This window comes from Eumetopias jubatus, unplaced genomic scaffold, assembly GCF_037043125.1.
Source record: "Eumetopias jubatus isolate StellerSeaLion01/CBP00866 unplaced genomic scaffold, mEumJub1_p1.0 scaffold_10, whole genome shotgun sequence".
In the NCBI taxonomy this organism is placed as follows: domain Eukaryota; kingdom Metazoa; phylum Chordata; class Mammalia; order Carnivora; family Otariidae; genus Eumetopias; species Eumetopias jubatus.
In genome coordinates, this window is record NW_028274816.1 from 92,411,527 (window position 1) to 92,472,474 (window position 60,948).

A 60,948-nucleotide genomic window follows, 5' to 3' on the forward strand; every position below is an offset into this window, starting at 1 on the left:
CAAGTCGAAATCAAAAAGGCTATTAATGAGGTGCAATCAAAAATGGGGGCACTAACTGCTAGGATAAATGAGGCAGAAGAGAGAATCAGCGATATAGAAGACCAAATGATGGAAAATAAAGAGGCTGAGAAAAAGAGAGATAAACAACTACAGGATCACGAGGGCAGAATTCGAGAGATAAGCGATACGATAAGATGAAACAACATTAGAATAATTGGGATCCCAGAAGAAGAAGAAAGAGATAGAGGGGCAGAAGGAATATTGGAGAAAATTATAGCAGAGAACTTCCCTAATGTGGGGAAGGAAACAGGCATCAAAATCCAGGAGGCACAGAGAACCCCTCTCCAAATCAATAAAAATAGGTCAACACCCCGACATCAAATAGTAAAACTTACGAGTCTCAGAGACAAAGAGAAAATCCTGAAAGCAGCTCGGGAGAAGAGATATGTAACCTACAATGGTAGAAACATTAGATTGGCAACAGACCTATCCATAGAGACCTGGCAGGCCAGAAAGGACTGGCATGATATCTTTAGAGCACTAAACGAGAGAAATATGCAGCCAAGAATACTATATCCAGCAAGGCTCTCATTGAAAATAGAGGGAGAGGTAGAAAGCTTCCAGGACAAACAAAAACTAAAGGAATTTGCAAACACAAAACCAGCCCTCCAAGAAATATTGAAAGGGGTCCTCTAAGCAAAGAGAGAGCCTAAAAGCAGCATAGATCAGAGAGGAAGACAGACAATATACAGTCACAGTCACCTTACAGGCAATACAATGGCACTAAATTCCTATCTTTCAATAGTTACCCTGAATGTAAATGGGCTAAATATCCCAATCAAAAGACACAGGCTATCAGATTGGATTAAAAAACAAGACCCATCAATATGCTGTCTGCAAGAGACTCATTTTAGACCCAAAGACACCCCCACATTGAAAGTGAGGGGGTGGAAAACCATTTACCATGCTAATGGACACCAAAAGAAAGCTGGGGTGGCAATCCTCATATCAGACAAACTAGATTTTAAAACAAAGACTGTAATAAGAGATGAAGAAGGACACTATATCCTACTTAAAGGGTCTTTCCAACAAGAAGATCTAACAATTGTAAATATCTATGCCCCTAACGTGGGAGCAGTCAATTATATAAGGCAATTAATAACAAAAGCAAAGAAACACATTGACAACAATACAATAATAGTGGGGGACTTTAACACGCCCCTGACTGAAACGGACAGATCATCTAAGCAAAAGATCAACAAGGAAATAAAGACTTTAAATGAAACACTGGACCAAATGGACTTCACAGACATATTCAGAACATTCCATCCCAAAGCAACAGAATACACATTCTTCTCTAGGGCCCATGGGACATTCTCCAGAATTGATCACATCCTAGGTCACAAATCAGGTCTCAACTGATACCAAAAGATTGGGATTATTCCTTGCATATATTCAAACCACAATGCTTTGAAACTAGAACTCAATCACAAGAGGAAAGTCGGAAAGAACTCAAATACATGGAGGCTAAAGAGCATCCTACTGAAGAATGAATGGGTCAACCAGGAAATTAAAGAAGAATTTAAAAAAATTCATGGAAACCAATGAAAATGAAAACACAACGGTTCAAAATCTTTGGGATACAGCAAAGGCAGTCCTGAGAGGAAAGTATATAGCAATACAAGCGTTTCTCAAGAAACAAGAAAGGTCTCAAATACACAACCTAACCCTACACCTAAAGGAGCTAGAGAAAGAACAGCAAATAAAGCCTAAACCCAGCAGGAGAAGAGAAATCATAAAGATCAGAGCAGAAATCAATGAAATAGAAACCAAAAGAACAGTACAACAGATCAACGAAACTAGGAGCTGGTTCTTTGAAAGAATTAACAAGATTGATAAACCGCTGGCCAGACTTATCAAAAAGAAAAGAGAAATGACCCAAATCAACAAAATCATGAATGAAAGAGGAGAGATCACAACCAACACCAAACAAATACAAACAATTCTAAGAACATATTATGAGCAACTCTATGCCAGCAAATTAGATAACCTGGAAGAAATGGGTGCATTCCGAGAGATGTATCAACTACCAAAACTGAACCAGGAAGAAATAGAAAACCTGAACAGACCTATAACCACTAAGGAAATTGAAGCAGTCATCAAAAATCTCCCAAGAAACAAAAGCCCAGGGCCACATGGCTTCCCAGTAGAATTCTATCAAACATTTAAAGAAGAATTAATACCTATTCTCCTGAAACTGTTCCAAAAAATAGAAATGGAAGGAAAACTTCTAAACTCATTTTATGAGGCCAGCATTACCTTGATCCCAAAACCAGACAAAGACCCCATCAAAAAGGAGAATTACAGACCAATATCCTTGATGAACATGGATGCAAAAATTCTCACCAAAATACTAGCCAATAGGATCCAACAGTACATTAAAAGGATTATTCACCATGATGAAGTGGGATTTATCCCTGGGCTGCAAAGTTGGTTCAACATCCACATATCAATCAACGTGATACAATACATTAACAAAAGAAAGAACAAGAGTCATATAATCCTCTCAATAGATGCAGAAAAAGCATTTGACAAAGTATAGCATCCTTTCTTGATCAGAACTCTTCAGAGTATAGGGATAGAGGGTACATACCTCAATATCATAAAAGCCATCTATGAAAAACCTACAGCGAATATCATTCTCAATGGGGAAAGGCTGGGAGCTTTTCCCCTAAGGTCAGGAACAGGGCAGGGATGTCCACTCTCACCACTGCTATTCAACATAGTATTAGAAGTCCTAGCCACAGCAATCAGACAACAAAAAGAAATCAAAGGCATCCAAATCGGCAAAGAAGTTAAACTCTCGCTCTTTGCAGATGATATGATACTGTATGTGGAAAACCCAAAAGACTCCACCCCAAAACTGCTAGAACTCATACAGGAATTCAGTCAAGTGGCAGGATATAAAATCAATGCACAGAAATCAGTGGCATTCCTATACACCAACAACAAGACAGAAGAGAGACAAATCAAGGAGTCGATCCCATTTACAACTGCACCCAAAACCATAAGATACCTAGGAATAAATTGAACCAAAGAGGCAAAAGATCTGTACTCAGAAAACGATAAAATACTCATGAAAGAAATTGAAGAAGACACAAAGAAATGGAAAAACGTTCCATGCTCATGGATTGGAAGAACAAACATTGTGAAGATGTCAATGCTACCTAGAGCAATCTACACATTCAATGCAATCCCCATCAAAATACCATCCACTTTTTTCAAAGAAATGGAACAAATAATCCTAACATATGTATGGAACCAGAAGAGACCCCGAATAGCCAGAGAAATACTGAAAAAGAAAAGCAAAGCCGGTGGCATCACAATTCCAGACTTCCAGCTCTATTACAAAGCTGTCATCATCAAGACAGTATGGTACTGGCACAAAAACAGACACATAGATCAATGGAACAGAATCGAGAGCCCAGAAATAGACCCTCAACTCTAATGGTCAACTCATCTTTGACAAAGCAGGAAAGAATGTCCAATGGCAAAAAGACAGTCTCTTCAACAAATGGTGTTGGGAAAATTGGACAGCCACATGCAGAGGAAAGAAACTGGACCATTTCCTTACACCACACACAAAAATAGACTCCAAATGGTTGAAAGACCTAAACGTGAGACAGGAGTCCATCAAAATCCTAAAGGAGAACACAGGCAGCAACCTCTTCGACCTCAGCCGCAGCAACTTCTTCCTAGAAACATCGCCAAAGGCAAGGGAAGCAAGGGCAAAAATGAACTATTGGGATTTCATCAAGATAAAAAGCTTTTGCACAGCAAAAGAAACAGTCCACAAAACCAAAAGACAACCGACAGAATGGGAGAAAATATTTGCAAATGACATATCAGATAAAGGGCTAGTATCCAAAACCTATAAAGAACTTATCAAACTCAACACCCAAAGAACAAATAATCCAGTCAAGAAATGGGCAGAAGACATGAACAGACGTTTTTCCAAAGAAGACATCCAAATGGCCAACAGACACATGAAAAAGTGCTCCACATCGCTCGGCATCAGGGAAATCCAAATCAAAACCTCCATGAGATACCACCTCACACCAGTCAGAATGGCTAAAATTAACAAGTCAGGAAACGACAGATGTTGGCGGGAATGTGGAGAAAGGGGAACCCTCCTACACTGTTGGTGGGAATGCAAGCTGGTGCAACCCCTCTGGAAAACAGTATGGAGGTTCCTCAAACAGTCGAAAATAGAGCTACCATATGATCCAGCAATTGCACTACTGGGTATTTACCCCAAAGATACAAATGTGGGGATCCGAAGGGGTACATGCACCCCAATGTTTATAGCAGCAATGTCCACAATAACCAAACTGTGGAAAGAGCCAAGATGTCCATCGAGAGATGAATGGATAAAGAAGAGGTGGTATATATACACAATGGAATATTATGCAGCCATCAAAAGGAATGAGATCTTGCCATTTGCAATGACCTGGATGGAACTGGAGGGTGTTATGTTGAGTGAAATAAGTCAATCAGAGAAAAACATGTATCATATGACCTCGCTGATATGAGGAATTTTTAACCTCGGGAAACAAACTGAGGGTTGCTGGAGTGGTGGGGGGTGGGAGGGATGGGGTGGCTGAGTGACAGACATTGGGGAGGGTATGTGCTATGGTGAGCGCTGTGAATTGTGCAAGACTGATGAATCACGGATCTGTACTTCTGAAACAAATAATGCTCTATATGTTAAGGAAAAAAAAAGAAGAAGATAGCAGGAGGGGAAGAATGAAGGGGAGTAAGTCAGAGGGGTGACGAACCATGAGAGACGATGGGCTCTGAAAAACAAACTGAGGTTTCTAGAGGGTTGGGGGTTGAGGGGATGGGTTAGCCTGGTGACGGGTATTAAAGAGGGCACGTTCTGCGTGGAGCACTGGGTGTTATGCACAAACAATGAATCATGGAACACTACATCAAAAACTAATGATGTATGGTGATTAACATAACAATAAAAAATTTAAAAAAAAAAGAAGTATTCATATCCTTTTACAACTTTAAGGTATATCCATGTAGAGAAAATATAGTTGTAGTTGCTTCATATTAACTGCTGTTTCCCACTGTATAATCATACCACAACTTCCTTACATATTCCTATGGATAGACCATTAGATATTTTGCCATTTTTTATTATTATAAGTCAGACTGCAGGGAAAATTCTTTTGGATAAATGCATACAACTTTTTTTTTAATTTTATTTTGTTTTTAATATAGAGTTAGGAGAATAATATGACCAATAAAGTTGACCTTTTTCAAATGTGTAGCTCTGCGAATTTTAACACATGTATAGACTGATGGGACCACCATCACAATAAGGACACAGAACTTGTTCCATCACTGAAAACGACTCCCTCAGGCTGCTTCTTTGTAGTCGCAACTTTGTCACTGCCCCTAACACCTGCCAACCAATAGCCTATTCTCTGTTGCCATAATTTTCCTATTTCCATGATATCATATACATAGTCATACAGTGTGTTACCTTTGAGACTGGTTTCTTTCACTCAGCATAATACCTTGAGATGCATCTGTGTTGTTGTATCTAGCAATACTTTGTTCCTTGTTATTGCTAAGGAACATTCCATTGTATGGGTGTACAACACTTTGTTTACTATTTTGCCCACAGAAAGACATTTGTGTTCCTTCTGATTTTTGGCAATTATTAATAAAGATGTTATAAACCTTCATAAACAGGTCATTATGCACATATAAGTTTTCAATTAACTTGGGTAAATACCTAGTCATGGAATTCCTGGGTCAGATGGTAAGTATACGTGTATCTTTCCAAATTCTTGGGGACTTACCAGTTATCTTTCTGTAATTGATTTCTAATCTAATTCTATTATGATCAGAGAACATAATTTGTATGATTTTTATTCTTTTAAATTCGTGAGTGTTTGTTTTATAACCCAGGATATAGTCAAACTTGATAAGTGTCATCTACACTTACAAAGAATATGCATTGTGTTCAAGTTGAGTGTGTTACAGATGTCAGTTAGATCCAGTTGGCTGATAGTGTTGTTCAATTCCTCTAGATCCTTGCCTATTTTCTGCCTACCTGCTCTATTAATTGCAGAGAAAAAAAAAGTTTAAGTCTCCAGCCGTCATTGTTGGATTTGTCCATTTCTTCTTTCAGGCTTACTAGTTTTACTTCATGTATTTTGAAGCTCTGTTGTTAGACACGTACACACTTCGGATTATAGTTACTGGTGGATTGACCCTTTTATCAGTATGTAATGTTTCTTTCTATCCCTGGTATCTCTCTTGCTCTACAGTCTACTCTGTCTCATATTAATATAGTCATTCCGGATTTCATTTGATGAGTGTTTGCCTGGTGTGTCATTTGATATCCTTTCCTTTTTAACTTTCCTGTGTCATTATATGTACATCAGGTTTCTTGTAGTCAGCTTAGCATTGGTCTGGGTTTTCTTTAATAATATTTTTTGGTCTTGGGTTTTGTTTGTTTGCTTGTTTTTGTTTTATTTAACCCATTCTGATGGTCTCAGTCTTTTATTTTGTGTATTTAGACCACTTACATTTAGCATTATTTTTGTTCTGTTTGCATTTAAGTCTACCCTTTTATAATTTGTTTTCTATTTGTTCCCTCTAGTTTTTGTCCCACCCTTTCCCCTTTCCTGCTTTCTTGTGTCCTCTTTGAATATTTTTAGTGTTCCATTTTAATCTGTCTGTTGAGTTTGATTTCATCTTAGTGTTTTTCCCCCCCAGTGGTCATGTTAGGGACTAAATATACAAACTTGACCTTTCTCAATCTACCTAGACCTAATATTTCACCACTTCAGGTGGAATATAGAACCCTTACCAGCAAATAGGTCCCTTTACCCTCCTCCCCTTATGTTGTTGTGATTATTATGTCCATATGTAGTAAAACTCCATAATTACAGTTTTTGCTTTTGACCATCATACATATTTTAAAGAACTTAAGAGGAAAAAGATAATCTCTTCTATTTACTCAGATTTTTACCATTTCTGTTACTCTTCCTTCACTCTTGATGTTCTAAGTTTCCCTCTGGTAGTATTTGCCATCCATCTGAAAAAAAAACTTGCTTTTCATGTTTCTGTTGGAACAGGTCTGCTGGCAATGGATTCTCTCAGTTTTCATCGACATTTCATCATCGTTCCTGGAGGAAATTAATTCTGGAAGGGAATTCTGAAATTGTCTAACTTAAAATATTCATTGCACATGTGAGGAAAATGAAGCCCAGAGACAGTAAATACTTTGCCCCTATGTCACTGAGCCAGGACCAAAATCTAAGCTTGATTCTCAGTTCAGTGCTCTTACTCTTCTTACACAATGTGCTGGCTTGCTATTTCAATTATTTGGTATATAGTGAGAATAGGCTGTACAAAAAAAAATCTTGATTATTATATGCTTAATACAAGAAAAAGTGGTAAAATTATCATTTTTTTAGAACTGAACGGGGCCTCAGAGATCATTCATTTCTGTGTTTCATGTTTCAGATGAGAAAACTGAGGCCAGAGAAGGTAATTCAGTTTCCCAAAGGAAATGTACTAATAAGCAAAGACATGACATTTATAGCAAGATCACACTACATACCCACCATTTGGCACCAGGGTTGCTTGTTTCTTTTCTCCAACAGCAATAGCCAAGATAGATCGTGTTGGGCCAAACACACTCTCTCTAGAAGTTCCCTCATGATCTTATGACACAAGTTGGATGGCCAACACTGCACAGTGGATCCTAGCTAGGTCATTTGGAATCAAATCTATGACTGTTATCATTTGCACTATCTTCTCAACCAATGTTTCCCCCAACTTCAGTGTCTATCAGAATTGGACCTCAGGGTGCACAGAAACTTATAAGCTGTTAAGAATCAGCTTATCAACATTGCACATTCCTGGGCCTACTTCCAAAGATTTTTTTTTTTTTTTACTTCCAAAGATTTTGATTCACTAGATCTAGCGTGTGGCTCTGAGAATTTGCATTTTTGTATATACCCCAGGTGATTCTGATGCATAGGCTGCACCGGGAGAAATGTCTGGCCTAGATGGAAGCATTATGTCTTGGTCATGAAAAGAAAGTTCTGTTCTTTCTAGCTCAGAATAGAAGAAGAGACTGGGTATGACACCAAAGCACTTCTTAATCTCACTGGATTCGGGATCCGCCATTCACAGTACTTGAGCTGCCTTCCTCCTCTTTCAGGGATAGGCTGAGACAGCTAGAAGTTAACAGTGACACAGCCCTCACACATCTGTAGCAACAACTCTTAAAGACACAGATAACTGCAGTTAGCACAGAGTTTATTATATGTCTCTTACCTATTGCCCTTTCAATAGGTCCATTAAGATTCCTAAAACTTAGATATTCCAATTAAATATAACAGCTAACATTTATCTAGGGCCAGATTTTATAAATCCAGATTTTTACTTTAAATGCACTTCATAATCATCCCCCCATACATGAACACACCTAGACCCACATACACAAACAGCACTGATCCCATAGGAATGTGTTCATTCTCAGCTGGATGCCTTGCTATGCACGAGATCCTATAGAAGCAGGAAAAAGAAGAAAGTGTGCTAGCCCTGTACTCAAGAGTTAAGAGTACAGCATGGAAAACCAACCACACAAACAAGAAATGACTAGTTGTGTTTTAAGCAACATGCAGACATGTGCAAGATAAAAACAGAGTATAACCTTCACAGATTGAGGAACCCTTATGTTTAAATATTGACTCTGCCGTTCTTATGGTTTAATTCCTGAAAGTAAAGAGCTTGATGTTTGGCTAGACTGAAAGGAAACGCAAGTGCTCTTTGCATTTGATCCCTTAATGCATGCAGAGGCACGGATTCCCTGATCTGGCCAGCATACTGCGTCAGACTTTTTCTCTATTGTCTTGTAGGTATGGACAGATCTCTTTTCTCTAATAATCATAAAAGATGCTTGAAAGCAGGAGCCATGTCTGATACTTCTTCTGTGTCTCTTACAGGGCCTAAAACTATGTCATTTTAATGTCACCCATAGTGAAGCCCCTTCCATGTACCAGGCTTTTTGTGATACCCTACAGTTTCAGAGACGACTTTGAGATCCCTGCCCTCAAAGATTTCCCCGCATTCACTGAGCTCAAACTTCTCCTGCAAGTGATAGGCCCTGTCTTCAGAGCTTCGGGCCCAGAGATAAGTAATACTCTCCCTCTGCACTTGAGTGAGGAAGAGAGACATGAGTACTGTGTTAGTGTCAGAGCTCCTGTCACAAGGATCACAAACTGGGGGTTTAAAAAACAGGAGTGTGTTGTCTCATGGTTCTGGAGGCAAACAAGTCTGAGATCAAGATGTTGACGGGGATAATCTCTACCAAGCACTATGAGGGAGAATCAGCTGCTTGCTTCTTACCTAGTTTCTGGTGGTTTGCTGGCCATTTCTAGGGTTCCTTGGCTTGTAAGAAGCATGATTCTGATCTCTGCCCTCATCTTCACATGGAGATCCCCCAGTGTGCATAGCTCCAGGTCCAAATTTCCCTTCTTTATTGGGACACCATTTATATTGGATTAAGGGGCCACTCTGTTCCAGTATGACCTCATCTTAACTACCAACATCTGCAATGACCCTATTTCCACATAAGATTACATTCTGAGGTATTAAGGGTTAGGATTTCAACATATAAATTGGCAGGGGTGGGGTGGGGGGTATATCTCAATCTCTAACTCATACAAACAGCTAAACACAACCTGGTCAATGCTTTAATCGGAGTGTATGCAAAAAGCTACGTGGGTAGATGAAAGCACATGGCACTGAGCTTAACAGGCATGAAAGAAGGCATCTGAGAAAGCGGGACAAGGGGCCACAGCTTGGGCAGACAATAGACATTCTCCAGGTGGGGAAATGCAAAAGAGCTTTTGAATAAAGCCATGTCTACCAGAGCATGAAGCACTTGGGGAACTGCAAAAAGTATTATGGGGTGAAACCTGAAGGGCATAGGAGAGCTGAGAGATGAAGCAGGAAGGGGAGACAGAAGCCAAACCATGAAGAGCCACATCACAGTGAGTAGCCTAACCCAGACGCAATGAGAAGCCATGCGGGCTTTTCAACAGGACATCATTGTTGTATCTGCATGCTGGAAAGCTCACTCTGGCCAAAGTTTTGATTCTATCATCACACAGGTGGACACTGCAATAGGGCCACACTGGAAGCTGAGAGACCAGTTAGGAGCCTATTTGCAAGAGTCTAAGCAAGAAATGAGGAGACCCTGACTGCATTCAAGAGCCGTGGGAACGGAAAGGCAGGGAAGGATTTACAATGGGAGGCTTGACCCAGAATGTCAGGCTCTGGTAAACATCAGTTGGGAATAACTTGGATGTGGGCTGAAGGGATGTAGATGAGGAAGCCAGGGGCCAAGATGGGGAGAGTCAGAGCAGGAGCAGAAGGGCAAAGCCCATTTCTGAGAGGGGGAAGAGGATGTTGAGGACATCTTGCATCTGACTGGCCAGTCCTGCCCCGAGGGTATCCTCCCTCCCTCCCCAACCTCATTCACACTTAACATCTGACTTCTACGGGGAGTTTTGTCCTTGACCTTGATAGGGCAGGGGAAACGTGCTTAGATAATCTCTAATCAAGTTAGAAATACTGTTCCCTGAGCTGAGGCCAGACAACAGAGTCTATTAAGGGAGCATGACCCCACGAATAGGGGAGAACTGGAGTCGTAGGCCGGGCAATGGCCTCATGCCCATGTCCTTTGCCAACCCAGAAAAATGCACACCAACTTGCCACAGAGTGCCGATGTGGCCCCGGTCAGTGCCTGACTTCTTCATCCCCTGGCCATGATGCCTAATCGGACGCATTAGGAGTTGCAACGTTTCTCAGAAACGGGACCAGTTAAAAGTTCATTCCAGATAAAAAGAAGGAAATCATTCAACAAGATCGACAAACGCCCACCACCATACCCAGCAGAGGGAAGCAGGTGGCAAGAGCATCATCTTGAGATTTCTCACTTGGACTGAGCTTTTAGGCCGTGATGTGCTCCTGAAAATAGTCCCTGTCCGACATTCTCCTTTCCCATACTCTATCATTCTTGTTCCGCTCATAAATAGTATCTAACCTAACCCAGTGTGCCACAGGAACCGAGAAGTCATAATATTTCTAGCAAACACATATATCATACTTACTTACCACATGCTGGGGGCTGTTCCAAGCACACAATAACCCTACCGGGTAGGTCCTATCATTATCTTCAGCTATAGATGAGGGGGATGGCAAAGAGCCCAAGAATCTCCCGCTGAACCACAGGGCAAAAAACTCTGATCTGAACCCACAAGCCAAAGTGTGTCTGAGGATTCCTGACTCCAGCAAGGGAAGGAGGCGGTTAAAGAGCTGGATTAACATACACTGGAAGCTTCCATGTCTGGACAGGCAGCTCATGGCAAAGATGCATTTTCCTGAACATTCAGCACAGTGGGGCTGCCTCTCTGGTCAGACTTGCACTTCAATCCCGCCCTCCCCCATTAAATAGAGGAGCCAGGAGTCCAGGCCTGGCCTGCCCCCTCCCCTCCCCTCCCTCCCTCAAAAGGGAAATGAGGTGGGGGAGTATAAATTACTTCACAAGCTATCAGAAGAAAGTCTAACATGTGTCCTCCAGTGATTCATTTGGGTGGACCACTTTCACACCAAGCTAAATGCAAAAAAGTTCAGAGTGGGGTCATCGGGAGGCCCCTCCCTCCTTGAGTACAGGAGAAATTTCCTCTTTGTAAAGGGCAGGCACAGTTGGAATCAAACTCCATCCAAACAGGAAATCACCAAGATTCTAGGTAAAATTCGTGCCTTATTTTTAAAGAACAAACCTTTTTATTCCTTAAGTGGGTGTTTCCTGAGTGCCTACTAGGTGCCAGGCACGGGACATGCAGTTGTTGTGGACCTCGTGTGTGCCCTGCAGAAGATAGGAAGAAGGAAAAGACAACACACACACACACACACACACACACACACACACACACACACACCTGACAAATCTTAAAGAAAGACTTTCGGGGGGATTGTCTTTTTTCTGAAAAAGGAAAATGAAAATAAAAGGTTGCGCGCGCGCGCACACACACACACACACACACACACACACACCCTGAGTCCCCGAAAGTGCCTGGACTGCGCCGCGAGCAGGGACAGTGGGAGGCCTGGGGCGAGGGGGGATGGGCGCGAGAGGCGGGCTGGGTGACAAGGTGCAAGGGCAGAGCCGGCAGAGGCACCGGGAGTTGGCTGGCGAGCTTGCGCCAGAGGCAGGTGCCAGCTGCGAGGGGGCGGAGGGGCGGAGGGGCGGGCGCGGGGCCAGGCGGGGGAGGCCCGGCGTCACCTCTGCCTCTAGGAGTCGGGCGCGCAGACGAGCTCGCCCCGAGCAGCCGGGGGCACGGGCGTCCCTGCCACCCGCAGACGGAGCCGCGGGGAACAGTCGCCGCAGCCCGCCCAGCGACAGCATCCTCTGGAGAGACGCCCCAGCCTCCGCAGCCGCCTTCCTCCGCCCGGAGGCGAGCGCCGCCGCCCGCATCCCGCGCTCCCGCTCGCCGTCGCCCCCGGCCCCGCCGCCCTTCCGCCCGCGGGCGGCAACAGGCACCCGCGACCCCACCCCCCCGCCTCACCCCGGCCCTTCCCTGCCGCGGGCTGCCGGGCGGACGGCGCGGGGAGAGAAGGTGCCGGAGACAGGGGCCCGGAGGCACCATCCCCTGGTCTCCACTCCGCGCGGAGTAGGGACGCCCGCCAGCGCCGCGGGTCCCCAAGTTCAGGGGCGACACCCCTCCAAGGGGAGGGGGGGCGATCCCGCGCGGTGAGCACCCCGGCCGGCCCTCGGCGCCCAGCGTCCGCCCCGGGTCCCCGGAGACGCCCGCGCGTCCCGGCGGGGCCATGCCGGGGCTGCGCCGGGACCGCCTGCTGACTCTGCTGCTGCTGGGCGCGCTGCTCTCCGCCGACCTCTACTTCCACCTCTGGCCCCAGGTGCGGCGCCAGCTGCGGTCCCGGGAGCACCCGCGGGGCTGCCCGTGCGCCCGCCGCGCCTCGTCCCCCGCGCCGGACTCCGCCGCCGCCTCCCCGGCCCCCCGCGCGGCGGCGCGCAACTTTTCCCGAGCGGGGCCCGGGACTGAGCGGCACGGCGGCCGCGGCTCCAAGCTGCAGGCCCTCTTCGTCCACCCGCTGTACCGCGTCCCGGAGGAGCCACCGCTCCTCGGGCCCGAGGACTCGCTCCTGGCCAGCCAGGAGGCGCTGCGGTACTACCGGAGGAAGGTGGCCCGCTGGAACAGGTGAGGACCCCGGGCGCCAGGCGCCCACCGCGCGCGCTCCGCCCAGCCCCGCCGCCCCCGGCCGCCGCCGCCGCCGCCGCCGCCCCCGCCCGGCGCTCGCAGCTCGGCCCGCTGCGCGGCGGGTGTTCCCTGCCCGGACCCCACCAGCTGTGGGCAGACGGCAGAGTTCAGCCCCGAGTGCATCTCAGTGGGAGAAAAAGTTTGTGCTTCAGCGGCACAGCAAAGAAAGGCTCTCAGCCTCTCGCCTTGAGCTTTGTACACTCCGTAGCCCCGCTTCTGTCCCCTGGGCCCTTGTCCCCCTCTTTCTCCTTGTCCTGATGTGGGAAGCCGCTGCAGGACTTGGGTGTTCCAGAATAGGTTCCCAAATAGAGCGACTCCGGAGCTGCTTCGCATTCCGCACTTAGCTTTAGACCTGGGCGCCTTCCAGAAAGCAATGCTACTCCCTGAAAACCCAGCTCATTCTCTTTTAACTTATTCCTCTGCCCAGGTCAGGGATCACAAGAGGCCAGCTGGGGCAGAAAGTAAACGGTTTAGGTCCCTGACCTGGTCACCGACCTGTTCTATTTAAAACGTGGCTTGTCCCTCTGGCTAGTGCTCTAACTTGAAGGTGGTTTTAGCATTGGGGTAATTTGGGCTGATTTGGATCTGCGGCTTGATGCTTTCACAGAGGAGATAAAAATCTGCCTGGGAATTTTTAAAAATCCAAAGCAAAATGTTGGGGGGGGGAGCCCAAACCTATTTAGGATTCAATTAAGAAGATGTATTTGTAAAAGGGCAGGAAGGGGGGTGGTTTGGAGAGGGAGGAATAGTCAATACTGAGATCCCCAGCTAAGGACAGAGACCTTCGCATGAGCTAGAACCTCTGTTTTGAAGTACAGACTTGTCTAAATATCACTCACATCTAGAGTTCATTTCTGCACCACACCCATTACTTTTCTTAATACAAGAGATTTCAAAGTGAGATGTCATCGGAGGGTTTTATAGTCCCTGCTGAGGATGGGTAGGCCATAAATCTCGGTAGAAGCTCAGTGCTAGCCCAGTTTAACTGTTTGCTCATTATTCTGTAGTGCTAAGACCGGCTGTGGCTTGAGGGAGGGAGGGAGGGAGGATGTTCAGAAAGCAGAAAGGGCTGAAATGGAGAGCTATTGGCTGAAATCGCTGTGGTGAATTTTGATTGCAGCTCTGTGGCTGATGACTTTATATTAGAAAGGAGATGGTTCTCCATTTCATTGCTAATTGTGTGTAATAAAAAGGCAGTTTGAGATTGCTTCTCAGACACTGTCATGTTCAACATTACCTTGATTTTATCAATAATGTGGGCGTCGGGATCAATGGTCTAGGAAATTTTGCCCTTAGAAAAATTGTCTGCACATCTGTAGAAGATTCGAGAATGAGGGGACTGTGAGCAAAGTCGCTTGCTTTTGTAATCGCAGATCAGCGTTCATGTATTCATATTTCTGTGGCCTTGCACTTCTTTATGTTCCTTCGGATCTTGAAGGAAAGTCCAGGGGAATATTTTGGCAGAAGAGCAAAAAATCTTTCTCACCAACGTGTCCCACAATCGATTTTGAGCTTGACCTCCACACCATCATGTGTCACAAAAACACATTTCCTGGCCAGAAATGATTTTGGTCATTTAACAGAGGATCGACCAATGGGGACTGCTAACCTTGCTGTATTCGGAGCTAACAGGGTAGTTTTGTGTGGTTGGTTGAGTGTGACAGTTGTGATATTTATTTTCCTCTCCCTTTTAATACCTTGAGATCCCAAGTGAGGTTTGTGGGCTGGAGAGGAAGCTGCACTCTGGAGGGTTGAAACTTGACCTCAGACACAGAGAACACCTACCTGCCCCCGACCTGTATGGTAAACATCAATGGGATGATACCAACAAGCCTATGTGCTATTACTTATGTCAGGTTAAAAATGGAACATGGAAGACTCAGTAGCCAGTGTGAATCTGAATCACGCTCAGAGTTCTGTTGTCAGAGAGAGTCACTCATTACCTGAAGCCAGCTAGTGCCCTGGCGAATACAAAGCACATGGGAGTGTTGAGGAAGCCCGCACACCTGCTGTTATGGGCTTCTGTGGCTACTCTGGGCCAGGGAAGGCTCCAGAGTTCTGTGCAAGCAAATAATTAGAACAGACAGCAAAGGAAGAAACAGTGAATGACCTTACAAATTGTGTATCTCTTACACGGACAAGCCCTCCTTGTTTGCAGCCACAACCCAGCCAATATTTAAAAACTAGAGATTTATAGACCTATATGGATGCCACCATGCCAATAATTACCTAACATTAACTGCTATCCAAAATAATTGTAGCAGCAAGCCATCTGCCACACCAGGACAGTTTCAGGTAGTGAGATAAGCTAAAGCCAAATCGGCATTCTTCACCCTTTGCCCGGAAGAGATCATTAGTCTGAATAATTTTTTTTTTTTTAACCACCACGCTAATAAGTAATGGTATGAAGTTGGAAGGTATCTTTCTCCAACGTGAGCTCATTACCAATAAAAGGTAGGTAATGACCTGTTTTTCCCCCCAGCACATTCCTTTTTTATTTTAGTGGAAGATGGAGCTTATACATCATTTTGAATGTTTTAGGTCTTCAATCAATCTTTGTTAATTCGATGTCAATATTTGGTGAAGTTGAAATGCCAAAGATATATCGTGTGCCGGGTGGACTCCCTCGTGCTATCTGACACTCAGGCATTCTGCAAACTTCCTCAAACCACTGTTTTTCCCTCCTGTCCTCCTCTCCTTCCTCCCTCAAAATGTAACTAAGTGTGGCACAATCCAAGTTAAAAATGCAATCAGGGAAAGTGTTTCTGTCAGGTCGTTCGTCGCTGATCACAGCGAGCGAGCCAACGCCAGGCTCCATCAGGCCTGATGACATATTTGGCACCTGTCTTGAATAGTGAAAAGCAGAGAGAGGGCAAGGAGCAAGGGGACGTAGTCTGCACTACTTCAAGGCCATAAACCAACCAGCCAGACGAAGCCTTCTCCTTTTTCAAAGTAACAGCGGAAGGCAGGGCTTACCTGGCACACAGATAACTGCTCACCTTGCTGCTATCCTCTACCTCCTAGAGGCCGGGCTTCCTGGGCTTGTGGGCTGGGTTTCTTCTCTGCCCACAAGCTGCCCAAGCCAGACAACATCTGTCCTTTGACATGTCAGAAGTAGCCAGCTTGGCCTGGCCCTTTGCCCACATAGCTTCGGTTGGCTCCTCTGTAACCCTCTGGTCTTGGCAGGCAAGGTCAAACAGGGTCCTCCCCGCTGGTGTTGAAATTCCAGCAGCCACCACACAAATCCAAGTTCCCTACTCTCTGCTTTTCCTTCTTGACGTTCCCTCAGGTATCGGGAAGGTTGTATTTTCCTACAATGACAGTGTCAGCATTTCTCAGAAGCGTGGATGTGTGTATCTGTGTTTTTCCCACCAGCCCAGCGACAGGAAGCACCTGTCTTTCCTTCTCCTCCTACCTACTTGCTGTCACCGAAAGCAAGCCTAGCCCCGAGTTTCCCTTTGAAAATCACAGCAAAGAGCCTGGGCAGCTTTTCAAAGATGACAGTTGTTTAAGGGGAGTAAATTGGCTCAAGTTTTTCCAGGGAAGCTTTGAGAAGATCCAGCAGGCGAGGCAGATAGAGGAGGGGCTGCGGGCTGGGGGAGGGGAGGGGAGAAGGAGCCAGGGGAGATGAAAAAGAAGTCAGCTGGAAATGAGAACTGTCTGGTCTAGGGGGTTTTGAAGGCAACGCTTCTTCCCACCATGGCATCTGGGAGTGAAAAATACATTCTCTTTATTCTCACCCCCTCTGTCTCTCCCCTCACTTGCCCCTCGTTGTCTCTTTCTTGCTGGTCTCCAGCCGGCCCCAGACCATGTGGAGCACGCATTGATCTGGAGCAGGCGGTTCAACTCGCCAAGCAGCTAAATGTCCAGATTCTTCCTTCTGGATGTCGGCCACTTGCCTTTCTCCCAGAGTCACCAGGCCCTCGGCCCCTTGTCTGATTCTTCTGCCAGTGATGCCAGGCTAAGAAAGGAAATGGCTTCCTTCGGTCTGCAAATGGACCTCGACCAGACCTGTGTGTGGTTAGCAGAGGGAGTAGGAATCCTGACTTCCATTTCTCTTTTCCAATTAGAGCTTTGTTTGACTGATTTGGGAAGAGCTATTATCTTAGCAGTTTGTGTCCCTGGGCTTGTAGCTGGAGGAAATCTCTCCTGTCTTCTCAGGGCCACAAACTCCAAACAGATGGTTTCTGAGAGGGCTGATCCAGAGGCCATTTTCGGGTCCCTTCTCCCTCATTCCAGAGCCCGGTCTTTACCATGCTACCATTACGGCAGCAAAGACGGAAATCAGGGAGGATCTCAGGGGTGTTCGTCCAAGGAGGACAGGCATTTCCTATGTCCAAGTATATCAAAATCAAGTCCCTCGGCCAAGCACCGGAGGACGCCAGTCAGCTGTTCCCTTGTTCCCAACCCCCACCACTCTCCTTTCACCGCGCGAAGTTCTCATCAGTCCTGGGAACTCAACTGGCTAATTACTTGCATGCAAACCCCCTACCTGAAACATGCTTGATCTGGCCCAGGTACGTCACATAAACTTGCTAACTTGGGCTTTACAGTTTCCTTAGAAGGAGGTGCATGCACTGGACAAAATCCAAGATGGCCCCGTTGGATTCCCAGCTCTGGTGTACACACATATTCTCCTCATTATTCAACCAAATGCTAATCTAGGTCCTGCTGTAAAGAGGGATTTTACAGATGTAATTAAAGTCCCAGATGAGTTGACCTTGAGACAGATTATCCAGGTGTGCCTGACCTAATCACAGGAGCCCTTTAAAAGGAGGGAGTTTGGGGGCACCTGGGTGGCTCAGTCAGTTGAATGTTTGACTCGGGTCATGATCTCAGGGTCCTGGGATCGAGCCACGCATCGGGCTCCATGCTCAGCGGGGAGTCTGCTTAAGGATTCTCTCTCCCTTTCCCTCTGCCCCTCCCCTCGCTGGTGCACACACACTCTCTCTCAAATAAATAAATAAATCTTTAAAAAAGAAAAAAAAAACGCAGGGGTTTTTCTCCAGCTGATGGAAGAAAAGGAAGTCAGGGATTCAAAGTATGATATGGATCTGATGGACCATGGCCGACTTGAAGATGGAGGGGACCACGTGGCAAGGGACATTTAGGACTTAAGACTGGCCCTCAGGCGATGGCCTGCAGGGAATCAGGGCCATCAGTCCCACAACCACAAGGAAATCCATTCTGCCAACAGCAAGGACGAGCTCAGAAGCAGATTTTCCCCCCAGAGTCTCCAGACCTGGTCGACAGCTGAACATCAGCCTTGCAAAGCCTGGGCAGAGAACACAGCTGACCTCTAACTCTGTGAGCTGATGGACGGGCGCGACTTTAAGCCAGGAGGTCTGTTGTAGTTTGTTACACAGCAATAGCAAACAACTACAGTACTGCTGTTGGCTTCATTTTGTAGAAGAAACTGGGGACAAGAAGGTTGCATAACTTGCTTTCCAAAGTCAGGCAGCCAGCACCACAGGCAGGCTTTGGACCCAGAGGGTCTGGCTCCAGGATGCGTGCCTAACCATCAGCATCTCCACTGTGCATCCTTTGATGTCCACAGGCCCTTGCTTTCCCTCTTCTGGAAAGGCTTTTCCGACTGCCTCCACCCACTCTGGTCCCTCCCTGACTATACGGTTCCTCCCCATATAGCACCATATTATTTTTTTTATGACGGGGCCCCATCCAGCTTCAGGGCGGCTGTCTGGAACTTCCTGTGAGAATGAATAGCCCTTCGCTCCCGGCATGAAAAGCCCCCGGCTTGCACGTGGTCTCGCTAATACATCTGTTTCACGGTTTCTCATGGGGGGGGGGGCGCCCAGGGGGAGCCAGTGGAGCAAATAATTGGGAACAGACAACATCAGGATTTGGGGACTGTTAGTAAATGGCCTGTTCCATCATATGAAAAAAAGCCTTGAACCAAAACAATGCCGACCATAAAATCACCCCACCTATAACTTCCGACTCCTCCCTATAAAGGTCTAAGACAAAACCACCCTACTGAGACAACCTAAAATTTGGATCTGGGGTGGGTGTTCTCTTTATTGCAATAACCTAAGTAAAGTCAATTAAAAAAAAAAAAAAAAAGCCGTGAAGCAGAGTTGAGAAGGTGTCAGGTGCCAGGAGGAGGGAACTTCCTTAGTTTCCTGTCCTCTCTGAAGAAGAGCAGCCAAGAAGTCTTGCATGAAAGCGCGTGGGAAGCACGGAGACCCCCACTTAGCCAAAGCAATCCCTGCACTGCCCCTTGGCAGAGGCAGACCTGTGTTTTTCTTGTGATTATTCATTGAGCGGGAGGCTGACAAGAGCCTGTGGGTTCCGCTGAAGGAGGCTTGCATGTGGCCGAAAGCCGAGGGGGGATGCCATTCTCAATAGCTGCCACTTCAGTGGAACAGAAGTTACCAGGCAAAGGAGCATCTGTGAGCCTGTTGTTAGAGGCACACACAGATATATGCCAAATGGAAGCCACAGCGAGGAGAAAACAACAACAACAAAAACGCTTCCTTCTTTTTGTGCCCTGTCACTTGGCAGAATGTCCTAGGGTTGAAATGTGAAATCAGGACAGACTGAGTTTGAAAGCCGGAAAGATGCTGGCATCCAGGACTTCGGAGGCCAAGCACAGGGGGCGGCCAGTAGAATTTGGCTTGGGCAAGAGGCAAAGTTAAGAGTCAGAAAAAGTTCTAATTTATTGGATCCCCTAGTAACAGACCAGTTCCATTTGGGAAGCCGCAGGGAATAGAGAAGAGGGGATAAGCAGCCAAGAACGTGTAATAAAATTCAGCAAAATATGGAGAGTAAAAGAAACCTAAGGCGCGTTGGCACGGGAGTCCATGGACCAAGAAGCTGGGCCATTAAAAAAAAAAAAAAAAAGCAGCTGGCTCGGGGAGAGACGGAATTTTAGAAAACTTGGAAGAGGTTGGGGGCTTAGAGAAGATCTCTGCTGGCAAAAGAAAATCAGCGCTGTCTGGCCCCGGGGAAGTCAAGGCCAGCGCGCAGATAGCAAACGTGCTGTCAATCCCTGGGCAAGCCTCGTGGGCCGGAGGGAAATATGTCTGATGATGCTGCTGGAAAGGAGAGTCTAGATGCGGGGACAAATGGTCTTTCCTGGCCAATTCAAGTGTCCCGCGGGTCTCCGTTTCATCAGTTCAAATGTGAGTTTTCTATTTCTGACTCATTTTCTTCCGTGGCGGAACAGTTGCAAATTCTGTAGGAATCGTGTATTTGTCTGCACTTAACAGCTCAGCTCGTGTTTTTCGCTCTGAATTAAGAATGATGCACAACCAGTAGCCGCTTTTTTTATGCATTCTGTGCCCCTCTGAGCAGTCAGAGACGCTAGAGAAAGACCAACCACAGCTCCACAATCAAATCAAGCCCCTTATTAAGTACTGTTCCCATTGCGGGGGATTTTTAACGGAGTCTTTGGACCCCACCGAGTTCAAGTGAGGAGGTCTGTGTTTCCCTTACATTTTATGCCAAGTTTGCATTCTGTGCATATGTTTATTTCCCTACGAAATAGTTTATGATTTTTGAAAAGTGTACTCTGGTTTCAAGTGACAGAGACCCAACTCAAAGTAATGCAAGCTGGAAAAGGAAATGTAGAGACTCCAGTAACCAAAACTCTGCAGGGGCAGGTGTCCTTTCTGTCTCCCTAGTTTGAATCCCCTCCTGCGGCTTCCTGTCCCAACAGTCCTAGGACTGGAGAGAAAAGTGTTTCTCCGATTTCCAAAAAGATTCGGAGGAGAGACGCTGATTGGCCGGGTCTGAGAAAACAGCCGGGCTGTAGAGAGCTATGATTGGCCCACCTTTGAGGCGGCTGCCCACCCTTCAGCCAATCACGGGCGTCAGGGAGGCGGAGCTTTGGAAACTCCTTTCAGCCAGGTGGCTCAGTGTGGGGAAGAGCAATCCCCCAAAGTGACACTGGGTGGGCAGGGGAACTGGAGGAACAGCCCTGACCAGTGATGCTGGAAAGTGTCTCAGCTTAAGCGCAAGGCACTTTCTGACTCCTGTAGACGCTGTTCTGGAGTTTTAATTAAGGCTTTTTAGTTTTTTTAAAAAAAGATTTTATTTATTAGACAGAGAGGGACAGCAAGAGAGGGAACACAAGCAGGGGGAGTGGGAGAGGGAGAAGCAGGCTTCCCGCGGAGCAGGGAGCCCGATGCGGGGCTCGATCCCAGGGTCCTGGGATCATGACCTGAGCCAATGCAGACGCTTAACGACTGAGCCACCTAGGCTCCCCATAATTAAGCCTTTTTAAAACCAAATTCAGGCGTGCCTGGGTGGCTCAGCCGGTCAAACATCTGCCTTCGGCTCATAGAGGTGGATAGAGACCCACCTCCGGCTCCCTGCTCAGGGGGGAGTCTGCTTCTCCCTCTCCCTCTGCTCCTCACCCCCCTACCCCAGCTCGTGTGTGCTCTCTTGCGCTCTGCTCTCTCGCGCTCAAATAAATAAATCTTAAAAAACAAAAATATAAAAATAAAACCAAATTCATTTATAACAAATTCCTAGCGTGCAGACTTTTTATACCAACCATTAAAATCCTCCCAAGAAGCTAGGCATCTTTATGTATTTGGGCTTAAATCAACCTTACTCCCTTCATGGGAGCCCAAAGAAGAAACTGATGTGGACCCAGCTCATTCACGGGCTCATGTCTCTGTCCCCTGAAAAGAGATTCTACCTGGAGCCAAGACGTCTCTGTGTCAATCCTGAAGAAATCGCTTGCCTTCTTCAGGCCTGCCTCCCTTCGGAAACGAAGAGGGTGAGTTGTGATCCCTGAAGGCTCCTGGCTGCTCTGTTTTCCAAGCATGGCTCATCTTTGACCAAGATTTCTTCTTCAGAGTCTATCAGAGTGAAAATATGGGGCAGTCATTTTCCAGGTGCACTCCATGAACTTCTAGGGTTTGGGGAGGTGCTTCTCAGGTTCTGCAAATGATTGATTAATTTTCGTCTTGAAAGAGTATACTTTAAGATGATCTTAAGATGAGAAAACACACCCGATTGTGTTATGCACGTGACAGCACATTGGTAATTTATGCGGACGGATGCCCGCTCCTCCTATCTTTGTTTAATTGAGGAGTATTCTGAGATTGCAAGGTGAGCTGTTAAAAACTGTCTCCCATCCCCAGTGCTTATGTGTATTGATCAGGATTTTTTGTGCTCTACTACCAACACAATGTGTGGAAATTAATCAGGTACTGAAATAAGACTATTTCTGTCTTCCATTACCTCCAAGTTTGAATGCTTGAATTCATAATCCTGTTACCACTCTCATTCTTGTTGATTAGCTTTTAAAAATAAGTTTACAAAAAAAGATAAGTTTACATACTTCACCCTATAAATTAGATTTATAATGATAAATTAAACATTTTGTTTGTTTTATACATTGGGGATTCCATGTAAGATTTCTTTTGTAAGGAAGGTTCCACTTCTAGAAAAATTGTGAAAACCACTGATTTGGAATATGCAGAAATAGAGTAAACGTCTTTTCTTCTTTTCTCTCAAATTGATGTGCCTAGAACCCAAGCCCCCGCCCCACCCCCCATCTGTTATCAGTAATGAGAGCATGGCACTTGCTAATGACCACACCCCCCACCATGGCTTTGCCAATGCTTCTGGCTCCTTGAGCATAAGAGAGCATCTTTTAGGGCTAATATACTGTTTGCTTTTGCTGCCCAACAAATCATTCCAAAATGTACTGACTTAAAACAAGAACCATTAAAAAAAAAAAAAGGAAAAACAAGAACAATTTATTAGCTGATGATTCTGCAAGTGAGCAGTTTGGGCTGGGCTCAGCTGAGCATTCTTCTGGCCTCTGCTGGGCTCATTGAGACATCTATGGTCCGCTGCTGCATAAGTTCTGCTGATCTGGGATGCGCCCTCTCCTCTGGGGTCCCTTGTCTGGGACCTGGGCTGAGATGATGATCGTGGCTCTCCATCACCTGTCACCCCCCAGTCAGCTAATCCGGGCTTCATCACATGGTGGTAGCAAGTTACCAAAAGAGAGGAGATGTGTGCACAGCCCCTGGGGGTCCTGGCCAGAACCTGCTAAGTGTCACTTCTGCTACATTTCATTGGCCAAGGTAGATCAAAGGCCATCTGGGGAGATTCAGGTCTCCTGGCCATTGGAGAGGAGGTGGTCTAATAACTTAGTAGTGTTCCACTGAGCAAAGGCTCAGAAGAGGTCCCTTTCGCTGGTGAATTGTCAGGCAGTGAGCCGGCAGCTATAAGTGGCAAGAGCCAGCCCCAGTGAGAAAGAAGTCTAACATAACCCTTCAAAAATCACACTTCAAAAATCAAATGAAGCCACTATGGACTGAGTCATGTTCCCGCAAAAGTCATACGTTCAAGTCCTAACCTGCCGTACATCACAAAATATGACTGTTTTTGGAGACTGGATAATTCAGATTAAGGTTAAATGGGGTCACAAGGGTGGGGTCTTAATCCACCATGACTGGTGTCCTTGAAAGAAGAGGGAGAGACGGCCATGTGAGGACACGGGGAAGGCGGCCACCCTCAAGCCATGGAGACAGGCCTTGGGAGAAACCAAGTCCGCTGACACCTTGATCTTGGACTTCTAGCCTCCAGAACCGTGAGGAATAAATTTCTATTGTTTAAGCGGCACCAGTCTGCTGTATTTTGGTACAGTAGCCTGAGCAGACTAATACAGAGGTAACTGATGCGAAAGAGTCATGGCTGATCGGCTGGCTTGGGCCTGGCTCCCCCTCAGCTCCTGGGGCACAGGCAAAGTCATCTCTGAAATTGTCCCCTCTTCCTGGTGTGGTTCTTCCAGCTTCATGAAGCCCCTGGGACTCCCTGTTCAAGCCCTTGAAAACTCCCTCACTCCCAGACAAGACAGTCTCAATCCCCTCCTTAGGGCCAAGTGTTTGTTTAGCTCTTCATTCAGACTCTTTCTACTCTACCTGGTCATGGACAGACTTGAAGGTCCCCCTTGTTCCGGAGACCATTTTTGAGGTCCGAAGCTGACACTGGGCTTTCTGTCTCCCTGCCTGCCTCCCACGATGGTCCTAATCTTCCCCAAGGCCACACACAGTCTGATTGAATGGGTCCAGGACACAGCATCATCTCACCAGGTGTTTAAAACTTGTTTTGTAAATTTTTTTTAAAGATTTTATTTATTTATTTATTTATTTGTCAGAAAGAGAGAGAGCACAAGCAGGGGGAGCGGTAGGCAGAGGGAGAAGCAGGCTCCCTGCAGAGCAAGAAGCCCGACGTGGGGCTCGATCCCAGGACCCTGGGATCATGAACTGAGCCGAAGGCAGACGCTTAACCGACTGAGCCACCCAGGCGTCCCTTGTTCTGTAAATTTTTAAACACTTCCTTTCCTATGAACCACCATAATAGAACAATGATGAAAATTTGTTTTCACTTCTCAGGTGCATTAAGAGCCTGTATTTTATAAGCAAATTTCCAAAGACCATTATCCGTTCATTTATCTCTAGGGCATTTGTGACAATAACTGTTAATATGATTAACGGCATGAATATGTAGAGTCCTTTCTACTTCCTGAAGCTCTTTTAAAACAGTCTGTAATTAGTTCACTGTAGAAAAGGATGGGTCTTTACAGCCAGTAAGAGGTTGACCCGAGTATTCCCATGGAAAGGCATCCAGTCAATATGTGTTTGGATATAAAGCAGCATCTTTGGCTTCAGCCTTGGGCAGCGGACCCTGTGTAGGACCCCTGGGAAGAAAAGTGCTGTCTTCTGCCCAGACCCTCAGAGACCACGCCTCTTGGAACACCCTCTGTTGAAATTCGCAAAAACTCCCTTCGTGAAATGGCATCAAAGCAACACAGGGAAAAATGTGTGTGCCATGTTTATTATAATCACAATCATTGTGTCATTATAATGTCATAGCGAGAACCGGAGGTCGTCCAGGATAATTTGCTGCCAGAAAATGAAATAGACCATCAAGGATGGATTTTAATGCCACACACTATGTTGCTCAGTGGCCTGGACCCCTTGGCAAAGAACACTTGACGAGATGCGCGGCACGCTCAAGATGTCCCAGTTCTCAGAAGTCAGAAGACATGCCCCTGAGCCATTGGATGTTAGCATTTCCTGAGCAAGGTCTGAGAAGGGAATCCCATCACTGGCATGTTTCCTAGGGTTCCTGTAACAAATTTATTCTTTTACGATTCTGGAGGCTGACTCTGAAACCCTGGGGCCATGTGGCAGAGGGCACAGCACTCTGTCCAGAGGCTCTGGGGGAGAACCGGTTCTTTGCTATGATTGCCAGCATCCTCTGACCTGTGGCCGCATCACTCCCAGCCCTGCCTCCATGGTCCCATTACCTCATCTTCTTCTGTCCCTGTGCGTATGGGTCTTCTCCACCACCTATGTCTCTCTCCTATAAGGACACGTGTCATTGGATCTGGGGCGCACATGGAGAATCCAAGACCATCTCATCTCAAAATTCCTTAACTTTGTTACATCTGCATAGACTCTATTTCCAACTAAGGGCACATTCATAGGTCCCAAGGATTAGGCCATGGACATTAGGTCTTTTTCAAGACCACCCGGCAGCGCATTGCAGTCACGTTCCATTATGAATACACAGGCTGTCAGTGACCATTGTTTTATTGTAAAAAAAAAATTTTAAAGATAACATTATCTAGTAGATAATCTTTTAGATATATCATAAAGATAATTATGATATGTCTCATTGTAAAAAAATGTAAAATAGTGAGAAAAACAAGTCAAAGGGAAAATAAGACCCACGGGCCCTAGAATGAAGAACTTCTCAAACACCTCTGTGAAAACCCACCCACCCCAGAGTTAGCTGTGCTCAGGAGAACCACCAGTCATGTCTATAGGGCGAGAGCTAGCCCATGGCCCAGGAAGGGCACAGGGATTCCTGGAAATTCCCTGCTCTCTTCCTCCTTCACATCCTGCATCTCAGAGGACACCATATGGTATAAGGACCAGGGTCCCCCACCTTGGAAGACTTCCCCAGCATAAGCGGCACTGTAGCCCACAGCAAGTCCATACAATTATGTCCCCGAGGGCCCCATGTGGGGCAGTCCCGGCCGGTAAGCCCACCGGCCTGTCTTTTCTAAGGAGAAAATTGACAGCATTGCGGTTTCCAGAGGAATGGGTAGCAGACACCTCCTTTGGGCAGGTCTCCACCAATCTCACTTTTTTAGCAGAGCTTCTTCTTTTTTTTAATATTTTATTTATTTATTTGAGAGAGTGAGCAAGAGAGAGCCCGAGCGGGGGGAAGGACAGAGGGAGAGGGAGAAGCAGGCTGCCTGCTGAGCAGGGAGCCTGATGCCGGGACCCTGAGATCACGACCTGAGCCAAAGGCAGATGCTTCACCGAATGAGCCAGCCACGTGCCCCATGGCAGATTGATGTTGCGTGGCATTGTATTTAGGATAAAATGCCTGCAAGCACCTGGAGGGCCGCTTCTCAAGGTTATCCTTCAGCACAGAGAAGGAGACTTGGCAGTTGGCTAAACTTGGAAGTAGGAACAGAAGGCTCTCTGTGAAGGTCGTGGTCCAACGGGATGGGTGAGTGAATTCAAAGCCACCGACCTCCGTCCAGCGAGGAGCCAAAGGTCCAAGGGCAGTCTGGATCCACCTCACACAATACTTTTGGATCTGTTATGACAGATGGGCCAAAGGGTAATCAATACTGCCAAGCCATATGCCACAGCATGTGACTGCAAAATGGGGGGCTGGAAAAATATTTAAGGAGATTATAACCAAATGTCTACCTTTGATATTAAAAAACCATCAACAAAGCAACCATTGAATGCCTAATTTGAGCAGCAGAATTTAATAGTGGCCCCTGCGGGTTAAACTCAGTGCAAAATGTAACTGAATGAGGTGGCTTTCTGTTCTGTTATGAGCTGTGAATCCATTAAAAGGTCTGAGGAGGTCAGCCAGAAATGATGAGCTTGGATTTATGACAATCATGCTGCAGCCCTTCTTTCTGACAATAATGGAGTTAGTGATCTGTTAAGGTTACTTGTAATCTGTGATAGGAAAACTATTTTATCTGCATACATGAAAGTGCTTCTTCCTGACTTCCTGGCAGGGGTGCCGTGCCCAACTCATCCAAAAACATCAGTTACTCATTAAGTATAAAAAAAAAAAAAAAATCAAGCAGATGGGCCAGAACCCTTGGGCCCCAGATAACCAGCTGGCTCCTTCTTGCCCTTCGGGTCTCCTTTCAAAGCTGCCCACCCACAGGGAGCTTTCCTGTCCCAGCGACCTAGAGGGGTCCCAGGGCCTCGTTTGCCGGCTCCTGCCTTATTCTCATCAGGACTCTTAACAGGATTTAACACCTTCTTGTTTATTGATATGCTCAGCATATAACCTCACTAGATCACAAGCTTTTTAAGGATTGTACTGAATTGAATGGATATATTTGCATCCTAATTCCCTGAATCTGTCACCGTTATCTTATTTGGAAAAGGAAAAAAGTCTTTGTAGATGTAATTAAGTGAAGAATCTTGAGATGAGGAGATCATCCTGGGTAATCTGGGTGGGTCTTAAATCCTAAAACAAGTATCCTTTTAAGGAAAAACAGAGGGAGATTAGACACAGAAGAGGAGACAGTGTGAGCAAGAAGGCAGAGAGCAGGGTGATGGGGCCACCAGGCAGGGAATGTCAACAGCCACCAGAAGCTGGAAGAAGCAGAGAATGGACTCTCCCCCGCACGGGTCCCCCTCCCCCTCCCCCCCCCCCCACCAGAAGGAGCACAGCCTTACTGATACCTCAATGCCAAACTCCTGGACTCCAGAACTGTGAGAGCACTAAATTTCTGGAAAGTCACCAAACGTGTGGTCATCTGTTACGGCAGCCCCAGGAGCCTAATAGAAGGATGGAGCCTTGCTTGCCTCTTTGACAATGTAAGCCGGTATCTAAAAGTCTGGCTTGTACATAGTAGGTGCTTAATAAATGTTTGGTGCATGAATGAGAAAAAGAGTACTTCAGAGGCTCTGTGGTCAGGCCGTTCTGGGTTTAAATCCTGGCTCTGCCACGCGCCGCCGGGAGGCCCGAGGCTCATCTTCTGGAGACCTGTTGTGCTGGTCGGCAGTATGGGCAGGAATACCCACCCCGAGGCGTGTCAGGAGGGCAGAGTGAGGTCACATATGTAACACCCTGAGCGGGGTGCCTGGGCCATACGGCACTGAGTCACCAATAGGGAAGAACCACTCGTTGGTTATTCTTTCATGTTCCTTATGGGTGACTTGCCCCGCTGTCCGTCTCCAGCCTTATCCATTTACGTGGGATTCATGGTTGATGATGAAACAGCAGCTTTGGTCAGCTCCCACTCCCTGCCAGGGAAAGCACAGGGCCTCCAGGCCGGCCAGCACCCTGGCTTGCCTTAGCCACATCTGGGGCTTCCAGAGACAGAAAATACGTGTACTGATGTCCCCACGGTCACCTGGATGTCAGATACCTAGTGCTTGCGGACGGACAAAACATGGAACCGGGTCAATGTGCAATTAGCCTACCTCGTTCAGAAATCACATCACTTCCCACCCCACGTGCATGCACGCACGCTTCTGAGTGAAAACCGGTCGGCTAATGTTTGTTCAGTGACATGACTTGCAATGACAAGAATCCTGCAGATTCCAGGAATGACTTTTTTTTCTTCTCTTCTCTTTTCTTTTCACAAAGCGTTTCTTAAGCCACTTAAACAGGCTGCTCTCTGCTCATTGCAGACCTTTCTTTCCCTTGCAACCGAGCCTCTGGTGAGTCAGTGACATTGCCAAGAGCTGACACCCGAGGAGCACTTACTCCTCGGGGCCCCGCGCTGCCTCCTTCACAAACTATCTTACGTAATCCTCACAACAACCCCGTAAGAGAGGTACTATTATTGCACCATGGCACTATTGAGGAGAAAGGCTCAGGCGAGGCGAGGTGACACGAGAAACTGGATTTCCAAGGCAGAAATTCAACGTTGACTTTAACTTTGCCTCCTATCTGAGATCGGTCCTGGCAGCAGAGCTGAAATGAGATTCGAGTGCGGGAGGCCTGGGGGCTGTGCTCTCAGTGACCCCTTGCATCATGGCCCCGAGGTGGGCAAGGCGGAAATGCTCCCAGCCCTCTGCTACGGACACACAGATCGTGTGGTCTTCCCGAGGGCGAGTTGGCAGTAAGTGCCAAAAGCTGTAAAAATAGCTCAGCTCCTCAATCTTGATGCACCGTAGAGCTGTTTGTTTTATTTTTACACCACAAAAATGTTGCTTTTATAATCAGGGGGAAAATCAGTGATGGTAGAATCTCTCTCCCATATTCTGATTCCAGGTTTGGGCTTAATCGCAGCACTGTCACTCCCTAGCGGTAAGACCTTGGACAAGTCACCTTCGCTGCCTGAAACCGGTCCCCGTGTCTTTAAGGAAGTACTAATAATAATACTGACTTCATATGGAATTTCCGTGAGGATTCCATAGGTTAAAATTGCAAAGCACTTAAAACAGTGCCTGGCACAGGGTAGGTGCTGTGTAAAGGTTAGCTACTTTCCTTATTATTATTCAGACCTAAGACCCATTTGGGGTCACTGGTTCCTCTTGAGTCTGATTTTTGCTCATGGGAACAGAGGTCCACGTGGTTCCCACACCTGGGACGGTCCCCGATCTGCCCCTTCTGATTCAGGTTTCCTCTGCTTCGGGTCCCCTCCAGCTCAGAAGCCCCTGTCACACTGGGTAGGTCTTACTCAATCGCTGAGCCAGAGCAGTGACCCCGGGAGGTCAGGATGGGGTTGGAGACCCAGTTAGCCCCGAGTGAAAACAAGTAGTCTGTTGCAACATAGCATGAAACCAGCTCGGAGAGGAGGAAGTGATCGTGTTTCAACCAGAGAGAAAAGAGTTTGTGTCGAGAAATCAGCCCATTCGGCAAAACCTCACTAAAATCTTGATACCGTCATTGCTTTCCCAACAGCAAACAGATAAGCACGTTTGGTGTTCTCACCACCCCCTCCCTGATCTTTATGGAGGCCCCACCAATAGTCTAAATAAATCCTTGACAAAGCGTCACTTTCTCTGCTGCCTCTGTGGAAGAGCCGAAAAGGTGCGGGTCAGACACCCTAGCTGTTCCTTCCTCCTTTTCATTTACCACTTTGTTACTGCCCCTTTGTGGACCTTAATTTCTCCCTCCAGAGACTGGAGGGAGGGGTGACCCATTCACAGGGCTTGGGGAAACTAGAATAAGATAATACATGCAAAGAACCCCCAAAATACATGTGTAATAAGCTCTACACAAATCCAAGTTAGTAACATTAAATAAAAAGATGCATCCTATGTGGATTAAATACCACGAGACTGTGGCAGAGACACCAAAATCCACGTGTTCCCCTTGTGTCCCAGCCCCCTGGTAGCCGGGCGGGGGTGGGGGGACATCTGACCAGTTCTAGCCAGTGGCAGGAGAGTGGACGTGACCTACATCACTTCCTGGCCAGTAGTTAACTCTCCAGGGCCTCTCCCGACCCTGATGACTTCGGAAGGCCACATGCTGGGATCTTGGCGTATCCCTAACGCCAGGACCCTGAATCACGCTGTGACCTTCACTAAACAAGTAGCATGAGTGAGAAAGAAGCCTGTGTTTTGGGAAGCCACTGAGATCTCAGGATTGCATTGTAACTCTAGCAGAACCTGCTTTTACTCCACCAACACAAGTGGGAAAGGAATGTGACATGGATTTCTTTTTCTGAGAAATCCAATCAAATGAAACTCTAAGCCCCCTTTCCTGGTAAGTTGGCTAGACATTTAATCTAAGTCATCATGGGAGCCCTTTTTCCCAAAGGCTGTCAGGGTTGGGGGAACATGCTTAAGGTCGCAGGTGGCGGAACAGGTAAGGAGGACCTGCTAGTCCATGTTCATCACCTGGGCTTGTGCAGGTGCCAAGCCGGGGCAGGGGGGCGGGGGGGGGCGGGGCACGGGGAGGCTCTGTTGCGTCTGTGCCAAGCTCAAGCACAAGCGTAGGATTATTTGCTGAGGTGGGTTCCTGGTACCTGAAATGCACCTTCCTAAGGCACAACACACAGTCAGTTTCCAGCACCCTGGGTCACCCCCAGGAAACAGACCAGACTCACGACCCCAAGCCAACTTTCCTTTCCTAAGCAGCTTACAGACTGTGCCTACTTCCCTCAAAAGTTTGTGCTTCGGTAGGCACATCCTACAGTCTGTCAAATTCCCCTGTTCAGCGTATCCCTTCACTGAGTTTAGGCTTTCCAAAAAATCAAAAATCAAAAAAGCCAGAGAAGGAGTGGGGTAGCCTGTCTAAATGTCTCCTTCTTCCTCGATCATAAACACCCCTTCTGAGACAAGGAAACTCAAAAGCCCACCTACCTGCTCAGAACAGGGGTGGGGAAAATTCCACAAGAACAAAAAACACATTAATATCTCAATAAATTATCCTTCCACATGGTTCATTGCTCGTGCCGAGGAGGAAAACAGGCCAAGATCTGCAATCACTCTCTCAGTTTCTAAATTAGATGGAAAAAAGAATGCCATGCAAATTAGCCCTAGCTCACAGGCCAAGGACTTGAAAGAATTTCATCTGTGGCTGAGCCACAAGGAAACTGGCCTGCAAACCATGAAAATATGTGCCCCCAGCCTAAACCCCGATTGCAACCCCTTGCAGTTAGATCTCCCCACATCCAGACCTTTCTATCCTTCAAATGCTCACGTCTGTGTGATAGGAAATAAGGCAGAGCTCAAACGTTTTTGGAAAATAAGTATGTTCTGATCAACCTTTGATTATCAGAGGGCCCCGGGTGTGGATTTTTAAGGTTCCTCCTTTTTCTGGGTCCACTCCGAAGACTGCATTTAGACCACATTTCTGTCTTCTGCAGTCAGGAAAACAGTCCAAGAAAGAGAGGACCCACATCCGCTCAACGTCAGTATCATTTGCTAACAGCATGTGTGTGTGTGTGTGTGTGTGTGTGTGTGTGTGTATGCATGCGTAGTATGTGTGTGTATGTGAAGCATCTGTCTGTTTTTCTGGGGACGGCACAATCGGAGGATGAAAAGAACCAAAATTATGACATTTCAACGGATCCGTAGTGCATCTCTTGCAGGTAACAGGTGTGTTAGCATTTTAGACACGTGCTTGTGAGGCTGGGATGAGTCTGACAGCTCAGTAAATGCTGACTCACATTTGGGGTTTTCTTTTTTATAAACCATTAAGTAACATTTTTAACTTTTGCTGCACAGAAGATATAGGAGGAGTGTGGGAGGCCCCGAGGAAGACTTGTGTGCTGTCTGTGGAAAATATTAAATTGCACAGAGTCCAGAACCCATCGCAGCAATTTTCAGGTCATCATCAGAGGATTAAGTGCTTTATTTGCTTGTGATTTTGTGGTTCCAGCCCAGGGTCGCTCACATCAGCACTACTGATGTTTTGGGCCGATTTTCTGTTGTGCTCGGCTCTCCTATGTACCGTAGGGTGTTTTAGCAGCGTCCCTGAGCGCTCCCCTCCCCCCGCCAACTCGATTGCAAAAAGGTCTCTAAGTATGGCCACCCCTGAGGGGTGAAATGGCCTCTCATTGAGAAGATCTGGTCTTCGCCAGAGGCAGCAGTCCTATGGCAAAAATGGGCAACAGCTATGGGACCCCTGCTCTATGAATCATCACATCGTGGTTGGGTGGAGGGGTTCCTTGGTCCAGTACTAATCTTTAATGTTTCCCAAATGTGTTGTGTGCGCCACGGAGTCCAGGGGGTGCCGACACGTGCTGTGAACAGGAAGGGCCCTTGGGACAGGAGGGCTGGCTGCAGGACTTCCCAGAGCCTTTACCGTCTTCCCACCACTGTGACTCGTCTGGAGAGGTTTCAGCGTGCCGTTCCTTCCAAATTTATTTGTGTGCAACCAGTGATGTTTGTGAGTCGTGCTGGTGCTTAGCTCTACACCCAGGCCTAAATCTGGGAAACGTAGCCCAACTGGAAGGTATCTGCAGGTTCCCTGACTTGAGTCTGGGGATCCCAGAGACCAGGGATTGCTCTTGCCTTTCTCTCTAGATTGTCCAGTCTACTCACATCTTCGGTGATCGGTCTTCAGGTTGTTATGAAGAGAGAGAAGCGGGTTTCCCACTGAGGTCACTATCTCAGCTCCTGGAATGTCCCTCCTCGTTGCCACGGGTGTCTAACCATCCAAAATCAACAAGGTCTGCCCAAAATGGATAAGTCTAGCCACTTTAATAAGATCTTTATTTTTTTCACACTTTGGAGCGTGAGGACCAAGGGTTCCTTCCTTATTTTATCTCAGATTCCCACATCAGTTAAGCAAGTCCTTTCATGCCTAAGTTCCCAACTGCACGTAGCTAATGTCTTCCGTGGTACCCTCCACCGAGTGTGAAGGATGTGTGCAGTGATGCCCTCCTTACCTGGATGGGCCTCCTGGATGCATCTGTGGGCCTATACATCCCTCTCCCCAGGGAGGAACCTGCGGAGTGATCAGCGAGCCTCGCTCAGAGCCCCGGTACGGGGAGCCAGAGGGTGGTAAATGGCCCAGGAGGCGACAGGCATCCAGAGTGGTGATGAGGAGATGCCCTCAGAAGGCAGTCGGTGAGATGTGTGTCCCTGCTCTGCAGCTGCCCCTCACCAGCCCAGTGACCCTGAGGCAGCTCCACACAGGTCCCTAACTCAGGTCAGCCTCCTCACCCATGAAATGGGGCTAACATGGACCTGCCTCGTTGGGTAATTGTGTAGTTGTGACAAGGAATGAGCCAGGGCTTATGAAGTGGCGGGCACAGAGCAAGAGCTCCCTCATGTTGACCGTTGACCACCATATGCGAGAGCACCGGTGGGTGGGGGGGTGGTGGCGAAGGGTGCTGGCCACAGGTGTGAGGGGCTGGCTCTCGGGAGCCGCCGGGCAAGGTCACAGCAGCCTGGATTTGGATCTGGCTGGGCGCCCCCTTGTTGCCTGTTGCTGAGCTCTCGTGTCTTTGTGGGAGCTTGTTTCATTGTCTGGCCAGAGCTGGTTAAAGAGTCTAGTACGCAGCCAGCTTTCAGAATTCGGGGTGGAATGGACAAGCGATACCTTTCTCCAACCTATTAGCAGCCACCTCCCCCAGTGCGATCTCCTGGGCACAGGAACGGTGCTTTCTGAGGGGATGCCCTCTGGACTTGCTCTCAGGAACCGCGGTGCCGAGAACCCCTCCAGGGCCGGTGGTTTCCGTTGGTGGTTCATCGGCTGTGCCTGCCTGGGGCTGCTGGTATTAGCGCTGCAGGGAAAGAAAAAAAAAAAAAAAAACGACCACAACCTGGGTGGTTTAAAACACGAGAAACTTATTTTCTTACTTTTCTGGAGGCCAGAAGTCCAAAGTTAAGGTGTAGGCAAGGTCATGTTCTTGCCTAAGGCTCTAGGGGAGAACTGGTGTTCTCCAGGTCCCTTCACTCTGGGTTCTGCCCCTGTGGTCACATTGATTCCCCTCCTCTCTCTGTCTTCTCCACCATGTGTCCCTCTTATAAGGATTCTTGTGATGATATGCTGGCAATCCAGGATCATCGCCGCCTCTCCGGATCCCCAACTTAATCACTCCTGCAAGTCCCTTTGGTCATATAGGGAAATGCTCACAGTTTCCAGAATTAGGATTTAGGTATCTCTGGGGGGAGCCATTGGTTAGCCTACTGCAGGAGCCATCCTAGGGAAGGTAGACCAGAGCTCTTGCTTTCACCCTCGTGAGCAGAACTCAGATAACGGCGAAATTAAGCAGCTCTTGTGCAATATTCTTCACAGTCCTCCTTCCCCCACCAGCGTGAGGCATACAGAGCCCTATGAAAATGGAGTCCCAGAAATCATAGTTAATAACTCACATAGATAACAATGAATTTATTTAATCTTCACCCAAATCACATAAGCTGGGTACATTCACCATCCCTACTTTTCAGATGGAGTGAGGCACAGAGAGGTCAGGTAACTTGCCACAGGTCACACAGCCGTGAGTGGCAGAGCCAGGACTCAGGACTGAGGACCTGCCTCTCCACCCTCCCCTCTCTCTGGATTTGCAAATTCATCATTAACTTATAGACACAGCAGCCTCACCACCTGTCACCTACCCCTAAAAATCAAGCTTTGATCCACGAGCTAATGGAAGCAGATATTCCTTCCGAGCTCAAGGACAGACTCTGGGGGTGAGTGCATTTCTGTCTTGGGAAGTGAAATGAGGAAATGAGGAGCAGTGGGGGAGGTCACTTTGGGGTCTGCGGCTCCGGGTCACCACTATTACATCACAGCTCCCGTGGGCTTCCCTTGGCCTCCAGGGCACAGAGATGAACGGATGAGGGGGCAGATGAGTAGAGAGGGACAAAATGGGAAATAGTCTCATTGAACCCATGGGACCGAGCGGCAGGGAGACATCAGTCAGCAGCCTGTGACCTGTGTATATGATGAGCCACAGGGTTTTGATGGTGAGTCAAGCAGTCTGCTGAAGGCTGGTCATTCTGCATAATTCTATAGTGAGCCCATGCTGCCAGCACGAGCTCAAGGCTTGGGTCTCAGAAATCAAGTCCATTCGAATGGTGAACAGAAAAAGCCATTTCCAAAAGCTCACGCCCTTCTTGGCCTCAATCACTTCTGCTCGATGCTGTTGTTCTGACGTTCTCTCACTCAGCTACTGGCCAAGGGAATCGAGAAGATCCAGTACATAAAGCCCCTAAAGACTGCCCTAAGATAATGTGCTTGAAAGTGACATGCTAGGTGCTAAGTAAATATTTCTGGGTTGTGAATTGCATACTTGCCTGTCCGAGGCAGATTTACCATGATGATGATAAAGCGTCAGCCAGAGTCCCCGACTTCCCCTGTGGGTGCTGGAAGCCGTAGGGTGTGGAGGAAAGCTAGCTAGGGAGGGAGCCAGGTCGCAGTCAAGATGTATTTCTAGGTAAACATGGAATCTCAGAAGAAAGGATCTAAATCCTCAAGGCACTCTTAATTTGTTGATATCTCTTATTTTAAATAGCCACTCTCATGCCTAATTTTGTTTTCATAATTTTGTACTCTCTTTCTTAAAAAATGGTCCTCCAAATGTGTGTCAGGCCCCACTAAACCTGGATCCTTCTTGGTCACAGGAGATATAGAAAAATCCAAAGAAGCATTTTCCAAACTCATTACCACCACAATAAACATCTCTGAATAAATGTTCTTTCTAAGACCAATGTCAAGGATAAGAATACCGAAACAGACATATGGATCAAGCAGGTGCACAGATTTAAATGGAAAGCCAAGTCCCATAAGGCTCACTATAATGCTTTTTAAATTTTCTTCCTCACAGAGTGCTTTTGGAAATTTATAAAACGAGGAAAACCAACCTTCTAAGTTCCGTTCTAACAGAGATCAAAATCTAGTGCAATTCCCGTGTTCAAGGGATCCCCCTACCAAGTTTTGATACTAGTGTTTTGGAGCCTGATGGCATCTTTGCAGCAGGAAACTTGTTCAGACATCTTGGAATCATTATTTATAGAGCATTTACTGTGTGCGCAGCACTTTGCCAAATACTGAGGCGGGAGCAAAAGCAATCCAAGGCCGATCCTTCCCCTTGAGAAATGTAGAGCTTCTTAGTTGGGAAGATAATAACGTGACTCTGAAATATTTCACGCTCGCTCTTTCTCTCTGCTGATGCTGTGGCATAAGGACCACTACACTGAGTTTCCAACAGAGAGGATTTTGCCTGGGTGCCTGACAGTCCCATTCCCACCTCCCTCCCTCTGTTTGGGATCCTGGGTACAGATGGCCAGGGCTCCGCGAACTTCCAAAGATCATCCGTCCTAGCTTAGGTGATGGAGCAGGAGGGGGAGCCCCGTCATGCCTCTGCACCTGGCACAGCACCTTCTAGAATTGCTCAGGAATGAACAGCTCCAGGAAATGAACAGGGATTCAAGTAGTTAGAAAATAATTAATGGATTATCACCAAATTCCTCTGCAGGGGACCTCAGTGTGAGCTTTCACAGCAGAAAAGGGAGTGTCATTTCTCATTACAGCTTCATAACCACCAAATTTAGCAAAATATAAATTCTGTGGTGCACAACTGAAATCGCTATGCTTGAGAGGGCTTGGCATCATTGCACCGCTTTTGGAAGGGAATTTGTGTCCAGATGCCAAAACGAGACTTGTTATTTCAGCAGAAAGGACAGAGGTTATTTCCCAAGATCAGCTCAGTCTGTCCTGATGCAGGAGAAGCAGGAAATTTAAAAAATGACACAGCTATTAAGAAGGAAGGATGGCAGGTAGAATGTCTGGAGATTTTAATGTTATAGCAAACATGTGATATCGAAAAAGCATGCAGATCAGCTTCTCTTGAGTAAGCTTGTGATTTCTACTAACCGTCTTTCCAGAAAAATACAGTCGGTGGTGCTTACACAGCTGTGCATCCACTACGTGTGAGCTACGGAGCACTTTCACACACTCCACAAAGATTTCTTAGGCACCGCTTAGACGCCAAATGCTGAGGATCCAGTGTCAAGAAGAAAACAGAAAAAGACTCTACCTTTGTAGTGCTTGGGGCTGATAAACCCAAGCAAGTGTGAAATGGTAAGAGTGACATGAAGACATAATACAATGGAACACAGAGGTAGGGATGTGGGACCTGTCTAGGGTCAATGCAGACCTTCAGGGAAGGAAGGCTTGAGCTGGCGGCCAGACGAGGAGGATTTAGGCAAAGAGGGAATGAACCAGTGCCCCGGACAGAGCGGATAGCATGTTCCAAGTCCCTGCGTTGGGACAGATCAATAACCTTGTGATTGGAGTAGAGAAGCATGGCTTTAGACCAGTGTCATCCGATCAAACTTTCCATGATGTTGAAAACGTTCTATGATCTGCACTCTCCACAAGAGTAGCTGCTAGTCACGTGTGGCTACTGAGCAGTTGAAATGTGACCAAGGAACCAAATGTTTAATTTTAGTTCATTTTAGTTTAAATTTAAATAGCCTCATGTGGCTCCTAGCTATCACATTGGCCAACACAGACTTGTAGCAATGGTAAAGAAGCTCATCGAACAGCAATAGGGAGACGCGGAATGCTTCTGGGCAAGAGGCTGACAGGATGAGTTTGCATTTTGAAAAACAATCATTTTGATTTCGAGAGCTATTGACTTTTTTTTTCTTTTTAATTATAAAGAATTCAGGATTATTTATTAACTACAACAACGAAAAAGTAAGCCATAGGGTGCCTGGGGACCTCAGTTGGTTAAGTGTCTGACTCTTGATTTCAGCTCAGGTCATGATCTCAGGGTTGTGAGATCGAGCCCCACATTGGGTGTGGAGTCTGCTGGGGATTCTCTCTCTCTCCCTCTCCCTCTGCCCCTCCCCTGCTCTCTTGTTCTCTCTCAACAAATAACTAAAATCCACTTTGCCCCAAATCTATATGACTTAGTCGATGGAGTGGACATTGCGGGGAGGGAGAGGGAAATTTCTAGAATGGCTGCTAGGATTCTGGCTCATCCAGGAGGACAGCAGTGTAATCCACACAGCTGGTTCCCTTCCAGCTTTGCACCCATCCTCCAGCTTCTGCATGCTTTGCTACCAGCCTCACCCTTAGGAGGGGCCAGGAGTCCCTGGGAGTTTTACCCTTTACATTAGGTAAAAAAAAAAAAAAAAAAATACCTCCCAAAAGATACCCACATCAAATCCCTGTAATCTTTGAATGCTACCTTATTTGGAAAAAAGGTCTTTGCAAAGATGTGATTAAGGATTCTGAGATGAGATAATCCTGGATTATCTGGATGAGCCCAACGTGCTGTCACAAGTGTCCTTAGGGGAGAAAAGAGAAGGCCACGTGACCACTGAGAGTGTGGAGTGATGTAGCCACAGGCCAAGGAACACCTGGAAGAAACAGGAAGACTTCATCCCTGGAGCCTTCAGAGGGAGTGCAATCCTGCCAATATATTTTTTGAAGATTTACTTTAGAGAGAAAGAGAGAGAGAGCGAGCAGGGGAAGGGGCAGAGCGAGAGGGAGAGAGAGAACCTCAAGCAAACTCCCCACTGAGCATGGAGCCCAGTGCGGGGCTCGATCACAGGAGCCTGAGATCATGACCTGAGCCGAAATCAAGAGTTGACCACTGGACCGACTGAGCCACCCAGGCAGCCCCCTGCCAACACTTTGATTTTGGACTTCTGGCCTCCAGAATATGTAAGAATACATTTCTGTTGTTTTCAACTACGAAGTTTGTGGTACTTTGTTCTCAATCTCTTTCCCTGCGAATAGCAGGGCCAGTGACTGACCGGGGGAAGAGCACAAAAGCCCGGCTCCCTCGCCTCACTGTAGGACAAACTTCTAGATGTAACAAGCTGCAGAGCCCACCCACCCCACCCTCCCCAAAGGATCAGACGGATTGAGGGGACTTCACCTAAAATCACACCTTTGTCTGGGTTCTCCCTCCCCCCGCCCTGCTTCCCACACACCTTCTCCAGCTTCTCCAGGGAGCACCTTCTTAACACATTGTCTGCTCCTAAACCCAAAGCCCAGGGTCAGCTTCAGGGAGACGCCGACCCAAGACAGGTGGACTTCAGTGGGCAGAAACCACAGCTGAGGCCCCGGGTTGGAGGGAAGAGCCGGAGTTTGGTTTGAACTTGTTGACTGCAGGTGCTTTTAAAACAGGCTTGGCAAACGACACCCTGCAGACCGGATCCGGCCCATGGCCGCCTGTTCATGTCAATAGAGTAAGTACTGGAATGCGGCTCCCCCCATTCATGTGTGTTTTGTCTGAAGCTCCTTTCACGCTACGGTGGCAGAACTATGTACTTGAGACGCACACTGGATGGGCTGCCAAGGCTAAAATATTTGCTATCTGGTCCTTCACAGAAATAAGCAGCTGTATGTAGGGGTCTACAGCTCAAAGAGCTGGAGGTATGAATTTGGGAGCCTTCTGCATACAAGTGGCAAGTGAAGCTATGGGTGTGGATGTGATCATATCAAAGGTGGGGCTAGAGGGAGAGAGCCAGAACAGAGCCTTCAGGAATTCTAGCACTTCATGGTGGATCAAGGAAGGCTGAATGGGAACCAGACCAAGAGACCAGAAAGGTCAGAGCAAAACCCAGAGAGCTCCCTGAAATTCCAAAGACCAGAAAAACATCATTTGTGCTGCCCATTCATTTTTATGTCTTGGGATATTGGATTTTTTTTTTTTAATTTTCTTCTGTAGAATCAGCCTTTTAAGGCAACCAGCAAAATTAATGGGCTGTCTCCAGGACTTTCAAAATGATGTTGCATTAAATTATTTGGAAGGGGCATCCGACTCTTGATTTCGGCTCAGGTCATGATCTTGGGGTCCTGGGATGGAACCCCACATCGGGCTCCGTGCTCAGCATGGAGTCTGCTTGAGATTTTCTCCCTCTGTCTCCTTCTGCCCCTCCCCCCGCTTTCTCTAAAATAAATAAAAAATTTTTTAAAAATTATTTGGAAGTTAGTTTGGCCCAGTGCAGCTAAAAACATAAATATCTGTATGTCAGGTCTTGGTTATAAATGATGCTGTGATGTTTAAACTCAGAGACGTCCCATCCTCACTCACCTTTCTGCAAGTTACCCTCTCTGACTCAGTGTGTCATTGCCCCACTCCTCTGGAGTTCCCTTAGTTAGAAAGTTTTCTTTGTGGACAACTGGGGTAAAATAATCTGGGCAAGACCAGACTCATTTCGAATTATAGGACCATGCAGTCCCTGAAATACTTTGCAGCACGCTGAAGCAGAAATATACTCAAGACATAGCATGTGTTGGTGCTAGCTGAGGGCTTCCGACTTCTTTCAATAATAAATGTTAAGTGCCTTCCGTGGGCAAGGGGCTGTGTTGGGTTTTGGAAGGGGACCAAAGACAAAGAAAACATTGCCCCTGCCTGCGATGTGCCAGAAAGAACAAGAAATGAGTCTAAATCACTATGACTCAGAATGGGGCAGGAGCAACAGAAGAAATGGGAGTTGCATGGAAATCTGTGGGCACGAGAAAGAGAGATCATATCCGGTGGTTGGACTGGAAAAGCTTCAAAGAGGAAGTCCCATGAGACTTTGGCCCCGGAAGGCTGAGAAGGATTTCTTGAGACACCGAGGGTGGCGAGGGAGACACACACTTGGAGCTGTGTTGTACTGTCTGTCTGGCTGTGAGGGAGGCCCGGAGGGCAAAGGGGGAGACTGCATTACAGAGTATTAGGGAAGATGACATCCCAGGGTCTAGGGAAGAGCTATGAGGGCTGAGCTGACACAGGCAACAGGAAGAAAAGGGAAATTTTAGGGCGCCTGGGTGGCTCAGTTGGTTAAGCGACTGCCTTCGGCTCAGGTCATGATCCTGGAGTCCCGGGATCGAGTCCCGCGTCGGGCTCCCTGCTCGGCGGGGAGTCTGCTTCTCCCTCTGACCCTCCCCCCTCTCATGTGCTCTCTCTCTCTCATTCTCTCTCTCAAATAAATAAAATCTTAAAAAAGAAAGAAAGAAAAGGGAAATTTTAGAGGTCGTGGAGGTAATTAGAAATGAACTGGAGGGGAAAGGAGTCAGAAGTCTGGGCTTTGCCCCTGGTAACTTTGGGGACAAATAGCTTGCTCCTTGCTTTTGGAGAACAAACAACGTCCTCCCCTTCCCCTTCTGGTGTTGCCCTGGCGTCCCCACCTCAGCGGCCAACCCAAAGTATCGTGTACACAATGGAATATTACGCAGCCATCAAAAGGAATGAGATCTTGCCTTTTGCAACGACGTGGATGGAACTGGAGGGTGTTATGCTGAGCGAAGTAAGTCAATCAGAGGAAGACATGTATCATATGACCTCACTGATATGAGGAATTATTCTTAATCTCAGGAAACAAACTGAGGGTTGCTGGAGTGGTGGGGGGTGGGAGGGAGGGGGTGGCTGGGTGATAGACATTGGGGAGGGTATGTGCTATGGTGAGCGCTGTGAACTGTGCAAGACTGTTGAATCGCAGATCTGTACTTCTGAAACAAATAATGCAACATATGTTAAGAAAAAAGAAAAAGAAGAAGATAGCAGGAGGGGAAGAATGAAGGGGAGTAAGTCGGAGGGGGAGACGAACCATGAGAGACGATGGACTCTGAAAAACAAACTGAGGGTTCTAGAGGGGAGGGGGGTGGGGGGATGGGTTAGCCTGGTGATGGGTATTAAAGAGGGCACATTCTGCGTGGAGCACTGGGTGTTATGAACAAACAATCATGGAACACTACATCAAAAACTAATGATGTATGGTGATTAACATAACAATAAAAAATTAAAAAAAAAAAGTATGAAGGGAAAGTATCGTGTACACATTTGCATGGCCTGGTGCCAAAATTATCCCGGAAGCACCTGACCCCAACGCACAGGGACTCTGTAAATATAATCGAGGCATCTATGCCTTGTTTGGGAGCGGAGGTGGTGAATTCTATTTCTTCTATTTCCTCCAGACAAGGAACTTCAGGCACCAGGGAGGTTTTTCAGACCTGAAGCCATGGGGTCAGGGACTGGGAGCTTGGGGAGTTCATCCAAGCTGTGGAGAACCTTCCAGATCCCTCCCTGAGCCCTCTGAGTCACAGCTGTCTCCCCTCCTTGCCCGACACGCCCACAGCACCTGGCTAATTAATACCACACCCTCAGGGTCTCAGGAGGAACAGGGGAGATTGGCACCCGCCACATGCTCGCATCTCCCCACCTGCCAGGAAGCAAATGAGGATCCAGGCTCCCAATGAGCTCAGTGTCCCAAGGCCAGACCTGCCTGAACACTCAAAAGGTAGAACACAGCGTCTCACCCTAATGCCTCGAAGGTACCTTGACTGGTGCTCTGTTTGCACCCGGAGACAGCAGACAAGCTACAGAGGAATTCTGAGGTCCTATGGATGATCCCTGACCTCGAAGATGTGCCAGAGCATGCACCTGGCGGTGTCTAATGTAACAGATGACCTAGATGTCCTTCCCTTGCTCGTGGGATGTTCCAAGGACTTCACGCTGACTTGCAAAGCCAGCTGTTTCTACTTACCCACTACAACTGTATTTTTGAAAACGTATTCTCCTGATCTCCAGTCTTTATAAACAGTAATAATAATAATAACTTTTTAAAAAGCAACCGTTCTTTGATGCCTTCTCTGTGGTTGGATATTACTACACTTCATTTTTACAACACAGTGAGGCTAGATGTCAGTATGCCCATTTTCCACAATAAGTAAACTGAGGCTCAGAGGGCTTAAACTACCTTTTTTTTTTTTTAAGGCCATGCCCTGTTCTCAGTCTTCTCATTTTCGAATTGGGCATGAGAATATGTATCTCATGCAGTGGTCGTAGGCTCCCAGGAGATACTGTGTGTATAGCCCAATCCTCAAGGTCACTCACTCTGCTGGTAAGAGGCAGGACAGGTCTTCGTGACACAAAAGTCTGTGTCCTTCTCTTGTCGCACTGCTGATTAGCTGCTGCTCTGCTTCATTCTGTCTGCGTGACACACTCATCTCATTCCACAGGGGGAAAACTTTGCCATTGTCAGTATTGTCACCCCAAACGGGTCTCGTGTGTGGCTTTTGTGTTTATTGTTTATTTGGGAAAGTCAAGGAAATGTTCACACTGGAGATGGGAGCATTGGGGATGGCGCTTGTAGGAATTCTGAGGCTGAGGGTTTCTGTCCCAGTGGGCTGAAAGTCTGGGAAGCATCGTATGGAAAAGATTTAAGGTTATCGAGAAAACAACCAACCAACCAAACCAATAACTGAGTCTGGAAATGAAGCAAGGGCTCAATTAGGCATAGAGTAATAAAGGTTCTTGAAAAAAGCACTTACAGTTCATCCACATATAAGATGGGAGTGGGGAAGTGGTTTTGTTTACAGTAAAAAAAAAAAAAAAAAGTCCCTAATAATTGTGGGCATGGGGAATGAATTCCAGAGTCCTGACTGGGAGTTAGGTGGCCAGGCTCTATCCCTCCACAGTGTGTGTGGGTGACACAGAGGGGACCTGACCCCATCTCCCAAACCCAGAGCAAACGTGCGACACCTAGGAACAGTATCTGCAGCTTTCAAAGGGCAAGTGGTGGAAACCCAACCCCCACCAGCTAGAGGAAGGGGACTTGTTCCAACCAGATGATCGCAAGGTCCAAACATGGCGGCTGCACCCAGGCTCTCAAACAAGATATGTATGTATATACACACACACATACGCATACCTGTTTAACAACGCAGTGGTATTTTTTTTTTAAGATTTTATTTCTTTATTTGAGAGAGAGAGAGAGAACACAAGCAGGGAGGAGGGGCAGAGGTGGAGGGAGAAGCAGGTTCCCTGCTGAGCAGGGAGCCCAATGCGGGGCTCGATCCCAGGACGCGGGGATCATGACCTGAGCCGAAGGCAGACGCTTCACTGACTGAACCACCCAGGCGTCCCCCAACGTAGTGGGGGAGCTGCTCTTTTAGAAAACTACTTTTTTTCTTTTAAGTATAGCAAACAGGAAAGAAAGCAGGTAAATTCTCTCTGTGTTCACCACTTTTATACTTTTAAACCCCGAGATGTCACATCTGCCAGTTGCCGTGGTATCAAATCTCCCACCACTGCCAATTCTAAGCTACCTGTCCATGCCAGCTCCAGCCCACCCTGCTGGTTGTCCCCAAGGAACCAAGGGCACCCGAAGTTTCTGACCAGAAACAAATTGTCTTGACAGCTCTACCTTAATCATTAAAAAAAAACAGTAGGAAGGGTACCTGATACCCTTTCTTTACCCTCCCCACCCTCTCCCCAAGGTTGTCATGCTGGCTCCGGCAAGGGCAGAATAGCAAGCCAAAGAGCCTTGTGTCCCCACCTTGCAGTAAATGTGAATGCTTTAAAGAGCAGTTTGTCCTTGTCCAGAAGTGACACTCAATTTGCCACATGTGTTTTTTTCCTTCGGATGCTGTATGCCCGGCTGCAGTGGCTGGAATTCATCAGCTCAGAGCGCCACTTGAGAGAGCCCCACCGCCAGCCCACCCGTTCTGCCAAAAGCCAGCTCAGCCCAAATGTCTCTTTTCCTCCTAACTTGCGTTGGTCCCTGCTCTAGTTCAGGGTGACTGGCTTAGCTCGGGACTGTGCAATCTTTCCACCAGACTCCCAAGAAAGTTTAGCAGTCACTTAGCTTTCGCCTCAAAGTAGGCTTGGGAACGAAAGCCTGGCCCGACTAGTTGTTAAAATAAAAATAAATGTTAATAACGTAAGAAACAGTTGGCGGGAGGCCTACAGACCTGGTCCACAATTAGTCCTTTCCCCTGATTTTCATAAAAGCAGTTCAACGTGTGTCATTTTAAAGAATGATACCAGTAGGTCAAATCTTCCCCCACCCCAAGCTGGATGGCCGCCATAGGCTTGCTGACTTGGGAGAGAGAGGTCTCAGCCATCTTTCTCTCTTCTGCTCTTGGAGATCAAAGTCTTAAAATAATAGAGTTCCCTTGCCATGCCCTGTCTCCTCTGTGCATGGACTTCCCCAGAGCTATGTGTGTCTTAATATTACCCTGCATTGACTCAGATCACATCTGCATCTGCCTTAACAGCAGAGGGCACTGAACACGAACGGGTGGCTATTTTGTTGTTGTTCCAGCTTTATTAGGATACAGTGGACAAAAGCTGTATGTTTGTAAGGTGTACAACTTAATATTTTGATATACATAATATTTTGATACGTTGTGAAATAACTCATCACTATCAGGCGTGTGTGTAGTGAGAACACTAAAAATCTACTCTCTCAGCATATTTCAAGCATACAATAGCGTATTGTTAACTATAGTGACACTACCGTATATTAGATCTCCAGAACATATTCATCCTGTGAACGGAAACTTTGTACCTTTGACCAACAGCTCCCCATTTCCCCTGCCTCTCAGCCCCTGGCAACCACCATTCTACTCTCTGCTGCTATGAGCTGGACTATTTTAGATTCCATATGTAAGTGAGATCATGCAATATCTGTCTTTCTGCGTCTGGCTTATTTCACTTAGCATAATGTCCTCCGGGTTCATTCACGATGTTGCAAATGGCAGGATTCTCTTCTTTGTTAAGGCTGAATACTATTCTATTGTATATATACCACATCTTCTTTATCCACTCGTCCACTGGCAGACATGTAAGTCCCTTCCGTGTCTGTTGTGAATAATACTGCGATGAACACGGGAATGCAGGTATCTCTTCAAGATACTGGTTTTGTTTCCTTTGTGTGTATATGCAGCCGATGCAGGATGTTTTTAGATTTAAGTCAACGTGCTTTAAAAAGGAGATTCTACATTCTGACCAAAATCTGGATTTCTAGCTTCTCTTGAAAACTCAGAATAAATGATTTCCCAGGAAATGTAAGTTTCATGACAACACAGACTTTGTTTTGTACACAGCCTTAGCTCCAGGATGTAGATCAGTGTCTAGCAGTCAACAAATATTTGGTGAATGAATAAATGAATGAGCAATGACAAGGCATGACTACTGTTAACTGAAATTTAATAGCAGCTGTCTCCTTTAGATGGGGAGTATGTTTTCCCTTGCATGTTAAGTAAATGTTCTCTGCAGATGAGTAAAGCGTGGAAAAATAGGCTCCTCTTTTTATGGACTGAATATTTATGAGTCCTCCCTTCCCCCCCTCCCACCACCAAATTCATAGGTCAAAACCCCAGCCTCCAATGTGATGGTATTTGGAGGTGGGGCCTTTGGAAAATAATTAGGTTTAGATGAGGTCATGAGGGTAGGGATCCATGATGGGATTAGCATCCTTATAAGGAAAGGAAAAGCGCTTCCTCTCTCTCCATGTGAGGACCCAGTGAGAAGGTGACCATCCACAAGCCAGGAAGTAAACCCTCATCAAGAACTCAATCTGCCCACACCTTGATCTTGGACCTCCCAGCCCGCAGAACTGCAAGAAATCAATGTCTGTTGTTGAAGCCACTGGGTCTGCGGTATTTTCTTATGGCAGCCAGAGCAGACTAATACCAAGTACTTCTCTTAACCCCCAGAGAAGCTGATTAAAGAAAGAATGGAAGTAGTAGCCCCGCCTGACAGCAATGAGTCTAATCAAATTCCGTAGATGGGCGGAAATGTGTTCAGGTCGCAGGTCTCCGTGATGGACAGTTACCTTGTCATCCCACCCCTTCTCCCTCCTGCCCCCTGAACTGCGTTGAGGACAGTCTTCTGGGGTGGACCTTTCTGGTGATTAGCAGCAAACCTTGTGGGTGAGCAAGGGCTATGGACTGATTTGTGTCCCCCCAAGGTTCCTATATAGAGTGGGCCTGAACCCAATAGGACTGGCATCCTTATAAGAAGAGGAAGATACACCAGAGAAAAGGTCACATGAGGAGACAAGAAAAAAGACAGCCATCTGCAAGCCCGAGAAGGAGGTCACAGGAGAAACCACACCCAACCACACCTTGATCTTGGACTGCCAGCCTCCAGAAGTATGAGAAAATAAATGGCTGGTGTTGAAGCTCCCCGGTCAGTGGTGTTTGGTTTGGGCATCCTGAGCTGACTAAGACAGTAGGTCAGGGGTCTTTACCCGTTCGCAATGTGGACACAGTGCCCAAATTACAAAAGCTTTTAAAATGCTCCAAGACCTGAGCAAAGAAAATGTATTATATAGGCTCAAAAATGAAAACTCCAAAATCAAAACGAACTCATCTGTAATTAAATGTTTACAAAACAATGAGTCAGTGTTGATTCGGTGGTATTGCAAGATACTTTATTCTTAACAGAATTCAAAGTGATGAGAATTCAGAATTCAAAAGTTATAGCAAAAAAAAAAAAAAAAAAAGACACCTCAGTCCCATCACAGACCTCAGAGGTAAGCTATCAGTTGGAGAAATATGGCTGTGTAGGAACACCCACCCATTCCCTGCCCCCACAGTCAGCTTTACCTCACCAGACGACATCATGCTCACGTGCTCTGCCTTCCAGCTGGAGGCCTCCATCTTTTATCCAACCATCCATTTACGCAACCTGCCCCTCTGATCCTCACATACACCTGTCCCCTGCCAACCTCTCCTAGCCCTCGTATCCCCAACCCAGGAGTGCCCTCATAACGCCCCATTCAATCCCAACACCACCCATTCTTTAGGACCCAGCTGAAGCCCACCTTCCTCCACGGTTGTCTTCATCTGACCACTTCATCATGTAAGCATCTTTGCCTTCTCCAAAATATTGGGGTGTTTTAGTCTGAACCACCTATTTAGCAGTCAATTTACAACTGCTTTCTGTTTTTTCTCTGATGATTTCATAGACCTACAACTTGTGTCCCAAACTAGACTCTTAGCCTCCATACAGCACTGGCATTGTTCTGTTACTTTTTTCTTTGTACCCTGGAAGAAAAGCCTCCGGAGTGGGACAAACAGTAAGTGGCTAATGGATTCTTCTTTTCCTATATGACTTATTGTTAATCTACTTGGCTTCCAGCTCTACTGAAGGGATCCTCACCCTCCATTTCCTTCTCACCAGGTACCTCCTTTCTGTCCCCCATCTCCTCACTCCGTAGGTCAGAAAATAGTGGGAAATATAAATGTACAGACTTTTTCATGGAAAAGTGCACAAAAAGACCCTGGATACCTCCCTGAGATCCCAGGCCAGAAAGGACTGGCATGATATATTCAGAGCACTAAACGAGAAAAATATCCAGCCAAGAACACCATATCCAGCTAGGCTGTCATTGAAAATAGAAGGAGAGATAAAAAGCTTCCAGGACAAACAAAAACTAAAAGAATTAGCAAGCACCAAACCAGCCCTACAAGAAATATTGAAAGGGGTCCTCTAAGCAAAGAGAGAGCCTAAAAGTAACATAGACCAGAAAGGAATAGAGACAATATACAGTAACAGTCACATTACAGGCAATACAATGGCACTAAATTCATACCTTTCGATAGTTACCCTGAGTGTAAATGGGCTAAATGCCCCGAACAAAAGTCACAGAGTATCAGATTGGATAAAAAACAAGACCCATCGATATGCTGTCTGCAAGAGACTCAGTTTAGACCCAAAGACACCTCCAGATTGAAAGTGAGGGGGTGGAAAACCGTTTACCATGCTAATGGACACCAAAAGAAAGCTGGGGTGGCAATCCTTATATCAGACAAACTAGATTTTAAAACAAAGACTGTAATAAGAGATGAGGAAGGACACTATATCCTACTTAAAGGGTCTCTCCAACAAGAAGATCTAACAATTGTAAATATCTATGCCCCTAACATGGGAGCAGCCAATTATATAAGGCAGGTAATAAAAAAATTAAAGAAACACATCGACAACAATACAATAAGAGCAGGGGACTTTAACACCCCCCTCACAGAAATGGACAGATCATCTAAGGAAAAGATCAACAAGGAGATAAAGGCTTTAAATGACACACTGGACCAAATGGACTTCACATATACATTCAGAACCTTCCATCCCAAAGCAACAAAATACACATTCTTCTCTAGTGAACATGGAACATTCTCCAGAATAGGTCACATCCTAGGTCACAAATCAGGTCTCAACCAGTACCAAAAGATTGGAATCATTCCCTGCATATTTTCGGACCACAGTGCTTTGAAACTAGAACTCAATCACAAGAGGAAATTTGGAAAGATCTCAAATACATGGAGGCTAAAGAGCATCCTACTAAAGAATGAATGGCGGCGCCTGGGTGGCTCAGTTCGTTAAGCGATTGCCTTCGGCTCAGGTCGTGATCCTGGAGTCCTGGGATCGAGTCCCACATCGGGCTCCCTGCTCAGCGGGGAGTCTGCTTCTCCCTCTGACCCTCTTCCCTCTTGTGCTCTCTATCTCTCATTCTCTGTCTCTCTCAAATAAATAAATAAAATCTTTAAAAAAAAAATAAAGAATGAATGGGTCAACCAGGAAATTAAAGAAGAATTTAAAAAATTCATGGAAACAAATGAAAATGAAAACACAACTTCAAAATCTTTGGGATGCAGCAAAGGCAGTCCTAAGAGGAAAGTATATAGCAATACAAGCCTTTCTCAAGAAACGAGAAAGATCTCAAATACCTCCCCGAGATCCCAGATTATATGAGGTCCCTAATTTTACTCTTAACCGTCTGCCCTTTTCCTCTGCCATATTGATCATGGCTTGTAGTTAGGTATTTGTGTATTTGTGTATGGCAATGTGCAACTGGATGCCCGTTGCACTCACCAGATAATAATCCTTCTGAGGGCAAGGGAGGCACATGCCTGTTTTGCCCCCCATGGTATCCTAAGCTCAGCATAAAGCCAGGTACAAAGTAGGTGCTGACTACTGTTGTTGAATGAACGAAAGAATGCATAGAGAGTCCAGACAAGGTGCTTTGGCAAGTCTTCGCATTTCTTATAGTCCCGACTGAAACAAAACAAAACTCTCCCTGCTCTTTCAGACGACACAAGATGTACAAAGAGCAGCTCAACCTCACCTCCTTGGACATTCCACAGCAGCTCCGACTTGAGGCCAGCTGGGTCCAGTTCCACCTGGGGATCAGCCGCCACGGGCTGTACTCCCGGTCCAGTCCTGTCGTCAGCCAACTTCTCCAGGACATGAGGCGCTTTCCCACCATCAGTGCTGGTGAGATTCACAGGGTCAAGGCAGGATGCACTGACTTTCTCCCGGAGAGGCTACATAGACCATCTCAGCCTGGGCTCTAGCGTGAAATATTAAAGGGTTGGCTCTGACACCTGATAGGATAATAAGAAAAACAAACACTGATCTTTTTCCCTTTGAAGGAGATCTTATCATTCTAATCTCATCACAACCCCATCAGAGAGCCCTAAGAAAGTGTTTCTGTGCACATAAAAGAATGGTGGCTGCTACCCTTTATTGAGTGCTTCTCGGGAACCTGGCCACTCTCTTTTATACAGTGACTACATGACATAGATATTATCATGGCCATTTTACAGGTGGGGAAACTGAGGCTCAGAGAAGTTAAGCAACTTGGCCAGAGACCCAGCGGTGGTGCTGGGATTCAAACACAGTCCTCTTGCCCCAGGTCTGTGCTCTCAAGCAGTTCAACGGTCTAATCACTAACAGAGACCAAACTAGGCTCGATCATTCGCCAGGTGCTGCCAGAGCAGCCACTGAAGGGCTAGAGGGCCTGGGGCCTGGGATTGAATAGGGTGGAGGCTGCATCCAGCTGGGGCCCGGAGCCATCCCCTGTTGAAAGGACAAGGGCCCCAGGCTGCCTCACCATCTCCCCCTCTGTGGTCTGAACCAGCGTGAAGGGTCCTGCATGGTGAGGTCTCCTAGGAACAAGCCTGGACGTTCTCAACTGTCCTTCTCCTCCTTTTCAGATTACAGTCAGGACGAGAAGGCCTTGCTTGGGGCATGTGACTGCACCCAGAGTAAGTGGCCTGACCCCACCTCTGTCCAGCCCCCTCACTGCCAGAGCGCTGTGAACCCCGGGACCTGGCAGCAACATGAGGGGCCCACCGTCCACTCCGTGGGGGTCCTGGTTGGAAGTTGAAGGAGCATGACTCTCTCTGCCCAATCTCTAAGAACTCGACATTTCTCACCACCCACCCACCCGCACAAAAGAAAAGGCATTCGGGAGGGGCTATTCCCAGGGCCCTGCTGGAGAGTGTGTGGTCCCCTGCATCATCAGCATCACTGGGGAGCTTATTAGGAATGCAAAATCTCAGTCCCCACTCTGCTGTTCCAAATCAGAACCTGAAGTAAACCTCATCCGTTTACTTCAATATACTGAACACACATAGAAACTCCCATATGTGCCGTGAGGTGTTAAAGGTTCGAAGGAGAGTTTGTAGGGCCCCAGGCTTCCCTTTGCTTTGGTTTAGCACCTGCCCACCATTTGCCATTTTATAGAACACAAAGGTGAGTAAGACATTGTCCCAACCCTCGCGGGGCTCATAGCAAGGCCTGCATGGGGCAAAGCGAGTGAAGCGGCCAGAACGCAAATGTGTCAGGAGGCAGTGCTGAGCGCGGGGTGAGGTAAGAGTGCCACAGGTGTCCCAGTCACCAAACCCTGTCCCGGCCCGGGTGTGCAGTCTGAAATAGAAAGAGATGCGGGTAAACTAGTCCAACGTGATGTAGCAGGTGGCATAATCGGAAGCCATAGGGGTCCCTCAGAAGCACAGAAGAGGGGTTTTCAGTGGGTGTTTATCTCAGGAAACCTGCCTCGTTTACCCTTTTCCCATAAGAGCAGACTTGAGGATTGTCTTGAGCCCCCAAACACGCTCTCCATGTCCCGAAATACTAGAATTTACACTGCAGACTTCGAAAGCAAATGCTAGTCTTCGGGGTCTTACTACCTAAGAGCAAAAAGAAGAAATTGGCTGGGTTTTTTGAATGAACAAAAGGTTGCAGCCCCAAGGGTAGGCCCAGAAACAGTGTTCACTCTCCCTTGTCCCCCCTCACAGTTGTGAAACCCAGCGGGGTCCACCTCAAGCTGGTTCTGAGGTTCTCAGACTTCGGGAAGGCCATGTTCAAACCCATGAGGTAAGTGACCGCCTTCCTCAGCTGTGGCAGCCATGAGGGAGTTTCGATCAAAAATCAGTGGATGTGGAGAGTTTGGAGAGGGGATCTCATCTTATATTCAGGCCTCTCAAATCCTGGGAAGAAAGAGTTGTGTTCCTTTGGAAAGGGAGCGATCTCGGTGAGCCCATCTGGCTGGTTTATGGTTTAGCCAAGGCTCCAGAAGCAGCCAGGTGATTCTTGGGCGCACCACTCCCCTGGACACAGAGCCGTCACGTTTGAGGCATTACATTGTTTTAAGTCATTGTGACGTTTAGTCATGCAGGGTTAGTGTAGACTCAGAAGTGAGCCCTGGTTAAAGAGAGGTGGCAGGAGGAGCGAACACCAATGGGGAAACACGAGACCTTAAAGGGAAGCAGAAAAACAATGATAAATCTGCACATTGACCACCCCTCATCAGATCCATGAGTTTCATGCTCTGAGCAGCTTTTTTATCTGGCACCTTAAGATGGCTGTGATTTTTTTATGAACTTAAAGCTGATTACACAGAGGGGGAGCTTTACTTTCACTTTTCACGTGTGGGGAACTCACACTGGCCACGTTTTCTGTGCAGGAAAGGACCGGAAGTCCCAGCCTTCTGCCGCTTCTCTGCCCCGTCACTTACAAACGACACGCAAAGACTGTCTAAAGGAACCAGTTTTCTTGCTGAATAGAATGCAGGAATTTCCAACATTGGGTCATAAAAGCCATCTTGTCTATTCTTAGACCATAACACAAACTTTAATCAGCATTTGTATAAAATTTCATCCAAAGCCAAAAAGCATCATTTTAAAAACGTACTTCTTGGAAAAGCATGCGTTTTTTTTCTATATGTCATTTAAAGTAAAACAAACAAGCAAACAAAAAAGTGTCCCTTATTAAAAAGGGAAAGTAGAAGTTTATCTTTGGATAATATAAATTATGACCATAATTAAAGATCGTGTCTCTCACGAAATCTATAGAATATAGACACGGAAAAATACGTCAGCTCTTGACCAAGCCTGAGAAGCACTGATGTAAAAATGATTTTCAGATTTAAAGTCACATCTGGGTAGGCCATACAGAAACGGGGAAATGATGTTTTAGAAAATTCTAAAAGGTGTCGGAGAGACTGTGGATTCTTATGGATGGAATTCACGAATTAAACTGTGGAGATGGGGACCCGCGGACATGCTCCTTTGCTGCCCAGGCATCCGGCGGTGGTGGCGGTGCTAGGGAGGAGAATAGCGGCACCCCTGGACACAGAGACCTGTCCTTTCCATGTGGCCGCACCTTTTAAAACAGAACGCCTGCTTTTGGCAGCCCCTCGCCGTGGTTTCCAGGACTCGTGTTTTTGGCACAGTGCACATTGCTAGTTCAATTGGAGCTGGGTATTTACAGCTTTCTGCAACATTATGGGTATTTACATTGCTCCTGCAGCCCTCACGTAGTCCCCCACGGCGGATTATAAAATTAGATCATCATTCTTCCATGCATATTCGCAGCAAGGCAAGTCAAGCTCGGGGCCAGAGGCCACGCTGCCCTGAAGGACTGGGAGGCACCTTTCGGGACATTCATACCCGGCCAGCCTGTCACACTCGGGCAGGCCTGATGCTTTTCAGGAATCCATTAGCGATTTTAAAATGTGTGCGAATCAATATCCCCTGCACCGGCCTCCCTCAAGCCTCTGGCTGGGCTCACTCTCAGGACCCCAGCTGAGGTTTCTCTGAGGGGACAGAATCATTTATTCACCCCGGTCACCCTAAGACCTGGACCTTTTCTGGTCTTCAAATATCAGTTGTATTAAACGGCATCCCTAGGACACTTTTCCTTTTATAAAAGCCCCGCCTCCTCCCCCACCTCTAACGCCTGACATCTGGGTCTGTGGCACCTCTGGTGGACTAGCAGGTCCCTCTCTTCTGTTTACACCTGCCCAAGAATGTCTTTGTATCTTCCCGACTCAACTACCTTTTAAAAGGATCAGCTGCTGTCACCAGAGTGGCTCAAACAGGGGACGTGGTCCAGGGAGTGCCTGCAGGACAAGGTCTTGCAAGAAGCCCGCGTGTCTTCTCCCGGCCGCGGGAGCCGCGGGGGCCGCGGGCTGTCCCTGCTGTGTCGTTCCATCAGGCACACGTACATTAAAAGCATGAAGCCTGTTTTCCTCTCCCTCTGGTCATGCTTCTCAGCTCTCTGCTCAGGCTCCTGACGAAGTCTGAGTCCAGGGCGGGATTCCCCCTTTCCTTCCAGACAGCAGCGAGATGAAGAGACACCCGCGGACTTCTTCTACTTCATAGACTTCCAGAGACACAATGCCGAGATCGCAGCTTTCCACCTGGACAGGTAGGTAGGGTTGGGCCCCAGGGACATGGCGTTGAGCGCAAGGGCCGATGGGCCGAGGGGTGCTGGGCAGACCCTCAGGTGGGAACTCCCTGGCCTTTCTTCCTTGCAGCATCCTGTCTTCCTCACGAACCTCAGTGATGCCTTTGAACTCAACACATCTCCTGTTCAACCCCACGTTTGAAAAATACAAGGCCTCTAATGTAGTGAAAAGAAAGACCTAGAAAGAAAACTAACCACCCTGCCAGGCTGCTCAGGCTGCCACCTTGTACCTGACCTTGCCCTTCACTCTAGTTTCCTGATTGGAAACGGGGAGAATGCATCCACTTCCGTGTGCCCCATTTCACCCAAAGGTGAAAGCACATGCCTAAACTTCCTCCTCTCCCATCGGCCCGTCCTGGCTACTCAAGGTGTGTTCTACGGACTGGCAGCCGGGGCCCCACCCCAGGAGCTCTTCAGAAATCCAGAAGCTCGGGCTCACCCTGGACCCACTGAAAGAGAGCCTGCCTGTGAACGAGAGCCCGGGTCACTCACATGCCCAGTAACATATGAAAAGCTCTGACCTAGAACATAGCTTGGACTGTGGGAAGGCTTGCCCAGGAGGCTTGCTGGAACCGGGAGTCTTTTGCCACCCCTTCTCCTTAGACACAGGTTTGCCCTGGGTGTGGTCAGCTCAGTACTACAGAGTGCCCTGGGCTGCACGTGGTCAGGAATGCCCGCCCGTTTCTAAGGGGCGACCATCCGACCCTCTGACGATCCCCCAGACGTGAACAGGGCTTTCTCTCCTCCAGGATTCTGGACTTCCGACGGGTGCCACCCACAGTGGGGAGGCTAGTCAATGTCACCAAGGAAATCCTAGAGGTCACCAAGAATGAAATCCTGCAGAGTGTTTTCTTCGTCTCTCCAGGTAGAGTACTGGCCCGAGCTATGTTTTGGTTGTAGGAGGGTCGGCCCCTGTGGCCGCTGATGCGTTCCCAGTGGTCTGAGCGCCTGCCGGCCCTCCTTGGGAGGGGTATATGCTGCCGCCAGACTCTCCCATCCTGGCCCACACCAGATGAACTGGGGATGGGAAAGGGTCGTAGGTGAAATGCCAAGTAGCCTGGGTGGGCATGAACAACAATGCCAGCCTCCCTGGACTCAGATGTTACCCATGCGAGCAAAGAGCATTCTCATCATCTGGGTGGAAGGCAGTGAGGCTGGGGCCCACACTTTCTCTCCTCCGAGACATTTGAAAAATTAGTGCCTGGGATGCTGAGTTTAAGAGCACTCACAAGCCCTGACATCTGGGAAAGCAGTATTTTCTTCTTGCTGCCTCTGCCCAGGCTGTGAGTTGAGGCTTTCCCTTCCCTCCTAGGGGATTTTCCGGCAGGGGGGAGCAGGAACAGGGCACTGCCTCCTTATTCCTTCTCTCTCTCCTCCCGTGCCCTCCAGCCAGCAACGTGTGTTTCTTTGCCAAGTGCCCGTACATGTGCAAGACCGAATACGCCGTGTGTGGCAACCCGCACCTGCTGGAGGGCTCCCTCTCCGCGTTCCTGCCGTCTCTCAACCTGGCCCCCAGGCTGTCAGTGCCCAACCCCTGGATCCGCTCCTACTCGCTGGCAGGAAAAGAGGAGTGAGTTGGCCCCCTGGCCACGATGCCATGCCCACGGCCCTGCCGTCTGGTCCCTGGGAGTGGCTGCCTCTCCGCACCGAGGCCTTGCCACCAGCCTGGCTCTTGGACCCCCACCCAAACCCCAGTCATTTCCTGATCTCAGACCAATCCTGGGGCCAGCTGTGCCCGTTCTCCCCGCTTTGGCTTGTGTATTCAGTTACAAAGAGCCTCCTACGTGCTGGGGGTACGGGAATGAAAGACACAGGCTCCCCCCGGCCTAGGGGGGCGGTCAGACGAGTAGGCAGATTACGAAAACACAGCAGCGCACTTGCTGTCATAGACAGAAGCACGTGAGGAGCCCGCGGGAGCGACACCTGCCCCACCCGAGTAAACCCCGGGAAGCCTAGGCCCCAGAGTTGGGATCGGGAGGCAGGGATCTTGGGGGGGGGCACAGGGAGGTGGGAGGAGGGCCCCCAACACCTTGCCATCTTGGCTTTTTCAGCCCCAGGATTTCTTCTCCCCTCAGGTGGGAGGTCAATCCACTTTACTGCGACACCGTGAAGCAGATCTACCCGTACAACAGTAGCAACCGTCTCCTCAACATCATCGACATGGCCATCTTCGACTTCCTGATAGGTGGGTCCCCGAACCCCGCGCTCAGGCGCTTGACGGCAGTGGCCTCTGCTGTGGGGCTGGGAATCGCCGTGACCTTGGGCAATGAGCTGGAGCCTGGACCGTGAGGCCTGAGGAAACTCACATGGCCCAGAGCCTTGGAAGTGGCAGAGGTCCCAGAGGACAGAGGTTGACAACATGCTCCCCTCTTTAAGAGAGGACCTCACTCAGAAGGCAGGCACACAGTGTACAGCCTGCCCATATGAGGGTTTCTGTGCTCTCTTAGCCCCCCTCTCCCCCTGCACCGTCACTAATAACCGTGGGAAAGAGCATGGGGCCCTGGGTTCAGACTCCTGACTCAGTTGCGATCAGGCCCCCCAGGCCTGGGGAGGACGCAGAGGTCGGAAGCACCTGCCCTCCTTTGCAGGAAATATGGACCGGCACCATTATGAGATGTTCACCAAATTCGGGGACGATGGGTTCCTCATTCACCTTGACAATGCCAGAGGGTAAGTGTCCAAACACCGCTGTCCCCGCCATGGCCCTGGGTGCCGCTGCTCAGGGCCAACCGGAGGCCCCCCGAGAATGAGGCCCTTCCGTGGTCACGTTCCCGGTCGCCCTGCCCTCCTTGTTCCATTTCCTTTTTCTCCCGATGTTTGCTAAATAATGCTGGATTCTCCTCCGGCATGTTTTTACTAAGTGATTCAGTCCTGGAGGCAGAGCGCAGGGCTCATCCTCAGTGTCTGGCCCTCTGTAGTTAGGGAATGAATGAACGAACGAATCAACGAATGAACGATGCTTGGTTGTAATCCCTTTGCACAGAGGCTCTTGGGAGCTGATCCCAGGCATTTTACCCTGGGCTGTCAGAACAAGGCTGAGAGAGAGAGAGGAAACCATTAGGAGGGAGGTGTGGGGGGAGATGGCCCTGAAAGCCCGTCCCCCCTTCCAGGTTTGGACGACACTCCCAGGACGAACTCTCCATCCTGTCGCCGCTGTCCCAGTGTTGCAGGTGAGCTCCCAGCTCCAGGACAGGTGGCCACTGCGACCCTGCATGCCACTTGCAACCAAGCTCTGAAGGTCCTAGTGTTCACTGGCCTAGGACCCCGGTGGGTAGGCGGACAGGAATGACCTCATTTCTTGTCCACTGACAGAATTTTCCCCAGCAATGCCTCCCTTTTGCATCTGTCCGCACAGGATGAATGAGGACCTCGTCTTTTAAACCCTTCAGTCGCTAACTTTGATCTTTAACCCACTCAGAGAAGAGCTCATCCTTGCAGAGTCCGATAGTCTTGGACACGGCTAATCAGATCTCTGCTTCGCTCAGCACTCAGAGAAGCTCATAAATATGACTTGCTCACCATCTAAGTAAAATCCTGGGTGCCTGGGTGGCTCAGTTGGTTGAGCGACTGCCTTCGGCTCAGGTCATGATCCTGGAGTCCCAGGATCGAGTCCCACATCGGGCTCCCTGCTCGGCCGGGAGTCTGCTTCTCCCTCTGACCCTCTTCCCTCTCGTGCTCTCTCTCTCAAATAAATAAATAAATCTTAAAAAAAAATAAAATAATATCCTGATTAAAGTCCCATAAACTGGGGGCACCTGGCTGGCTCAGTCAGTAGAACACGCGACTCTTGATCTCGGGGTCGTGGGTCCGAGCCCCATGTTGGGTGTAGAGATTCCTTAAAAATAAAATCCCTAGGGGTGCCTAGGTGGCACAGCCAGCCGAATGTCTGACTCTTGGTTTTGGCTCAGGTCGTGATCTTGGGGTCATGGGATCGAGTCCCAGGTCGGGCTCTGCACACAGTCTGCTTAAGACTCTCTCTCCCTCTGCCCCTCCCCACTCAAAAATAAACAAATCTTTAAAAAATAGAAATAAAATCTATTTAAAAAGTCCTACAAACTTGGGGGGTGGGAGGATGGGTTAGCCTGGTGATGGGTATTAAAGAGGGCACGTTCTGCACGGAGCACTGGGTGTTATGCACAAACAATGAATCATGGAACACTACATCAAAAACTTATGATGTATGTGATTAACATAACAATAAAAAATTTTTAAAAAGTCCTATAAACTCATGTCAGATTGAAAGGAAGTACTTGGACTTTGCGTGGCCACCATGCTCTAGAGAATGTCTAACCCATTTCCATACCTCTCTGGTGTCGAAGTCAGGCTGGTAAAATGGTCCGCCTGCTCAGCTGCAGTTTCCAGACCTAACTAGAAATGCGGGATGCACGCCTAGCAAAACCACCTCATTCATTTCCAGCTGGAAAACTCTGAGCAAAGCATGTTCTTTATCCGCTTCTTAGGTTCATTTAAACATGCCTCCCTCCGGCCCTCCCTCTCCCCGAGTAGGCGAGGCAGGGGCTGTTGATGACAAATCAGACAATTAAGCTGCTTACACATCTGAGTGCAAGTCAGATTCTCACATAAAAAGCAATCAAAATCCACCTCATTTCCATCCCTCTAAGAGTCTGACCCAGAGCAATATAGAGTTGGCAAGAAACAACTGAGAGGCTGAGGGTACCTATGGCTTTTGAGATGGCAAACCTCTTCATCATTTCACCTACCAGAAACTTCTCTCAGTGGCTTTAAATCTCCTTCAGATGTCGTTAACGGTCATTTATTTCCTTTCCCCTGGTTTCCATTAACGCATGCTTGAGAAGACACTGGGGGAAAAGGCTCCCAGAACATCACCTACGACAGCTGTTTGTGGGGAAAGACGTTCAGGCAAGCTTTTCTCTTCACATTTACTTATTTGCCTCCTATATTCTGTCCTTCCAGGATAAAAAAGAAAACGCTTTTGCACCTGCAGCTGCTGGCCCAGGCCGACTATAGACTCAGTGACGTGATGCGGGAGTCTTTGCTAGAAGACCAGCTCAGCCCTGTCCTCACCGAGCCCCACCTCCTGGCCCTAGACCGGAGACTCCAAATCATCCTGCAGACAGTGGAGCGGTGCGTGGAGGCCCACGGAGAGCAGAATGTCATAGCCACGGATCCATCAGAACAGTCCGCCCCTGACTCTAGCCAGGCTAACTTGACAAGCTAAGGGCTAGATGAAGCCAGATTTCAGGAACTACCCGTGGAGCCAGAGGTGGACCTGGGTACAGACCACTGCTTCCTTGCATCCCCGTCAAGGCTGGAGGGACTGGGTCATGAGCTCTGGAAGAGGCAGGGCACTGGGATGATTCCACAGGAGCAAAAGAGGAGGGATCCACTGAACTTTCTTCCTTGGTGCACGGCTTCTCTAGTGGACCTCCTTGCCACCCCCCCTTCCCAGAAAGCACTGCTTCAGCAAGGCCACAGACCATCTCCCGAGCCCACTGGGAAATCTGGATTAGGAGCCGGGCTTGGAAGGTTTGGGAGCCTTGTCCCAGGAAAGAGTAGAACAAATAAAAATAAAGGACACCAATGGATACCTAGCTGACCTCCAGATCCTTATTATATCTACAAGGATCACTTCTGATCCAGATAAAACATCTGGCATCTCCGGAGTAGACCAAAAAAAAAAAAAGAAAAAGAAAATGTAAACATGGTAGCTCTCAAACTAGTTCAAAGTAGACTTTACACTTTCTATTTCTGTCCAGTCACTGTGGCTTCAACTGAATACAGTAATCCCTTATTGACCAGTCCAAAAGTAATTTCTTGGAAACGTTATTACAAAGGGTAAAAATAACAGAGGAATTTGCTCAGAATATCTGAAAAGGGACGTTTTCAATCTGAAGAGTATTTAAATACCAA

The 60,948-nt window shown here is 47.6% G+C and overlaps 1 protein-coding gene across 2 annotated transcripts; it reads left to right on the forward strand.

The window, feature by feature from the left end:
• Window positions 1–12,387: 12,387 nt before the first annotated feature.
• FAM20A (FAM20A golgi associated secretory pathway pseudokinase) lies at window positions 12,388–60,629 on the forward strand. Of its 2 annotated transcripts, none has more exons than XM_028112874.2 (11): window positions 12,388–13,325; window positions 50,612–50,796; window positions 51,519–51,569; window positions 52,605–52,683; window positions 54,925–55,017; window positions 55,806–55,921; window positions 56,446–56,626; window positions 57,108–57,241; window positions 57,645–57,726; window positions 58,167–58,226; window positions 59,992–60,629. In XM_028112874.2, exons 1-11 carry the CDS (start codon window positions 12,934–12,936, stop codon window positions 60,254–60,256), a joined length of 1,638 nt encoding a protein of 545 aa, XP_027968675.1. In that variant the 5' UTR covers window positions 12,388–12,933; the 3' UTR covers window positions 60,257–60,629. The 2 variants fall into 2 exon arrangements, with proteins under 2 accessions (XP_027968675.1, XP_027968676.1); XM_028112875.2 differs by having other exon boundaries at window positions 12,389–13,325; window positions 57,132–57,241.
• The last annotated feature ends 319 nt before the right edge of the window (window positions 60,630–60,948 follow it).

What these genes read in the sequence shown, in the direction of transcription:
- FAM20A (XM_028112874.2), top strand. Translation starts at nt 12,934, where the DNA reads ATGCCGGGGCTGCGCCGGGACCGCCTGCTGACTCTGCTGCTGCTGGGC. An exon ending in GCCATGTTCAAACCCATGAG is followed by an intron (nt 52,684 to 54,924) that starts GTAAGTGACCGC and finishes CTTTCCTTCCAG; the next exon opens with ACAGCAGCGAGATGAAGAGA. An exon ending in TCGCTGGCAGGAAAAGAGGA is followed by an intron (nt 56,627 to 57,107) that starts GTGAGTTGGCCC and finishes TGGCTTTTTCAG; the next exon opens with CCCCAGGATTTCTTCTCCCC.